This window comes from Centroberyx affinis, unplaced genomic scaffold (genome assembly GCF_046629955.1).
Source record: "Centroberyx affinis isolate AG114_WGS23_722 - 3 ecotype Tasmania unplaced genomic scaffold, CSIRO-AGI_Caff_v1 ptg004389l_1, whole genome shotgun sequence".
Classification (NCBI taxonomy): domain Eukaryota; kingdom Metazoa; phylum Chordata; class Actinopteri; order Beryciformes; family Berycidae; genus Centroberyx; species Centroberyx affinis.
This window is the reverse complement of record NW_027282079.1, coordinates 168,986-240,625: the sequence shown is the minus strand read 5'-3', so window position 1 is coordinate 240,625 and position 71,640 is coordinate 168,986. Positions and strand designations below refer to the sequence as shown.

At 41.9% G+C, this 71,640-nt stretch overlaps 4 protein-coding genes across 5 annotated transcripts; 1 reads left to right on the top strand and 3 right to left on the bottom strand.

Annotated features, from left to right (window-relative positions):
- Positions 1-3,211: 3,211 nt before the first annotated feature.
- whrnb (whirlin b) lies at positions 3,212-3,925 on the bottom strand (the record flags this gene model as incomplete). The annotated part of the gene is made up of 2 exons (XM_071543867.1): positions 3,569-3,925; positions 3,212-3,433 (listed from the first exon to the last, which is right to left on the bottom strand). Coding segments are annotated over exons 1-2 (579 nt in total), but the record flags the coding sequence as incomplete, so codon positions are not given.
- Positions 3,926-12,395: 8,470 nt separating this feature from the next.
- On the bottom strand, positions 12,396-27,084 carry noxa1 (NADPH oxidase activator 1). Of its 2 annotated transcripts, XM_071543861.1 has the most exons (16): positions 26,955-27,084; positions 26,006-26,180; positions 24,304-24,386; positions 23,268-23,376; positions 22,181-22,315; positions 21,559-21,666; positions 20,974-21,033; positions 20,848-20,885; positions 19,955-20,093; positions 19,107-19,175; positions 18,596-18,683; positions 17,709-17,821; positions 15,677-15,837; positions 14,563-14,671; positions 13,631-13,754; positions 12,397-13,442 (listed from the first exon to the last, which is right to left on the bottom strand). In XM_071543861.1, exons 2-16 carry the CDS (start codon positions 26,177-26,179, stop codon positions 13,336-13,338), a joined length of 1,617 nt encoding a protein of 538 aa, XP_071399962.1. In that variant the 5' UTR covers position 26,180; positions 26,955-27,084; the 3' UTR covers positions 12,397-13,335. The 2 variants fall into 2 exon arrangements, with proteins under 2 accessions (XP_071399963.1, XP_071399962.1); XM_071543862.1 differs by lacking the exon at positions 19,107-19,175 and having other exon boundaries at positions 12,396-13,442.
- Positions 27,085-33,525: 6,441 nt separating this feature from the next.
- Positions 33,526-46,950, top strand: dpp7 (dipeptidyl-peptidase 7). Its single transcript, XM_071543863.1, has 13 exons — positions 33,526-33,668; positions 34,373-34,505; positions 34,603-34,742; positions 36,054-36,217; positions 37,188-37,323; positions 37,951-38,032; positions 38,210-38,376; positions 39,161-39,221; positions 39,955-40,073; positions 40,943-41,099; positions 41,672-41,736; positions 41,826-41,896; positions 42,019-46,950. Exons 1-13 carry the CDS (start codon positions 33,582-33,584, stop codon positions 42,185-42,187), a joined length of 1,551 nt encoding a protein of 516 aa, XP_071399964.1. The 5' UTR covers positions 33,526-33,581; the 3' UTR covers positions 42,188-46,950.
- A 105-nt stretch (positions 46,951-47,055) lies between these two features.
- Positions 47,056-64,226, bottom strand: man1b1b (mannosidase, alpha, class 1B, member 1b). Its single transcript, XM_071543868.1, has 15 exons — positions 63,987-64,226; positions 63,760-63,883; positions 62,855-62,998; positions 59,527-59,635; positions 58,280-58,404; positions 57,510-57,646; positions 54,909-55,006; positions 54,492-54,671; positions 53,934-54,082; positions 52,083-52,271; positions 51,462-51,652; positions 50,139-50,259; positions 48,983-49,177; positions 47,892-48,023; positions 47,056-47,699 (listed from the first exon to the last, which is right to left on the bottom strand). The coding sequence occupies exons 3-15, from the start codon at positions 62,957-62,959 to the stop codon at positions 47,493-47,495; spliced, it is 1,938 nt and encodes a 645-aa protein (XP_071399969.1). The 5' UTR covers positions 62,960-62,998; positions 63,760-63,883; positions 63,987-64,226; the 3' UTR covers positions 47,056-47,492.
- Between the last annotated feature and the right edge of the window lie 7,414 nt (positions 64,227-71,640).

Genomic DNA, 71,640 nt, shown 5'->3' with positions numbered 1-71,640 from the left:
GTTTTTCGACCGGAACTCCATTACGGCCACCGCATTATCTTAAATAATTACCGGACTAAATCTAGAATAAAGCCCGAGTGTGCTTATTTCCACAAATGAGCTCCTCTGTGTATCCGGCTACCTTCCTGGCCTGCTTGTACACAGCTCCACTTTGAAGTCACGCTTTCAGACAAGAGGGACGAGCCCCCCGTGCGGCCCGGCCTTAAATGTTACCAGCTTCATTAAGAGCATTAATGAATTATTTAGCTCTCGATGAGACGGAGGCGGCGGCCCGGAGAACCCCCCGGCCTCTGGCTGGAAATCTCGTTCACACGCCTCTGAATATTGATGGGAGTCCAATAATGAAACGGCACAATCCTATCCCGGGGGAGGTATAATTACGGATGAGAAATAAACATAAGACGCTTTTGATTGGAACAAAGCTGGACGATATTGTATTTATTTGTTAGAAGAAGACGGTGTTGTGAAGGGTGCAAATTGCCTCATGGGGCTAATTGTGTTGTCAGCGAACGTCTTTCCCTGTTTTAGAGTTGCAAACTGTGTCCGTTTCTGATAAAGTGACGCACGGACAAAACAATTAAGCGAACGTTTTATCCAAACAGAAAAAAGCCAGGCGGCGAGCTCACGTCCTCCCCTTCGGATAAAGGCTGTGTTTAAAGACTATGACCCGTCTGACAGCACGTTCTGGAGCTTTCACTCTGTGGCGGCGCGACAAACACAACGGCAGAAATATCCAAGACCGCCTGTTTGTACGACGGCGTAAACAATATAAGCCGCGGAAAACATCTTTGACACTGTCAGGGAGGGGAGAAAAAAAAGAGCTATTACTCTTTGTTGTTTTTTCTCATCCCCCATGCCGGACCGATTCGACAAAGCCGCGTGTTGACAGGTGAAAAAGCCTCTTTATTTGCTCTTAAATAAGACGTCGCCCAAGGTCTGCAGCGCTCAGCCTCCAGGAAGGTGTTGTTTCTGTTTGGAAATTGCTGTAGGTAGAGTGCGTTAGAGGCTGACTCACTGAGAAAAGATTGCTCTCCACAGACAGCCGGGCCCCAATACATGGCGCAAATAAAAACATTAACAATAACACAGCACATATAGGGAAAAGATCTCGAAATATTGCGGCGGTATCTGAGGAACATATTTCTTTTGCTGCCTTGACACCTTCTCATGTATCCTGTTACATTGTATTCCTGATGCATCAAACTGTCGCATCAAAGCTAATTTGTATGGAGGTGATTAATGCCATAGAGCTATTCTGAAAGAGTTTAATAGGACACAAGCTTATGTTGGACTGTGGGGACAAAGATAGAGTCACTTCCTTCACTTCACTGTTTTTCAATGTAAACACAACTTGACAACCCTCTTTTAAAGTAATAAGCCACGACATTTTTATACAAATAAATGTCTGTTTTGCAACTCTCTATCGCCAATTGATACAACAGAATAGTGATTCAAGAGGGAGTCAGTTCATGAAAACGTATACACTTGCTGTTCTTTGGCAGCTCTTTCCCGGGAAAAAAAATCCCTCTGGCGCACAGGAAGTGATGCGTTTTGCATTTCTGGTTTGTTAGGAATAAATAGAAGAAGAAGAACTGGGTAGTTAGCATGAGCAGCGATAGCCACCGTGGCCGAACAGACAAAGAAAAGAGAAACTCAAACTGCATCAACAGAAAATCTAAGCTCCGCCCCCCCCTCACACGGTTTGATTGACAGGTGATCTCTGGGAAGTGTAGTGCAGGAACCACCACAGCGATGAGCGCTGAGCCAACAACGATGGAGACTAAATAAAACAAAAAAAACACCACAGCAACGACCACTTGGCAGTAAAAATGTCACCACAATTGTAAAAACAAGGAGGATTTCCACTTTAATCTTCAAAATCTTCTCTTCACTCACTAGTTAACCGTCTTATTTTACATCCAAATTAAAAACAGAATGAGGTGGTGGACCAACAATTGAATTAAAATGCCACACAACGATGACGCATCTGCTCCCGCATGTCCGTGACATTGATCACCCCTCGTACCTTTCCTCAATAAGGAAAAGTTTGATTTCTCTATAATTTAATTCACTAGAAATTATCCTAGTTAGACAATGTATAAGAATGATTATTGTAATCATAGATTTCACTCTCAAAACTGTTATCTCCCCACATACAGTGTAGACAGTTCTACGATTCAATACTAAATCAACAACTAAAATCCTCCCATATGGGTCCCCGGGACTAAACCTGATCAAAGAGAATCCCTGGCCTTCATGTGACTCTCTCTGGGGGTCTGTGCTGTGGAAACATTGAGAACCCCCCCCCCCCCCCTAGTTTAATCCATGCACATTTGCAAAGGCAGCAGTACTTTTTCCTCATAAGGAAACAGGGCCTTCTCTCCATGTGCACACGGAGCGAAGGTCTGAGTCCATCAGGGTTTGCCGTGCCAGAGGCCAGACAGCATTAAGCCACGGTCAAGTGGTGTAGAAGAAATAAAAAGAAGTGGTTTTGCTAGGGGCGGCTTCCAGCTGGGCCTGGGGGGGGTCCACAGAGGAAGCAGCGCTGTGACAGTCTGCTGCTCTTATGGAAGACATAAAGACAGCAGTGCCTGGCCCACTGGCTCCATGGTAGGGACGGGACAATATTATAGAAATTCGATATATCGCAAAACAAAAACGTGACAATACATAAAATGAATCGCAATGTTAGTTCCATTTTATTCTGCTGTAGTAACCACAAATGAGACACTTCATCACAATTTCACAAGCTCTCCATCCAAATTCTATTATTTACACTTTGTAATGACATTTTTTAATTCTTGTTTACATTCTAGCAGCCAATGCCATCGCTAGAAAGATTTGTGTCTCAGAAATAAACATAATTCTGCAATTTCTACTTATTACATCGTATCATGCTTGTATAAAATTGTGTATCGAATTACATCGTGAGAAAAGCACATCGTCCCGTCCCTACTCCATGGTAATGCATTCAGGCAGATGGAGCCTGAAGCATACAGTGCATAGCCCTGGTTACATCTCTGACATTGACATACACAAACACAAAGTACACACACACACACACACACACACACACTTTGAGCCTGTGTTATTGGGTCCTTGGTCTCATGGACATTATCTACAGAGGTTGCTGAGGAAACGTGGCAAGGCACAATAGTGAACTCGCCCCATCACTCATCGCCCTCTCTCACGCACACGCATCACAGCATACCTTGACCGCCTCTATGTGCGTGACTCTGTCAAACAGCATGTCGTTCACGGTCACTATCTGGTCCCCGACCCTCAGTCCCTCCCTCTCGGCCGAGGAGCCCGGCTCCACCAGGGACACGTAGATCCCGACGCCGTGCTCCGACCCCCCGCGGATGCTGAAGCCCAGTCCCTCGTGGCTCTTGGTGCGCGTCAGGGTGACTTGGCGCACCTCTCCAAAGGGGCCCTGGAGGAGCGTGGGCGCCCCCGGGCCCGAGCGCTCCAGCGCGCCGCCGAAACCGTCCGGACAGCCGGGCACCCCGATCGCCTGCTCGTGGATGGAGCCGACGTATTTCTGCAGGGTCGCGTCGCCCCCGTCCGCGAACCCCTCCGGGTTGCCATTGCTGGGGAGCAGGTCGGTCTTCAGGTAGAGTCCCTCCGACGTGTACTGGTCGAAGAGCAGCTGGTCGGAGCGCGGGATGACCAGGCGCAGCATGGGCAGCAGCTGGCGCTTGTTGGGCGTGTTGAGGATCACTTTGAGAGTTTGGACCAGGTCGAAGACGTTGCGCTTGGCGTGGTACACATTGAGGCAGTGGATGAACTGCTCTCTCTCCAGGTCGCTGAGCAGCAGGTTGAGGGCGTTGTGGAGCCTCCGGACGTTCGCCGAGAGCGCGCGGCCGCCCGAGCCGGTCGAGTTCACCGATGTGTTGAGCGAAACGCGCTCCAGGTCCGCGCTCATCCTACAACATCACGGGGAATCACCGCATCATACAGACCGGAGGACGGATCAGGCATTTGGTTAATAGCGCTGTTGAAGTCGAGCCTCCCTTTAATCAGAAAAAAAATAAAAATAAAAGTAAAACAGCTCCACCGCGCATCGGGCAACTTCAACAGGTGACCGGGGATCTACGTGCGTAACGGCGATGATGTGCGGCGCGCGAGCTGGGTCACCCCGAAAGAAAGCATTTTTCCAAGTCGGTGCTTCCTTTCTCCTTCCACAGAAAAAAATAGAGATATGTTCTTTCTTGACTGTTTTTAATTCCAAGTCCTCCTGCTCCACCGGACAAAAATTCAAATAAGTGTCCAGTATTAATATCTGGTGCCCGGCTGATGAAAATCCGTGTGGGTGGCTTTCTTCTTTTCTCTAAATCAGAAGCAGGCACTTCATATTTAACCTCTGCCCTTTCCTCCACATGTATCACGGCTACCGGACAAAAACTCACAGAGTCGGTTGGGTTCCCACTATGTGACGACGGAGCTTCCACGGTGCGCGCAACTCACAGTGTGCGCTCAACTGCTCGCTCTCAAGAGCCTCGCTGTATAGGAAATGACGCAGGTGTGTGTGTGTGTGTGTGTGTGTGTGTGTGTGTGTATGTGTGTGTTGCTTAGGAACTGCCAACACTACTCTCACTTATTTCTATGCTTATTTTTGGCAAGCCATTAACTGATGTCATACACAGTTGAGTGAAAAGCAGGAATAGCACACCTACAAATTTAGACAAAATGGACAAATATGTACAGTAGAGCTGAGATGGAAGAGCCGACACACTTTGTTCCACACTTTCTCAGGCGTTGCTTTGGGTTCACCTCCAAGACTGTCATCATGTGGCTCCAGATGACAGTAGGTGTCTGCCTGCCTGTCAGCCGTTAAGCTGATCAAGCTGCATTAGCGAACGCCCTCCTCAGACTTCTTGTCATATCCAGAGCCTTCAGGCTATTTATAAACAGCTATTTATAGCATATACCAGAGTCATCTTCCTTATGACAGTAACAAGCTCCCTCTGTCTCGCCCATCTGTACAGGCCTATAATGAGCGTCCCGGGATGCGCTCCCGCCACACACAAGGGTGCTGCCGAGGAGGAGTCCGCGGGCCTCCTGGCAAGATGGAAACACCGCCGGGCCCCTCCACCTACATGCATTTATCACAATACACCCAAGTTTTTGGGAGACGGTCAACTCGGCCATTAAGTGATGAGAACAAAGCGTCCATGTGTCCCCCGGTGCGCCACGCTAACACATGGTGTTGAGCGATAGTAGGCTCCCAGCATTATCCAAAGTAAAAAGACTGAAAGTTGTTAGTGGTTTTCATCATATTGATTCATAAATTTAAAAAATGAAACGTCATTAACTCAATATAGCTGATGCAGCCAGGTTTATTTTTGGAACTATTTCAGGTGAGCAATCATGTATTCATCCACTGTGCAGTGATTTTTAGCTGTAGCCTACACAGTCTCTCATTGCCCAACACCTTAATTTCCTATTGTAACAGGGAACGTAGTCCCTGCTAGTTCAAACAGTATGTTATTTTTGTATCGTAGCCTATTTCATGGCAAAAATTAACCAGTCAGAAAACCGACAGACTTAGCAACATATCATATAGCTTTAGAGCTGCTTCAAGTTCTCACTTTCTCATTTTTTAGATAATGGAGTGGCCTACTATGACTCAACTCATAGTGTAAGCTAAAGCGTTAGCATGGAGCCTACTATCACTCAACATAGTGTATGCTAAAGCGTTAGCATGGAGCCTACTATCACTCAACATAGTGTAGGCTAAAGCGTTAGCATGGAGCCTACTATCACTCAAACTTGGTGTATGCTAAAGCATTAGCATGGAGCCTACTATCACTCAACATAGTGTAGGCTAAAGCGTTAGCATGGAGCCTACTATCACTCAAACTTGGTGTATGCTAAAGCGTTAGCATGGAGCCTACTATCACTCAACATAATGTAGGCTAAAGTGTTAGCATAGTACCAGAGCCACCAATCTACTGGGGACACGTGGACGATTTTAGTGTATGTTCTCAACACTTAATGGGTTAGTTGACCAGTGGGTCAAACTCCCCAAAAGTTTGTGTATTTTTTTCATACAGTAGAGTAGCCTATCACCTCACCCCCCTCCCCTCCAGCTTGAAGCCCCTTTATAGTAATCCCCTTTTTCCCCCCACTAGCGGTGCCCATGCTGCCACCCGCCGTGTCATATTTGTTGGTTGATTTCGTTCAATTGTCCTTTTATAATATTCCTCTTCACTAACAAAGAAAAGCACAGAATGTTCCCGGGATAAAGATACCAAATAGTGGGGGCATGCTAACTTGTTTTTAGCATGGGGTGCCCACTTGTTTCCCCGAGGCCCGTCTCCCTCACAACGTCTGTGCGCGGTCTGTGCCCCAATTTTGCATATTAAAGGAGCGGTGGGAGTGTATTATTTCTGCTGGGTATTACACAGAGTGAGAAGGCGTTATGCTACATTAGAGATTGCAATGCTGTTGGGAGGGTGGGTGGCCACATTAAAGCCTATTAGATAACAGGGGGTGGTTACAATCTAACAGATTACATCTGTTATCTCTCTCTAGGTGTCTCTCTCTCTTCCTCTCACACACACACATTCTCTCTCTCTCTCTTCCTCTCACACACACACATTCTCTCTCTCTCTCACTCTCTCTCTCTCTCTCTCTCTCTCTCTCACAGAAATAAAGACTCAGACTATAGAGCAGTTTTATTATCTCCCACTTTTCTCCCAGGTTTATCATAACCAGATCACCATATTACAATCATGTTTTACATGTTGAAGTACAAGTGAAGTAACTCCTCACAGTAAAAGGGAAGGTTTCCATTGAAGCCTAATGAGTCATTAATGTGATAAGAAAGAGATATATATATATGAGATATATGTATATAGTCTAGAGTCTGTTATATGCATGTTTGTACTTACAGCATGTAACTGTTAGTTCTTCATGTTGCTGCACCAATGTCACCCAGACAAACTCCTGTACATTTATTACACCTGGGAAATGGAAGTGATTCATATGGAGCCAGCATCCTATTGGGAAAAAATGTATTTTATGGTAACAAAGCATTAACTTGTGCACACAACATACAAAACGTGCACTGAAGTCGCATAAAAAGTGTCCAACTAGACAGAAGTAATAAGATAATATAGAGCCAGTGCGGCTGTGCCAAGCCATTTCCTGAGATCTGGCTTTGAGCTTGTTGATCGATACTCTGTAACATCGCTCCGGTCTGCATGCTGACGAGAGCGGAGCCCATTAGCTCTCAGTGTGTCAGTTCTCAGTCGTGTCTTACTAATAAGAGTGTCAGCAGGCAACGCCTTGATAACTCATCCCCTGAGCTTTTTACCTGAAGTAAAACTGAATCAACAAATCTGTCCGTTACACTAGCCTCACTCAACTAAGTCTATCTTTGTTCAACAACTGATTAAACCAAATAAATAAACGCAATCAAGTAAATTAAACTAATGACGGCAAGTGAAATCAGTTTGAACGTTGCGGAAGGAGCCAAGTCAAGCACGCGCTTTAAAATATGTACGCATTTTATTAAGGTGGGCACGAATTATGAAATTGTGTGCACAAACTAATGAAAATGAGGGTACAAACGAGCCAAAAAACGAGGGAACGGCATTCATCCTGTGCAGTCAAACGAACCAAAACGAGAGAAAAATATTCATCTTTTGCATTTGAGTGAAGGGCACCGGGTCTGTCTCGTGCGCATTCAATACCATCTTGTGTCCTCGATCTTGTAAATGGTGGCCTCGAAATGTACGTTTTGTTCTCCAGATTCCGATAAATAAACGTGAAGAACGCTCATCCCCTTGAACTTTGCATCCCCCCCCCCCTCCCCCCGAGTAAGAAATGCCACAACAGACCTCCAAGAGACAATTGGACCTATTTACAGCACATCTGTCCAAAGAGTGCGGGGCTTAGTTTGTGCTTGAATCGAGTGGAGTGGGTGAATAGCTGAGGCTTTATCTTGAGACGCGATTAATCCGCTCCCTCTCCAAAAGCTCAAACCCTCATCGACTCCCCCGCAGAGCGTCCCGTTGGTCTTGTGCTCCGGCGGTTCGGAAGACTCGATGGCAAATAGTCCGAGATCAAGAAAATGATCTGAAGAGAATGTGCCGCCCGTCTCCAGAGAGACAGATGGGAACTGCAGTGGACGTTGTCTTATGATACAGACAAGAGTGCAACTACCAGACACAAATGAATAAGTCGATATTGTTTAGTGCAGTGATTCTCAACCTTTTTCATATCAAGGACCCCTAATTTAGTCCACATTAGGGCCACAGTAGGACCCCCATTTGATGAGATTTTGCCTCTCGGACCCAAATCTGAGAATATTTTTATTGTTAGATATGATTTTGTGCAGAATTCCATGACTATCTGTGTTGTAGGTAGAGAGATAACAGAGAAACTATGATCAAAATAGTCATTCTCCTACATTCTCTAATTGTGTTAACTTCTTGTAAACAAATTGATGGTGAAGTTTAACAATTCATCAATTTGCTGGGGACCCCCTGTAACCCCCTCAAGGACCCCTGGTGGTCTTCGGACCCCACGTTGAGAACCACTGGTTTAGTGTTTGCTAGACTCACACGATAACCTGACATGATGATACAGAGGAAGTTTGAAGAATCGGTGTGCCCCTAATGATAAAAAAGCATTCCTACCTAGCTGAGTCACACGGCAGCAAACCAAGTAATATACCTGCTTTGAACCTTTTAGGCTTTAGGAACCTTTTAGACCGGTGGTTCTCAACGTGAGGTCCGGGGACCACCAGGGGTCCTTGATGGGTTTCCAGGGGGTCCCCATGAATTGTTAAACTTCAGCATTATTTCATTTACAAGAAGTAAACACAATTAGAGACTGTAGAAGAATGACTGTTTTGATCATAGTTTCTCTGTTATCTCTCTATCTACAATACAGATAGTCATGGAATTCTGGACAAAATCATATCTGACAATAAAAATATTCTCAGATTTGGGTCTGAGAGACAAAATCTCAACAAATGGGCCTCCATGGCCCTAATGTGGACTAAATTAGGGTCCTTGATGTGAAAAAGGTTGAGAATCACTGCTTTAGACGAACTGGTTTTGAAGCCTTAATGGTAGAAATCAGGTCTTCTCGTGGCTGTCTGGACAGGGAGAAAACACAATGAATCAGATTCCTTGGACATTCATGAGGAGTTTTGGGTTCTTTAGTCCAAAGACGTAATATATTACTTGTTACTTGTTTAAAAAGAAATGTCATTGCATTATTTATTGCTCCCAATTGCATCTTCTCTTCCCTTCAAAAGTCAGGATAAGTGTTGATGTCCAGTGTTTTTGTTGTCTTTGACTGGATAAAAGCAAAGTAGTCAACTTTTTTCTACCATTTCTCATCTAAGCTAGTCAGTTTTTGGAGGCAATTTGGAGGAAATTTGGAGGAAAATGAATCTCCGGTCTACGATTTGAAGGGGAAATAACGGGAGTCACGACCTTTTTTTGATTGGTTTTAGATTGGTGTATTACCGAAATTGAAAAAGTTCTTCATACGCTCATCGTTACTGGGAAAAGTAATATTCCTGTAACGTGTTGTACCACAAAGGCTTCAAAATCAAAAAAGAACCTAAAGAAAGTGACAAGAAATAACATATGTAGCAAGTGACAATGTAAAAACCTCGTCAAAATATAATAAAACTTTCCCTCTAAATGGTTTGAAATCATAATAAAACCTGTTAATAAAACAAGCGGCGGATGTTGTTGATGCTTGTAACGTTCGAAATAAAAACCCTAAAACCCCAGAAGCTCCCACCATGCACATGAGGTTTTTAATGTTTCTTAAGCGCTATTACATTATTCATCTAAATTATTATTACAGCATCAAACAGCACTAAAGCATTAAAAATACAGCATGTTACTCCCATTAGAAGGTAGTAATTGCTGGTTTTATTATATTTTGAACCCATTTCCAACCTGAGTGACATTTTATTACATAAATTCTATTACATCCTTACGCAAGCGAGCAAGGTTGAGCAATTTACGACAACAGCAGGTTTTATTTTAATTTCAAACCCAACATTTTGACAAGTTATGACATCCGGAAGCTATTATCAGTGTGAAAATATCAGTGTGAAAATACTCAGTAATACAGTGGAACCATTTGTGTCCTTTATGGAAGTTCCGCACCGACAAAAGATCAAACCCTCTGAGGATTTGAAAACAGCTGTTGTTGACAAGTTTGGTACTGTAAAGCTAATATACTGTCTAATGTATTCAGGGTCCACGGTGGCGGGCAGGTGGGCGTCCATCCTGAGCGCTGGGAGAGCAGTCTTGATAATTAGAGCCCCCCCCCGCCGTGTTTCATAAGCCGTTTGAATGGAGCTCTCTAGATCCGGCAGCTAAAAGCACCTGACATTTCCCTCGCCGGGCAATTAACGCCCGGGGGCCGGTGCACTTCCCACCGCTCAGACAGTCAAGGTCCCCCTTCATATACACAGAGACTTGGACCGCTATCTTTAGTCCATCCACCCAGATAAACAGACCTGCTGCGTTAAGGGGGTGGCACTCACACACACTTCAGCCTAAGTGAAGTCTAAATTTGCGCTTGCGGAATTCTAATGGACAGCAAAGATCAAGCGGAAATTGGCAGAGATCTATTTGGAAACCATATTTAAAAAAAAAAAAAACAATTTGCAAGGGCACGCTTATGCACATATAAATGGAATTTACGGAAAGCGACAATGCGCAGTTTTTCTCCTTGAGGCAGGAAGCGTGTCGTTAGTCCCGCCCTCCTCCCCCTCAGTTGGTCAAGTTCCTGCCCCAGCACCTGTCAGTCATCTTGATGAGCTGTCATCTGGGTAACTGTGTTTAGCTTCGCTCTTCTGTCTTTTTTTTTTTTACTGCTGTCCTCCGTTGTTGTTGTTGCTGTGACTTCCCTGCTCTGTGGCTGCTAGTCTCACCTTGGTAGCCACAACCGGCTCACTGCTAGCCACACCCATAGGACACGCCCACAGGAAATGGTATACACACCAAGACATCTCCAACTTCATTGAAAAGCGAATTTCAGGCAAACAGGGGATTTAGGTATGAACACACAGACTGATAATGTAACATAATCCTACTTATTTATTGTTATATTATTGTCAAAAAAGTTGCATGTTGCAGCCAATATATAGGTGCAGATGTGTACATGTATGTGTGTATGTGTCTGTATATTGTGTGCGTATATATATTTATATATACTGTATATACACACACACATATATATACTCTATATACATACACATTTATATATGTATGTACACATACACACACGTATGTATTTGTATGTACACAGAAGAGTACTCTGTATCTGTATGTATGTATATACTATACACCTCACTCCCTATTTTGTTTATTTTTCATTTATGAATTTATTTAGTTCGCTTTTTATTTATGTTGGGGTTTTTTTATTAATCGTTTTATTTTTGTATTGTATCCTATTTTTAATTGTACCATTATATCTTGTTGTTTTTCTATTTATTTATCTGTTTTCATCTTTCTAAAATAATCTCCCACTTGCTGATCCCACATCCTTGGAGATTTAGAAATAATGTAAGTTGGTGTGGATGTTGATGTTCATGTCCTGTGTGATGACTAAACATACAAATAACATTGGATTTGACTGAATTGCCACGTAGATGCAATATGGACATCACCATTATGTTAAAATGATATGATTAGTGTGAAAGTGTACATATGGAAACATTCACCATGTTCCCTCTAAGCTGATGTCTAATAATTTCTCATGTTGACCAAATATGTTGTCAGTCATCTTTGTCCCCAGAGCCGTAGCGGCTGTAGAGCTTGTAGGTCTTAGTGGTAAATGATATTAGAAGCAGGGACTTAACGTCGGGTTCAGCGACTTGAAGCCGCTGCCTGAACATTATTGGTTTTCGGCTTCATTTCGGAGGCAGACAGAGCCGTCCTAACTGCATTAGGGAACGGTACAGCTGCTTGATCCAACTTTATTAACGTCACATGCAGTTTAATATGGGGGAGCAACTCCGGCTGAAAGGCGGGAGCACCATCCCTCCCCAGCCACCTCTTTCCCTATCAAAGCTACATAAGAAGCGCTTGGAGGACGGCTCTTTTTTGAGATTTAATCTATAGACTTTTATGAATTCACAGCAGTCGGGGGGGGGGAAAGGTTGACAAGGTGATACAGCTTAACTCTCCTGCCAGAGGCCGGCCTGCAGTCAGAGCGCTTATTAATTCAGAGTTAAGAGGGAATGTCAATGCTCATAAATGGCAGGGGGCTAATATAGCTGCGCCAGATAAATACAGAAAAAAAATGTCATGCAAATAATGCAACACGCCACTGACTGCTCCAAATAATGATGTTCTGAGTGAAAAACAACTTTGAGGAATCAGCTCACCGACCATTACCACAAAACTGACAGAGCAAGGCATGATGTCACCGGCAGGAAATGACTGGTTGTCAAAATATGTCAATTCTGACTTATGAAGTGTTGAAAGCAAGGATGTAGTGGGAGGTAAACCCACCTGAACTGAGTTTACACAACTTTGTGAAATGCATTATTATCGAAATTCATAGCATACATTACAGTAAGTAGTATCAGACTGATGTAAGTTACACAGAATTTTTTTTTTTTTTTTCAAGAAAATCTAACATGATCGGTACTATTTTCAATGTTATAACCATTTTGGGGAAAAACATGTTACCTGATGTTGCTCAATATTTAAAAAACAAATATGATTTTATTCCTAAAATGTTCATATTTTGTTAACAAAGGGCTCATCATAGCTAATAACATTCAGACACATCACAATTTTTGAAATTGAGTGAAAATTCAAATGTGAATTTCAAAAATGTTGCTTTTATTGGTTGTTCACCTTATGATGATGATGACTACATGCTGAGTACATACTGTACATTACCTAACTTTTACTACTTCCACATACTGGTAGATACATTAGAACAATAGTAATCATATTATAATTTTTTAGCAGGATAGTATAAATATAAATTCATGTACAAATCTTATAGGAATAGTGGAGGAATACTTAATAGTGTCTCCTATGGTATTCCTATAATATTCCAATAGGAACTTAAAGCAATTATTATTATTATTAGGTCACTATTGAGGACCACAAACACACTATAAGCCCCTATAGGAATATTATTGGGATATTATAGTGATACCATAGGAGATAGAAATACCATAAAATATGATAAAATCACTATTGAGGGCAGACACACTATGAGCCCCTATAGGAACATTATAGGAATATTGCACTGACTCTTCATTAGGCAGTATGGGACATTTAGAAGTAAACAGCAGATATTTACATGTTGATTTCACAAGATCTGGTCCTATAACACGGAGCTCTGATCGATGCTGGGGTTTTCCCTGTAGGCAAAGCAGCTGGGGAAGATGCCTATGTTCCCTGCACAGTGTCCCTCCAGCCACTCCTCATTAACTAGAGGAGAGAGAGAGAGAGAGAAAGAGAGAGAGAGGCACTGAGATAAACATCTGGACGGAGAAAGAGAGAGCAGGCAATGGGAGAGCACTTACAATGAAACTGCCAGAAAAAGACAAACGGCTTTTTTTTTTTTTATTATTCCACTGACAAGTCATTCAGTGTGGAGGGTGAGTTGCAGCCCTCACCTTCGCCCAGGACGTCGATGGTGTCTCCCTCGCTGAACTCCAGGTCCTCTGGGCCCTCGCCAGCGTAGTCATACAGCGCCACCATCTGGTACAGGATGGTACGGCTGTCCAGGGGGTCTTCTGTCTGAAATACAGGATTAGAGAGCTTTTAAATTAGGGATTTACTCGGGCGTACTTTTGCGCGAGTGACTGGAAGGTCTCCGGTTCGAATCCCCGGACTGGTTTTGGAGAATGCGGGTGGGGGAAGTGAATGAGTAACACTCTCTCATCCCTAAACAAATACTGCTGAGGAGGCCTTGAGCAAGGTTGAACCCCAGTGTCGACAGCTGCTCAGTGGCCGCCAGTAGAAGACTGTGGTTGTACTGGGCAACTTCCAGTGTGAATGTTTGTAACTATATGCAGGGGTGGACTTAGTGATTTGGGGGCCGTAGGCAAAGGCAAGAATAGGGCCCCCTGAATCCCCCCTGAATTCCAACTCTCTCACTTTTTAATGTATTGTTTCTATATATAAACTTCAGTAGCTTTGCTAATTTTATTTTTTAACTTCTCTCTTAGCTACTGATGCAGTGGCAACAAAACTGGGCTTAAAGTCAAGTGGCAAAATCTCACTAGAAGTGGAATAGCCCACTATAGAGTAGGGGGGTGACCATGACTCAAGATTGAAATAATTTATTGTAACAAAAAGAGGGGTGTAAATTTATTTTAAATTGATTAAAATCAGTTTATATTAGTTCTATTCTTGTCTTTTGTGGGGTCCTCTGGCTAATGCTGACTATATGAATGTAAAGCAGGCTGTTTCTGGAAAAGAGTATCGTTTTCTGTCAACTTTCCCTAGATAAATAAAGGTTAAAAAATATTAGTTATGTAAATACGGTGTGGATGTAGCGGGTGTGTGTGTGTGTGTGTGTGTGTGTATGAGCAGGAGTCCCTACCTGGCACCACAGGGTGGCTCTGCCCGCCTCGGCCACCTCCAGGAGGGTGCTGCCTGGCTCCCCCTCCCCACCCAGAGGCCTCAGCACCTGGGAGCCATGCTGCTTATGTCTAGATAGGGACCGGGACAGGGGCAGGGGAACATGAGGGCAAATATTGGTAGATATGAGACAGGGGAGGGAGGGGGGAGGGAGGGAGAAGGGAGCGAAAAAACAAGTTGACAATGATGTAATTGTCAACTTTTTATTTACAAAAAAATTTAGATAGTCCCGTAACTAGAGGATCCCATGAAAAAGAGGATCCCTGCAAAATGAGATTGGAATGATGCCCATTATATGATTGGAATGATGCCCTTTCTTTTTTTCCACCCTCCATCCAAAGGACTGATTGTACGATGTGCTTTTATCCCATAATGATGCATGCATGATGTTTCTATCCGATGCTGCTGTTTACTGCTGTTTTCATGCACTGTTTTTATGTCCTTGGTGCTGCGGCAAATTTCCCTGCAGGGACAGTAAATTTGATCTCATCCTTTCTTATCTCACAAAAAACAATGTTGTGTCCATGAACAGATTGTGAATAAAGATGTTTGATCCTGTGCCTGTGTTGACTAAGGCACTAATGAATTACTTTAATTTGGGTGCATTGGCTTAAAAGCAAAGTCCAAAAACACCATCAAAAACAGTACAATTTCAGAACTTTTGCACCATGCCAAATCAAAAGCACTGTTTTTTTTATTATCTCAGGTTCTTAGTGTCCTTTTGTGAGGCTTGATGCCTGTCTTGTCTTTGTGTCTTTAAGCAAGACACTGAACCCTAACTTGCTCACTCATCGCAACTGTCACTCCGGATAAGAGCGGAGGCATAGAGGATGAAATCATCTGTGTTTTTTTTTGTTGTTTTTTTTAGTATCGACCCCCTGAACTTAAGTTAACGTATTTTCCGAAATGAAATGAATCCTTTCAAATGGAGATAGAGCAGCAGGAAGGAGCGAGAAGAGAAGAGAAGAGCGGACCCACAGGGCGGGGATGGACAAAGAAGAAGGATATTTTTAGAAGTGAAGCATCACTTGTTGAAATTCAAGGTGACAGAAGTGGGTTGGCAGGCCTGCGGTTACCTGAGGCGCAACCGAGCGACTGGCTGGCCCAATTTGTGTGCGATTCGCTCCTGCAGTTCGTGGTGCGGCGTGTCGAATGGGACGGACAGAGCCACGGTGTATCTGTAGTGGACCTTCACCACCACGGAGGCCACCTCGCCCCCCTGGGCCGAGCCGGCGTACTGGGAACAAAGTGGGGGAACACAGTTAAAACACACTGCAAGTACAGCTAAAGCCTGCGTAGGGTTAGACTGGCCGTCAAGTGTGGTCCACCTCTGATATGGTGGATATGATGTAGTTTGATTGATTACATATTTATTGTAGAATTGATCAATACTATACTGATTGTCTATGGGAAGCCTTTATATTATGTTACTATATTGTATTGTGTTATGTCATGTTATAGTAGTAGTAGTAGTAGTAGTAGTAGCAGTGACAGTAGTAGTAGTAGTAGTAGTAGGATGTCTTTCAATGGAGAGTTTTAGTGTCCCATGATGAAAGATAAAGATTTGGAATATCAGCACCAGATATCAGCTATCGGCAGCTTCAGTCCAAAGATATCGGCCTTCAAAAACCCCTATCAGTCAAACTCTAATCTACGGTGTAAATTTAGCCCTCTGAAAGCAGAATAAATTAGACCAAACCAATTTGCTGACTGCATTTGGGTCGCTGATGTGCAAAATACTCCAGGGAAAGCCTCAGAATAAAATGACTTGACATTTTGGGAAGCAGTGGGAATGTCGAACGTATGCGATAACCCGTGTATCGTCTGCTCTCCGTAATGTGTCTGGCACTCTCCCTTTGCTCTGGATGTGAGGTCCTGATGGTCTTGGTCAGTGTTTCAGTCACAGAACTTGAATGGAGAACAGTCCTTCCACCGTCTGTCATGGTAATTAGGCTAGTACATCATAAAATTGTGATTATGGAATTTTAAGGGTTAGTTGCTATGGTGACAATGCAAGTCTGGTCATTAAGACTGCAAAGTCTGTCACACTTGCTTGAGAACTGTGTAGATGAGTCTGTTAGCAAAACTCAACTGAAAGCTGACATTAGTGACGAGGCTAATGTAGCATTATCAAAGATTGTACTTCTTACTAGCTCTTCTAGTCAACATAAACAGATTATGGCAACAAGGTGACGGACAAGCTCCTTTGGTCCTTGCTGCAAAACCTCTCACCTCAACGACTTGCCGTTAGTCAGTTTATACGGAAGCTAGCCCAACAGTTCACATAAAAATGGCCACCACTCCGACCGTCCTGGAATGTTGATTTGAGTGGGAATGACCGTTCTTATCCATTCAAGTTCTGTGGTTTCATTCCTATCAAACTCTGTGAGCTGTCAATATGTCAGTGTGTCTCTGCATTTTAACCAAGACATATTCCTGTACATTTTATTGTACCTGGCAATTAAAGTGAGTATGACTCAGAGAGTTTAAGTGAAGAAAACCTGCCACAGCCTCACAGCTCTACCAAACATCCTTGAATTGTGTAGTTAACTGAACAAAAGGTGTTTTTTTTCCCCCCTCTTCTTTTGTTCAAGAAGCAGCGGGTTGCCATGATCACCGGCTATGGGCTGGCAGATATGAAGAGCATCCTCCTGAACTGAAGTCTTGCCGCGTAACCTTGACGGAGACAAACAGGCACTTCACGGGGAAATGTGGGACAGGAAGTCCATTAGTTAGTCGCCGTAAGAATGAGAGAGGTTTTTCCTTTCAAAGATAATTCAGGTCACTCTGGCAATGCGGAGGCACAAAAGCTACTCTCGAATAGTTCCGCGAGTATTTATATCCGAACGCTGACTACCTCTCCCTCCCTTGAGCGTCGTAGTGACTTAATCAGGACACATCAGCATTCTCCCCGCTAAGTTCAAGCCTTACAAAGCATTTTATCCACAAGTCCACACAATCCCTCTATATTTAGATGGGGTAGGAAAACTGTGGAAGACTGCGTTTGTGTGTCACGAGCTGGATCTCGGAGGAAAATAACCCAGACGAGAGACGCAGCCTCTCGGTTTACGCGGATAAATCTGGCTTTTACAAAGAGTGAGCTTTTACCTGGTGGCTGGGGCTGCTGGCGTTGGCGGTGTACTTGGGTGGCTCTGTGACGAGCAGGGGGGGCCGGGTGGCGTTGGTGTAGGACGGAGGTGGAGTGTCCGTGACGAAACGCACTGCAGAGGGAACGCATGTACAACAGTCTGATCACATACAAAACACAAAAGGTTAGACTGATATATCAGTTTGCCAATATTGGGCTTTCATTAAAAATCAGATCTGGTCCAGTCAGTGTGTTCGACCCCTGATATGATGGATATGATGCAGTTTGATTGATTACATATTTATTGTAGAACTGATAAATACACTGGTTGCCTATGGGGAGACCTTAACCTGAATTGAGACGTTTTCATGCAAGTGTGCATGAATATGTTTTCTTCTTTGGTCTAAATGCTGTTTCAGAGGCTTTTTCACCCTGAAAAGAATACAATACTGGGGGGAAAACTGAATACTTGTAATGTTTTGGAATTTATTTTGCTTTTTAAAATGTATTTTTTTATTATTTTGGCATGAAAATTGTAATTTGAATATCAACACTGAATATCGGAAAAAAATACTGTCTATCATATTCTAAAATCATCAGTATTGGCCGGCAAAAACCCATATTGGTCAAACCCTGGTCTGATCACATACGTTATGATACATATTGGCATCATCCCCATTATATCCCATTTTCTCTTATCCAGAGCTACTTAAAAAGAGTGCAACAGCACAAGCAACACTCCAGTAAGGAGTGTGACCCGAGAATGATCTTGTATAATAGAGAAGCGCTAGGTGGAGAAGATCTGAGGATAAAGGGTGTGAAGGTCTTTTTTTTTTTCCCCCCATGAGGCGGGAGGATATTAGAGAAAGTAGAGTAGGAGGACAAAGGAGGAATGTGACTCATCTACCCTGAAGAGGAGCTGCGGGGCCGGGCAGGGTCTCCGGGCGAGTGGGCGGCTTGAGGCCCGGCGGGAGGGGGATCCCACTGGGGACTCTCTGTGGAAGAAGTCAAGACAGAAAAAAGTCACAAAAAAAAAAGAATCTTAAGAGTATTGAATTATCCCCGCTATTCTTCCACAAGCATCTTGTGTCGAAGAGAACGGAGCGATTTTGTAACGGTCGGTTCGAGAGGCTTTAAACGCAGCGGTGAGTTTGAGTGCGATTTCGACACAGCAACTATTTTCCCCTGACACAACAGCTTTCCCGCTAAGTCTCAAGGGTGAGGCGCGGATAAAGCTCTGCTCAGCACGAGTCTGATATTGGGCAATCTGTGGAAGGCCATGATTAAAGGTCCTCGTCGAGCCGCGATATATTGTTTCCCTCCGCGTGACCCTGAAGTATCTCAAAGCGAAAGCCAAAGTGTCACAATGTGTAGCGGGGTGAAGGGACAAAAAAAAAAAAAAAAAAAAAACCCATTACATTCTCCTTTTTGCCTTTGGTCGTCTTGACGTCCGCTGGCTCGAGCAGGGCCACGGGCAGAAGGCCTCTCTGAAAAAGGATCCAGAAGCAGAAATCAGACACTGAAATCGATAAATCCAACAGTACCTGACAGAAGCACAGAGAGGTAAACCGTAAAGCTTTTTCATTAGCCACTTCTGATGTTATAGTGCTGGTGTAAGCAGACAAACCAATGAATAACCTTCTACAGCCACTGGTTCTGTTTCTTATGCACAGAGTGTCTGCAAGTTGCATTTAAGACTTTGTAAGAGCTTTTTAGTTCCAAGTAGAAAGAAATACAAAAGGCCAAAATATTATATTTAAATTTTGATACTATGATTTAAGACAGTGTTTCTCAACGTGGGGGCTGGGGACCACCAGGGGTCCCTGAGGGGGTTCCAGGGGGTCCCCAGGAAATTGATGAATTGTTAAACTTCACCATTATTTCATTTATAAGAAGAACACAATTAGAGAATGTAGAAGAATGTCTATTTTGATCATAGTTTCTCTGTTATCTCTCTACCTACAATACAGATAGTCATGGAATTCTGGACAAAATCATATCCAACGATAAAAATATTCTCAGATTTGGGTCCGAGAGACAAAATCTCATCAAATGGGGGTCCATGGCTCTAATGTGGACTAAATTAGGGGTCCTTTATATGAAAAAGGTTGAGAATCACTGATTTAAGACATTTCAAGACTTTTCTCAGGACCTGCACAAACCCTGATTCCACTGAACTATTTACGTTGTTTTTAAATGGGAGTCTATGAAAATGATAGTGAATGTTCGGCTCGTTATGAACGCAGCAGCTTCTCCTCCTTCCCACCTGTCCGTCGTATATGACGCTTGCCATCCCGTCCCGGTCCTCCTCGCTGAATATGAAGACCATGGCCCCTCCCGGCACCGTCAGCTGACCGGTGCCCCGAGCCATGTAAGGGACCCGCATACGCATATAACGAGTATCCCTAACGGGTAGTGAAGAAATTCAATCAGTCACACATCCACAAGCATCCTTCTACTGTATTTGATTTCATGCTTTGTTGTCTGATGTAAAGTGTCTTTGAATACCCTGAAAAGTGCTAGATAGATAAAATGTACTGCTATTATATTAGTTATTATTTTTAGTAGTAGTAGCAGAAGTAGTAGTAGCAGTGGTAGTGGTTGAGGTAGTAATAGGAGTAGTAGTAGTAGTAGTAGTAGTAGTCATAGTAATAGTAGCATTACTAGTTGTAGAAGTACTAGTATTAATAGTAATAGTAGAAATAATGCACACTTTACATTAAGTGTTCATTAACTAATGTTAACTAATGCATTTACTAACATGAATTAAAACATGAATAACAACATTAACGAAGAATAGTTCATGTTAAATGCACGTGAACAAAAATTAGTTCACATTATAGATAGATATAGAGTTTAGATGAGTTTATATTAAATCCACAAAAAAAATAACCAAATTACATGAATAACACATTAGCATTAGGTAATGCTTGTTGTGATTTACTTTAATACATGAATAGTTAGGGTTTCAATTTAGACAATACATTGGATTAACAAACATGTATAACAACATTAATTAATGCAGTTGTTCATGTGCATTTAACATTAACTAATCTTTGTTAATGTTGTTATTCATGTTTAATCATGTTAATAAATGCATTAGTTAATCGTTCTGTTTCCATGTTTGTATTTATATTCAATCTTGGTGATAATACTCACTGAGCTCCAGCCACCTTGGGCTCATAGAAGCCAGGTTTCTGTTGAGAGGACAGAGAGACGGTCAGGAGAAGAGATGACTGACAACATGAGCACATTCAGACTGTTGTTAACTCTGGTCAGCCTCACCTGCAGCCTCAGTGGCTCAAAGCCTCCAAAGTCATCATTGGGGATCATGGAGGAAATCACCTGGAAAGTAGGACACAGTCATACCAAGGTCTGAGTGTCTATAATAAATTCAGGAATCCTACATTTGTTTCTAGATGTTAGGTTGATGACCAATATTTATTAGTGCCTCATTTCAAAAGTTGCCTTTTTGTCGAGTAGCTGATTTGAATGTCCTAGATATTTGTTTTGTATGTAATCAGGACATTTGTTTCAGAAGAGGGGTATTATTTCTTCAAAGAAGGTCTAAATATATAAGCAGTCGAGGCATTTTTTTTCAAACAATCTATTGCTTATTAACATGGCATTTTCCAGGCCTGAAGATAACAATATAATATTTCTGGGTTTTTCATGTCCATACAAGACAGAAGCGTCAATTCACTGAACTCTAAGCTATGCAAAGTCCCTGCATCTGATATTATTTGCCACCAAAACTTAAGCACCGATTTGGATTCACTTAGGTTAAGGTTTGGTGAGTGCCACATCAAGTTGACACAACAAGACATGACACAACAGGCATGGTGTACATTAGACACCGTGATGCTGTACCTTTGCTTTGCCCAGGAAGTCTCTCTGTTGGAGCTGCTCCACATCCTGTCTCCTGGGGCGAAACACATCCCCTTCAGGCACCAGGAGAGGAGCCAGGACCTCCCCCCTCTGGAGGACACACACACACACACACACACACACACACACCAACACACATTTGTATTACCATAGTTGCCAAGACCTTCATTGACTACATTCATTCTCAAAGCCTTATCCCTAACCTTGACTCTTACCCTAATCTAAACCTATTTGTAACCCAACCCAAACCTTTACTATAAATTTAACCTCAAGAAACAAGAACCCCCCCCCACTCAGAGTGGAGAGTACACAGAGTAGAGACATAGAATGGGCATAGCATCGCCTTCTTTCCTGAAAAACAACACCACCTCATAGAAATCCAGGAAATGAGGCCCAAGCCCCAATCTAAACCCAATCCTAATTCTCATTATAACCCTAAACCCAAATCCTAACTCTAAACTTATCCCTTGCAGAAGTGAGTGTCAAAATGTCCTCATTTTGGAAGATTTTCCTCATCTTTCCATGTCCTCACAACACACAGATATACACACACACACATACACACAACAAACACACTGAATCAGCAATGGACTTCGATACTCACCAAGACACTGTCCAAAGCCAGCTCCACATTTCCCCCTCGACCCCCTCCTCTCTCCTGGGAGGCGGACAGCAGGACCTCCCTGGCCTGCTCCCACTGGCCCATCCGACAGTACACAGCTGCTGCATTATATAACACCTGGTGGACATCCAGATTTATGCTCATTATTTCCATATTATATCTGCTGCTGTGTGAAAAATTTGGTTCTAGGGTTTGGTCAATATATTGATAGGCTGATATTGACCTTTTAACGGGGCACTACTTAAGATTTTCAGTGCCCCACAGAACAAAATTACCATAATATATCTGCAGGTTTGATAGGGTTGTTGATCGATATCAATGACCCAGCGATTACTTGGCCAGCTGCTCAGATTCCTGTCTTTCAAAACTCACTTTCCAGCCCGTTTTGGAACAACAACTCACCACCAAATGGCATTTCAAGGCAACTTTTTCAATTTTCAACTGCTCAATGATGGAGGATGGTGCTGCAAGCGAGCGGTGTTGCAACACATTTCATCTACGAAGGCTAAAAAGCCTCGTTCTCAAGCCAAAAAAGCAAATGACAAAGCAGTATTATTACTAAGTATATAGCATAGTGATATACTCCAACATTTCTATTGGATCTCTGCTCTAATTAGCTAGCTTACTTTCCAAAACATTACAAGGATTCAGGTCCAGATTCCTCTGTACTAAAGCACAGTTGAGAAGTAAAAGCTTACTGACAGGCTGCAGGCACAGGTGCAGGTTCTCTGGGAAGCTATGATACGTCTTATCTGTACTGTACTGTGAGAAATATTTGATATTGTGTAACCTCTTCTTCAGCCTCCATCAATGAGGCTCTGTTAGTTCCCAGGTGTATGTGGCGTTTGAACTGCACAATGGAGCCGTTGACATGAAAGCGATTCTCTCCGTTTCCATTTCTCAGCTCTGACAGACCTCGTGGGATTGGATTTTTTTTTTTTTTTTTCTTCAGAGGTTTGGTAATAACGTGTAATAGGAAGGCATGCTGGGTGACTGGTGTTTCCTTGTATGAACGCGTGTGGTCACATAGGAAAGAAATGGTGTGTGTGTGGGAGACGGAGTGTCAGACCTGCCAGCTGTACAGTTTGTATCGCAGGCCCAGCTGTTTGTAGTCGATGACCATGTTCCCCCTCATGTGCTTCTGAGCCCAGATGCAGTCTGACAGAGCGTCCTCCAAGCTGGAGAGACGGCAAGGTGGAAAGCGGAGGAAGAGACGGATGAAGGTGTCAAAATGTCATTACAAAGTGCAAATAATATCATTTGGATGGAGAGCTTGTGAAACTGTGATGGTCAAGCGTTTCATTTGTGATGACTACAGCAGAATAACATGGAGCTAATATTGCGATTCTTTTTTCTGCCCCACGATACGTATTGTCACATTTTTGTATTGCAATATATTGAATTTTGATATATCGTCCCATCCCCAATAAGAAGAGATAGGGCTGGGCGATAATTCAATATTATTGTTTATCGTTTATTGTGGAATCATCAAGATATTTTAATATCGTGACACACATTTCTGCTGTCTAAATTGATGATGACAAGCTAATTTTACTTAAAAACTCTGGTAAAATGAGGTATGGTAGGAATATTATTTGAATATTTCTGTTTTGTTTGACATCACACCTAACATCACCATTCGGTTCAATGAGATGAACATTAATTTGATTATTTAACGTGATTTTGCATACATGAACCATATCGTGATATATATTGATATCGAGAAAAATCATTATTTCAACCATATCGCCCAGCCCTAAGAAGAGATCTTAACACTAAATGGACAAAGTTCCAGGGGAAGAAGTAAAGCGTTTGATTCTTAAATGAGATATTGACCATTTGAATCATTTCATCTTACAAAACAATTTATGTCATTCAAGTAAAAGTCATTTGGAAATATAACTGTCTCACAGGATGGGATCATCTGAATTGAACACTGGTAACAGTTTGTTCTTCATGAATGAATCACAAGCCAGATGCGATCTTGTGAGTGGATGAGCGTGTGATAACAAATCCTCCATGTAGCAGGGGCCTATGAGGCTGGATGAATTAATAAAAAATCTTATCAAAGACAGTTGGTGATAGGATACGGTGCAGCCTCCTACCTGTCCACCTGCATCCGTACCGCGGCTCTCTGGAAGAAGCCCACGGCGAGACGTTCGTCCCTGGCGATGGTCTGGTCCAAGGCCTGGACATCACAGAGGGGGGGGAGGAGAAGGACCGTTTCAGGTGGGACACACAGATAATGCAATTGTAGACATTCAGCAAATAGTCTTATCCAGACTGAGTTACAATGCAGGTACAGGTTCAACGTCTTAGAACCGGAGACGTTCTGCTTCTAGAAGACGGTCTCGCCACTCCGCTACAATGCAAGTGTGCACATACACTCTGTGGCCACTTTATTAGGTACACCGGCCCACTCCTTATATATTAGTAAAATGTAAGTATAAAGCATCTCAAAAACGTCCAGTGTTTACAGAGAATCATACGATGAACAAAGCACGTCCAGTCAGCTGCAGTCCGGTCCTGCTTGAAGACAGAGGTCAGAGGGGAACGGCAAAGCTTGTACTTGTACTTGGTAGAAAAGTGATGAAAACAGAAACTCGGATGAGGTGCAGCAGCAGAAAAACCGCTGCCAGCAGGAAGCCGAGCTGCCAGCTAAACGACAGGGAGATGGAGCGGCGGCGGATCCGTCCCGCCCTGGCGTCAGCGGTAACACTCCGGTGGCGGTGTAATGGTGTGGGGAACGTTTTCTTGGCTCGCGTTAGGCCCCTTAGTACCAGTGGAGCGCCAGTTGAATGCGCGCGTTCCCGTCAAGCAACGTGAGTGTGATTTTTTTTTTTTGTTCAGTCCAGGTCTCTAGAACTTCGGGACGAGGTGGGAGGGTGAGAAGCGGGGAGGCGGGATGTTGGCGGCGTGAATGTTCAGCTGAAAAATCTAGGAACTGCATAAAGTTATTGAGTCTCCATTACCATTAACAAAAACCAACATAACACCTACTCTGTCTTGCAAAAACCTTGGTGTGATCCTCTACAACCAACTGTCCTAGACCCTTACCTGAACCAGGGTTTGCATCCCTTATCACACATACACACTAGTCAGGCCCTTAGCTGTTGTTGTTGTTGCTATTGTGTTATTAGATTATTAATGCTTACACTTGATTATTGATTTAACATAACTGCTGATAGGGGGGATATTTTTTACTTTACTTTTCTTGTTTAACGGTGTGGCACTTTTTGCTTTCATGGCATTATCTGACTACACACCCTATGGATGCTTGAGGAATGTTCACTTATTTTACTGTTTAATGCCTAAATTGTAATTGTAATCCTTGTGGAATGTTTCAGCTACATGTTGAATCCAGGCTCTGAAGAATTCAAGCAGTTCTGGAGGCAAAAGTGGGTCCTACCAGGTACTATTTAATGTCTAATGTTAGTACCTAATAAAGTGGCCACTGAGTGTACATACACATACACACTGGTATGCACTCACACACAAACATACACACAAGGGAATACACACACTACAAACAGAGTGTTGTCAATGTAGTAAGTCGTCTTATGGGTTATTATTGAAGCTACTATGAATTTATGAAATAATGATGTTTTTGGGATTTGAATCAATTCAAAATATTGACTGAGGAATTCCAGGTGGCAATTTTTTCCAACATGTATATAAAGCATTTTGGAAATGAAACTCATACAAACATGTACACACATACAAGCCTCGTTCCCCTTTCCTACCCCCCCCCCCCCCCCCCCCCCCCCCCCCCCCCCATCAACTCCCCAACACACGCACACACAGCACCTGCAGGGCCGGCTCCAGCTGTCCCAGGGCAAGGTGGGCCGAGGCGGTGATGAAGAGCGTGCGGGACGTGGGCTCGGTGATCTGGTCCAGTTTGGCCAGGGCGCCCTCCCAGTCCTTGGCGTCTACGGCCTTCACCGCCTCGTCCCACAAGCGCAGCAACTCGGTGTACAGCATCCTGGACAGAATGTGACAAAATTTGGATGAAAATATTTTGGATGAGTCCTTTATTTTGGTTTAAAAAAAATAATAACGTAGGCTGTTTTAAGTCATTTTAAGATTCTTTTTCATTTTTCATTTTATTATTTTAATTATGAAGACATTTTAGTTAGTTATTGTTCACGATTTTATACATTGCTTAATTTTATTTATCCCTTAAAGCGCTTTGTGTATTGACAAGTGCTTTATAAATAATAATATGTATTATTTATCAAGTTAGTTATTTATTTAAGAATGGAATCATTTATATTTATGCACTACAGTGTGATGACTTTAAAGTCAATTTTTTTATTAAAAATGGATATGTGGCTTGTTGGAATCAAACTGTTTACTTATACATTACATCCCCATGTCAAGTTTGACTTCAGTTACAAATACTGAGACAAGCCGACTTTTATCAAGTACATTTTTTTTTTTTTTTAAGCTTTGAAATAAAGTACTTCAGAAAACCAATGGAGAAAATGATTGTGTTTCAAGTTAGGCATCCTTTATTAAATCTTACATCAAACCCTAACAATTTCTAACCATTTCAAAACGAATAAAAAGTAATACATTTTATATATATATTTAAGTATTATTTAAAGAAAAACAACAACAACAACAACCTGGAACATGCAGCATCTTTTTGCAGTACTTCCTTGTGCCTCACACATTTCCTACCTGGAGATGTTATTCAATTCATACAAGCTGAACACTTTTTACCTTTTAAAGCTCCTGCATTAGGAGTGCTTACCTTCTGCTCTTGAAAGGAGTAGTCGGCGAGAGTTCGGTCAGTCGGTCAGTCTGCAGGTCTACCTTGATACCCGTCTCCCTCGGTCTGCCGACAGGGAAGTGAAGGCCGACTTAGGCTGAAACAGGCTGGCCAGGAATCTCCGCCCTGCTGCAACAAGGAAGTCCTCCATCCACATTCCCCAGATAGGACCTGAGCGGGGCACACAGCCAGAGGAATTCACCAGGGGAGAGTCACTACAGCACGTACACAATACCATTGCAACACGCCTGGGTCACTTTGTATCTGTTAGAAATCACAAGCCTGACGGACAGGCCTTACCGCCTATCCCCGGCTGGGTAGGCGGACCATCAAGTCTTCAAATACACCTGCTATTAATTAGGCCAACCTCTTATCATTGTCTAGTAAGTTTGTGCATTGGTAGTGTAATATGTAATGTGGTTGATTGTAAAGATCTATTAATTATGTTATTTAGTGTGAATCGATGATGTTTATCAATGTTTGTTTCTTTAAACCTTAAAGCAATGTTCCACTTAGTTTTAACATGGGGGTTATTTGGGACTTGACCACCATGAAAACCAGAATATAAACTACTCACCAAGAAAATAGCCTGAAAACTGACATTTAACACGTTGGTGAACAGATTCAGCAACAGATTCTGCTCTTAAGACAATAAAGCAGTAATAGGTACGTTGTCATTTTGTGTTTCTATTCTTGGTGTACACTAAAATTAGTATTTAAAAATAAAAGTAGATCCGGTCTCCCCAACAGGAACTATCTCTCCTAAATGGTATCCCTCCGCTATGTTCTCTTCTATCAATAAAAATGCTATTTGGTGAAATTATGTTCTAAAACGTTCCATTGAAAATCACAGCAGCAGGATCTGTTGTTGAATAACACAGTGTCAGGTAAGTTGTCAATCACAGATAAGTATAGTAGTAGTAAGTATTGTCCTATGAGACCAAAACTCCACCCATCTGGTCCTCCAAGCAGGTTAAAACAAGTGCCAAGAATTGCGAGGCCAAATAGGTCTATATGGCAATATTATGCATTATATTATGGTGACTCACTGTAGACAGATGACGTCATGGCACAGTGACAAGACCGTGGAATGACTAGGAAGTACTGAATGAGATCTATTCTGAGCGACCTTTGACCTGATTTTACTGCAGGTGTTTCAGAGAAGGAAGTTGGAAGGAAAATGATGCTAGTCTGCTTTCCTGAAGCTTCTCTCTTCAAAAGGAAGTTATTCTATTTTTTTTAATATAGTGCACAATTCTTCAAACATAAATGAGCGTTTTTCTGAGAGGTGATCATATATGAGCCAAAGATTTGATTAGGCCTAGAAATGTTCATAAAGTATAACACCATATGAGTATGAAAAGGACAATATTATATATTTCATATTCAAACATACTGGGTCAACCTGCTGTACAAGTTGCCTTTTTGTGTGTGCAGTAATCACAATGCGGCGGGTAGGATCTAATCTATTGTTTATGTAAAGCACTTTGTTAACATTGTTTGCAGAAAAGTGCTGTACAAATAAAATTATTATTATTAAACCATGTTCACAAGTTACACCTGCACCTGTAACCCCTTTGAAAGTGACCCAGGCCCAAATTGCTTTCATGCTCATACTTAACTGAAACGTAAGCAAAACATAATGGAAAAAAAATATGCCATCATTAGGTATATGATGGTACACTTCTGCAAAGGAGAAAAACACAACGCCCAAACCTAAAGGTGTTCAGCCATCTCAGAAAACACTTGTAATTCTAATCTGAAAGTGACGGGATGCTTTTGAATTGCAGTAATCTGTAACACCAACACTAAAAATATTTTATTCATGTCACATTATAATACGATGAGCCCAGAGAGAAGTGGGCGTAGAAACAGAGTGGAGTTCCAACTGGGAAGTGGGTAGGAAGGGGTTCTCACAATCGCCAGTAATGTTAAGAAGTGTTATTGACATATCTCACTGTTTCTGTTACCAGACAACTGCACAGCCATAAAAAGTGACATAATTCAGGGTCACAAACTGCTAACAGGCCAGGAATTATGTTGCATAAATGATAGCTAACAAGCTAATGTTTGCAACTGGTAACATTATATGAGTCCAAATCTGAAAATGCCAATGCACATTTCTACAAATAGACAAAACAACACTGGGCAATATACTTACGTCAAAATATGCAACTATCTTTTGTTAGCTGTAGTTAATCAGTTAGTTCTATTAGAACCTATAATGGTTTTAACGGTCATGCATTTGTTTCTCAAAAAAAACAACAAAAGATGTGACAGAGGACAAGATAAAGATGTATTGTATTTATTGTCAGAATAGAGGAAACGTATGACAGCTTCAGTAGGAAGAGACAGAAAACATCAGTATTGACATGAATAAGTAGTTTATTTTGTGCTCTTTTCCTTTTTTTTTTTTAAATGAAAATTAGTGATTCTAAACCACAATTTGAAAAGCTTTTGATAGTTTGTAAAATTGTAGTGTCGTTTGTCTGACAGCCGCACATTGATATCGGTTAACACACCCTGCATTCTATTTTGGGCTGTTTTGTACTTTTTAACATGCACAAATCCCATAATAAAAACACATAGCGTTTGTTTCATATACTCAAACCTTTTATTAGCATTAGCAGCGTTTTGCCATAAACACGTGGTCGATGACGTCCGAAGCTTCGTTCGGCACACGACCACGCGACCACTTTGGTATGTGATTCAAAGGAAGTAAAGCTCTGGCACAGGCTTTGAGGCTAGTTCAAGGAAGTTGTGGTGTCAGTCGTGAGATAGTGAGTATTTGATAATCTGAGATTTTTTTTTTGCAGAGATGGAACCAGCAAGGAAATGAGGGCCTTCTGCAGTTTGGGAACATTTCCGACTGTCATTCACTTATTGGTTTACAAGTTGCCTGTTTCTCTCTTTCTTTCTCTCTTCTGCTGATAGCATTCTTGACATTAAGGTAACTTCATAAAAACAACGAAACAAATTAAAATGTAAACATGTTATATTATATGTATTAGTCTGTTTTAGGCTATGTGTTGTATTCATATGCTTTTCTTGTGTTGAAGGGACCAGAAAACAAATGACTGAATATGAATATGATTGGTGAATATGATTGTTAAGGATTCACAGCCCTTCACCATTGTGGATGATGCTGTATTTAAGGAGCTTGTTGGTATCTTAGACCCAACCTACATTCTCCCATCTAGACAGGCATTAAAGGGCATGGTGGAAGGAAAAGAGAAGGCAAAGGAAGAGGTGCAGCAGGATGAGCTGTCGACTGTATTACTCAGAGTGGGAAAATTCTCCAAGTGTCATTCTGCTGAAGACACAGCTGTCAGCTAGTCAAGACAGCTGTGATGGAGGAGTGGGGCATTCAAACCAAAGTAAGATGCCTTGTAACTGATGCTGCATCTAATATGCTAGCAGGTGCCAGCAGCTTCAAAATGAGACGCACAACATGCATTGCACATGCGCTGAATTTGGTGGTGAAGAAAGCCATAGATCAGACACCTGGGCTGGAGGATGCTAGATCCAAGGCTAGAAAGATAGTTGCCTGCTTCAGATCAAGTAAGGAAAGGCTTTCCCAATGCAGCAGCAGATGGGTAGACCTACTCTCAAAGTGATGCAAGAGGTGGACACCCAGTGGAACAGCACCTATGCCATGCTGCAGTGATTATTTAACCAAAGAGAGCACTTTTAGGACAGACCTCACACCTGTGACCTCCGAGGAGTACAGCTCCGTTAATGAGTGTCCGGGAGTGCCGTCTCATTTCAATGAAGCTACCACTGAAGGTCATTCCTCTCATCCGCATGCTGAGACATGCTGTGAGCAGCAAACAAGCACTAGTTAAGGATGAAAAGGCACTGAGAGGTTGTCATCCATTGAGACTATGAGCGTAATGACACTGGCCACACTGCCTGACCCAAGATATAAAACTGTGGGCCTCTGCAGCCAGTCTAATGCACAGGCTGCTGTGAACTGGCTCACAGCAGTACGTGCCTTCATCATAGGGTCAGAGACAGCCCAAAACACCCCATCCACCTCCTCTCACATCCACCCGCTACAGCCAGAGCCAGCAGGAACTTCAGCCGGTCCTGCAACTCACTCAGGTACTGTTTATGTTTTGTTCAGAGGTGCAGATTCGAGTCACATGACTTGGACTTGAGTCAGACTCGAGTCACAGTTTGAACTGCTTGAGACTTGACTTGGTGCATGAAAATAAGACTTGAGACTTGACTTGGGTTCTGGTGACTTGGGACTTGACTCTGACTTGTACTTTGATGACTTAAAAAGGTTTCTAAAGTCTTGACTTGAGATCTTGTGTTTGTGTAAATGACTTAGGTTGAAAGTGATGAGATTTGTTCCAGCAAACTCATGATGCTCTTACCAAGTTTGTATCCTATTAAAACCATATTGCACTAAAAAGTCCTAGATATTTAATATTCTTTAAGATATTAAATTGATACTGGACTCTTGATTTGTTCTGGCGTGACTTGACTTGTTTTACATTTAGACTTGGGCCTCAACTTGAGACTTGTACCTCAAGACTTGAGACTAACTTGGGACACAAAGTTGACTTGGTCACCCCTCTGGTATTGTTGTATGATCTTTTTTGTTACTATTGACTTAAATTTGACATGTTAAATGCTTGTGTTGCAGGGCACATTAACAATTCAACAGCAGTTATTTGGTTTTGCCATTCTTTCAGGTGAGGATTCTGTGGGATCAGTTGGACAGCCACATGGTGGATCCATGCACTCCAGCCTCCTCAGTCCTCAGATACTCTCAAAAAGGCAGGAGCAGAAAAAATCAACTCAGCTCTCCCACTGTGGAACAAGAAATACTTCCTAATTCAACACCTTTAATTCCAGTGATGACCCCTGTTCAGTTGCACAAGCACCCCCACTCCCCATTTAATAACATTTTCACTGCCCAGTCCACAAGCTCTTTCACTGCCTGATTCATCAAGCACTATCACTTCAACAGGCACTTACTTCTTGATTTAGAGTTCAGATATGAAGCCTAGATGAGCCTTGCCTGTGAAATAATAGGTAAAGAACAATTAAGGCTATGTGTGGTTCAGTCAGCAGGTTCACCATAAATATGAGATGTAGCCTATTCTAGAATTATAAGATGTTTCTCTTTATTTATTCACCTATTATCTTATTATGTTAAGTAAGACAACCAAACGGCATTATTACCGTTACTAGTTACGTTCATTGTTTTCCACAACAAATATCATGTTTTCAAAGCACCAGAAGGAACCAATTCATTAGACACAGTAGATTCATAGCTGCTGTTCGTCCTTTTGACCACCAGGTGGCACTAATGTGAATGAACCCTGATGAACCCTTTCTCGATACAATTGAAAGGAAAGCCTCATTGCTTCAGAAAGCTTCGTTTTGCCATCACTATTACTTTGTTTGGTTAAAAAAAATTCTTTAAGTTGACTGTCTTTTCATTATTATCTTTTTCTGTTTTGAATGCGTTATCTCACCGGGAGCCGCGCGCCACCTCCAGTCACTGACTGAGTGACTGAGTGACTGAGCACGAGCAGCGGTTTCGGCCAGTTCCAAATACAGTGTGTGGTGGAACGAACCATCTACCGGGAGATGAAGGGGGAGTTTAATTGATGGGATTGATAGTGTCGTGGCTTCTTTTATTTACGACTATAGCCAATATACGCCGTGAAGGTGAGTTACTCACAGTTTGTTGGTCTTGATGTGTTCTTGTTGGTGTTGCTTGGCTCGTGCCGAACACATTCATAAAAATAAAACAGGCCTTTACAAGTCAAGTTGAATCAAAGGAGCAAAACTCAAATAAAACATTCTTCCTTCTCTGACTACTCCTTTCTTTACACTTGTTTCGTTTATATTCTACTACTTTCTTTATTGCCGTTGAAAACTGTCTCGACGGCGTCTTCCAGCAACTGCACACCTGATTCAATGGATTCTATTAATTGGCTGGGGCCCGCGCGAGCCATTTGCTCATATTCTTGCCTACCTCTCTTGGCATCATTGGTCTTGTAAACAAAACAAAACTGGCTCTAGCATATAGTTAATCTGTGTCTTTTACATTATGATATATGGAAATTTGTATTATAGGAAAATCAAGTAAAGTAAAGAAAGTAAATTAACAAATATAACTTGTAGTATAGGACCCATCAGTGGGGCACAAAACAATAATGACACCATTCCTACACACCTATTCCAAGGTCAACTTACTGAACATAATCAAGACAAAGCCAACCTCTTCAGAAACCATTGACAGCAAGTACAATCATACCCCACAGACCCCCAACTTCTCCATAAAACAACACACCATCAGTTGTATGCATGTCTTCCATTGCATATTAAAATAAAACATATTTTTGTTGTTACAGATCTATTTTGTTATTATTCAACACCAAACGCACTTGAATGCTCAAAAAGTCGTATTGAAGCGGGAGTAAGAGTTTACGAGGAGCACTTAAACGCAGCATATATCAAAACACTAGCCATCAACACAAGTCATGTGACACATACATTTGGCGCAGGCGCGGTAGGGGCAGATAAAACCAGCACCTTTTAGCGGTGAATGTAGCTGTAGTCACTAGTTTGTGACTCCTTTTCAACATGACTAAGATACTTGCTTTTGTCACTGTAACCCTGTGCTGTCTTTGGGCAGACGTGCTGCAGGGACTGCCAAGCAGATATTTTCAGGTAACGTTTTACTCCAAAGTTTTTCTAAAATGTATTATTCCGCTGTGCTTCCGTCTTAAAATGTAGCGAATATGAAACCAAACTCCATTCAAAAATCTTGCAATTTAATTTAACCTTGCTTTTTGATATATGTACACAGCTGGCAGACCATGGCATAAGCCCATGACGAATCTTTGTAAATTCGGCATACATGTGACCCAGGAAGCAGCTCTCTTACTTTAATAAAATCACAATTTTCAGAATTGCTGCTCAATAGGCCTTCTAACGTTACATTGTATTTTGGTGGGAGAGATTGTGGCAGTAACAGGCTAACCAGTTATAAAAGTTCAAGTTTTATTGAAGTCAATGTTTCTTGGTGTATCGGATCTATGCCGAATTGAAGAGTGGACCCTAACCATTCGGAAAAAGTCTTAAATCACATTCTACCAGCTAGCTATGTTTGCCGAATATCAAGGAAACTTTAATTGAGAGATTATTGAATGGAGTTTGGCGTGAATGTCTGTCCATAGAGATACGGCGTTCCATGGACTTTAAGTGAGAGTCTTAAGAAACAGTTTATCAACTCATGATGACCTAATCAAATTCTTGTTTTTCCCCAATTTAAAAAGGGCTCTGGTGTGCAGAGTGGAGGCCTACAAGGTTAGATAGAGCTTAATGAATAATGGACTCCCCCTGAATATAATACATGTTATTCATTTTTATAGTCAAGAAAACATCATGAGCTCAAGGCAGAGCATGAACCCCAGTTCACAGAGAAGTATTTCACTCAGACTATGGACCACTTCAACTTTAACAGCATGGGGAATGGGACCTACAACCAGCGGTACCTGATCACCGGTAAATCCACTAACCACTTTCCCAGTAAATATACCTGTATAACATCCATACATGAGCATATTTTAATCATTATGACCTCTTTTCCGCCCCATTTTAGATAAGTACTGGAAGAAAGGCTACGGGCCTATTTTCTTCTACACTGGCAACGAGGGAGACATCTGGGATTTCGCCCTCAACTCTGGGTTCATCATAGAGTTGGCTGCCCAGCAGAGAGCCTTGGTCATATTTGCTGAACATGTAAGAATACAGACATTAACATCAATGATGAAAATATTTTGGTTCTGTGAAGGCTTGGCTGTATTAATGCAGTCAGTGTAATCAGGAGTATGAACAGGAAGACATTAGCTGTTATTGGGAATTGAACCTGGGATTTTTCAGTTATGAGACGGGTCTCTATCCACTAAGCCTACAGTATAAAGGTTGACTAGTAAATTCATCACATGAGAGAAATCTTTATATCATTATACAGCTAGAGACACTGACTAATTTGGTTATGGTTTGAGCTGACCAAGACCAGGTCTTTATAGTTATATAGTTTGAAAAGTGCTTTAACAGTCAAATAAAAGCAAACATCAGAGGCTGAATTGGGTCGTATGAGTGTGTGAGCAAGCAGGTTGTTCTAGCAAAGTGTAACGGCTGCAGAGTGTGTGTGTGTGTGTGTGTGTGTTCGTTCGAGCCAGAGACACAGTGATATAGTGAGTGATTTGTGTGTGTCAGCGCTTTTGCATTACTAAGGCACAAATTATAAATGATGTATAGTGGAGCGAAATACAGACAGTATGCAGAGAGTGAATTCTTGACTAAACACTTTTTGGCTAAACGATTATGGCTGAGTAGAGCTTGCAAATAATATGGCAATGGGGAAACAGATGGTTACAGTTTGACTCATACTGTCAGCTGATTCCTGACCCTCCAACCAAGTCTAAACTACCAGCCACTTCTGCATTGAAACCAACCATCATAAAAAAGTCTAGTCAGCTGTTAAAATAGTGAAGATTGACAGTTAATTTGGGGATTTCAGAGTATCTGCGGGTCCTTAAATGATCTAGATATAAGGCCTTAAAAGCTATTAATTAATTATTTACTTACAGGTCTTATTTCTTAATACACAACAGGGTTAGCACTACAATCTGCATCCTGTCTGCTTTACGAAACACAATTGGACTTCAAGAGCTGTAACAGTTAATTCCCTGGTGTCCTTTAGTCGCCTATTTCTAGTTTCACAACTTTAATTAGCTATGTTCAATCATAAACAGACTTAGGTCTTAAATTAAATTTCAGTTCAGCATGTAGAAAGGTGGAAAATTTGCCCTTCCGAAACCCGCAGACACCCTGGATTTATCAGATTTTATATGTGGCCAGAAGACAAAAGTTAGTTTCTTGCCCTGACTGAGTCACATTGCAGAACTTGGAGCAGTTCCTGAATAAGCGGCGCATGTCTGCCAGTCAGGAAGCCGCTGGAGCTGGAAGCGTATGAACCGAAGCTTCGACAAGGCAACGCTCGTTTCGAACGCTCGACTGAGCTTGAAAACCTCCCTTCCCCGACAGAGGTACTACGGCAAATCCCTCCCGTTCGGCCAGGAGTCCTTCAACATCCCCCAGGTCGGCCTGCTGACGGTGGAGCAGGCCCTCGCCGACTACGCTGTCATGATCACCGAGCTGAAACAGCAGCTCGCCGCCGCGGAGTGTCCTGTCATCGTGTTCGGCGGCAGGTAAGAGCTATCGGGCCGATATTGGCCTTTTTATTAAAAATCTATATCAGTACAGCGCTGGTTGTCTATGGCAGTGATTCTCAACCTTTTTCATATCAAGGACCCCTAATTTAGTCCACATTAGGGCCACAGAGAAAATTTTTATGTTAGATATGATTTTGTCCAGAATTCCATGGCTATCTGTATTGTAGGTAGAGAGATAACAGAGAAAATATGATCAAAACAGTCATTCTTCTACATTCTCTAATTGTGTTAACTTCTTGTAAATGAAATAATGCCGAAGTTTAACAATTCATCAATTTGCTGGGGACCCCCTGGAACCCCCTCAAGGACCCCTGGTGGTCCCCGGGCCCCACGTTGAGAACCACTGGTCTATGGGAAGCCCTTAACCTGAATTGATTCTAATTCGACATTTCGATTGGATTCCACACAATTATGTGTAAATATGCAGTATTGTACTGAGAGTTTTAGTGTCCCTTGGTCCAAATGTTTCAGGGGCTTTTCCACCCTGACAAGAATAAAATTCTGGGGGATTTCTGGGCATGAAAATGGTCATATTTAAAGGTATTGAATATCTGCACAAAGTGCCTCTTATTGCAGATTCAATCCAAAAAATATCTGTATCAGCCTTCAAAAACCCCTATCTGTCAAACCCCAGTAAGAACTTGCACACATAAAATATGATGCCAGATTTAACACTGGCTGCAGTACTGGGTTTCAGGGAGTGATCTGAGCCCGCTTGTATTTACACTTTCACTCTTGGAATCATGAAGCGGCCTAAAGAGAAGTTTCCCTTTTTACTTTGAGATGGCCTAATTATTTAGAAGTGGGCAACTTGTCGCTGACCCAGTTATTCCTCAGCTGCTCCCAAGCCAGAAAGAGAAGAATCTTTTCTAAAAACAAAGAGAATAACAGTCATTTCTTAGCTTTGAATAATTGTTTTGAGGTTGTCCCACCTCTCCCCCTGCAGCTATGGAGGGATGCTGTCTGTCTACATGAGACTGAAGTATCCAAACATCGTGGCCGGAGCCCTGGCTGCCAGCGCCCCCATCCTGTCGACTGCCGGGATGGGGGACTCCAGGCAGTTCTTCCGGGACGTCACGTCTGTAAGTTGAAAACGAATGTGGAGACGAAAGAATGCAGTTGATTGTATCTTTATCATTCCATGCTCCAGTCTGCAGACCACTAACTTGAGGAGATCACAGTGACTTGTATGTATGTATGTAGGTGTCTTAAGAAAGGTCTGCAGACTGAAATACAGATTCCATTAACTGCATTCTACACCCCCCCGACTATTTTCCATCAGTCCAGCTTTCTCTGGACGGAGCCTTAGGAGACACTTTTGGATTTCACTCTTAAGCTTCGATTCATCGCTTCCCTGTGTGAAGATTTCCCTCCAGAGACCAAAGGGACACACTAAAATTAATTTTTGGCGTCTCGATTAGCGGGGACGGGACGCTTTCCTCTGCTGCGGCCCCACTTTGGTGTAAACATCCACCCATCTTATCAGCCTCAACCACAAAGTCTTGCCTGGTGCAGCTTTACAGTGTTAACGTTTTTGCAAGGACCTTGTAAAGTTAGACAGTTTAATCTTGTGCTTGTCAGTCATTTTGTATGTGCGTCATTTGTTTTTGTCAAATGGAGGAAGCAGAACTCTTAATTTAGTTGATTCATGACATTTGCATGAAAGTGCCACACTGTCTTGACATCACCAACTGATTTTTTTTGCAAAGGATTTTGAGAGCTACGCCCCAGAATGCAGAGATGCAGTGAGAGGAGCTTTCCAGCAGCTGCAAGAATTAGCCGAACACCAAGGTAAACTTTGCAGTAGAATGACTCCTCCTATAGAAAAAAATGCAAATCTCTACCAGGACAGGCTCTGACCTCTCTGAAATTCCACATTGAACACCGACCAAAATCCATTCAAGCAAAGTCTGGAATGAAAAAGTGTGGAACGTTTTAAGCCGGTCCTGTTCTGTTGACTTCCCGCAGATTACAGTCGTATCCAGTCGAAGTTCTCCCTGTGTAAGACTCCATCCTCCCCTAAAGACATCCACCAGCTGAACGGCCTGCTGAGGAACGCCTTCACCCTGATGGCCATGCTGGATTACCCCTACAGCACCCACTTCTGGGGGAACTTGCCGGCCAACCCTGTCAAGGTACCGGGAAAAAAAAAAAAACACAAATGTGTCACGAATCTCCCTAGCAGCCACGTCTGGCTCCATCATGGAGGTCCATCAGAGAAGTGGCTGAAGAATAATGTCTAAATATATAACAACAATGGGTGTAGGTCCATTCAGTAATGTTATAAGTAAAAGCGAATAGTCTGAGGTAGATTTGTTTCCAAATTTAGGTTACTGTGACACAGTAAACTGTCTTACTAACCTGTTACCAAGTTTAAATAGGTTTAAGATAAGATGAAACTTTACTGATGCCCGTGGGGAAACTGGGTCGTTGGCAGCAGCAGCAAATAGTAATGCTATTAATACAGCAAACAGTAATAGAATATAAATAAAAATGGAGCAAATGAGAGGTTTCAGCCTTCATTTTCGATAGTAGAACATATGAAGTGAAACTTTAATGACTTACAGCACGTCTACAGGGGGTGCAAAATAACAGCCGCAAGGCATACTGAGACATGAGAAATGAACTGAAAATATGTACAATATGGATAGATAAAAAAAAAAAATTGAAATATTTGCAATATTAAAAAAAAAAAGTAATTATTTAAAAGATCAAGATATACACAATATATAACAAATGGAGAAAACATGAAGGCACAAGTGTGCATTGTGCCTTGTATTTGCATTTCAGCCAGTAAAGCGAAATAAATCCCCAAGAGGGTAAGCAACAAAAGGTCCTGGGCATGTCCTTGTAATCCTTTGCCCATTTATAATTTTATGATCCGAGCGTATGTATAATTATGATGACTTGCTTTTCCAGGTGGCGTGTGACACTATGCTGAGTGGATCCGATCTGCTGGTGAACCTCAGAAACACTGCAGGTAAAGGAAGTGGACTCATTGTTCTATATTACATACCCATCATTTGGTTATTAGCCCAAAATGAAAAAGAATTAAGATACTTTTTTGAAGGATAGTAGGTAACTCAACTCCTTGGCTGACAAAATCACGCTACATATTTCAGACCGGGTTCTATATATTTTAGAGAATATTGAACGATGATGGGTATGTAGAGTTCTGGAGATGATCTCTTCTGTTGCATTTCATGTCAACACACTCTAGAGGGCGCTGGCCTGCTTCAGACTGATGGTGTTTAACAAGATGTCCACCATTTGGGGAAAAATAGACGCCCACTTTTATCAAATGATTACTAAGATGAAAGAAAAACACATTATTTCATATATATTTTAATAGTAACCATATATTTTAATAGTAACCATTAAAAGAAATGAGTCTTCCTAGGATCTTTGCATACAAATGCTTATATTTGTAAGTATAGAATCACCTGTTTTTGTTCCAAAATGGATTCCCGGTCCCTTCTGTGTGGAGTTTGCATGTTCTCCCAATGTTCTCCTGGGTTTCCTCCCACAGCCAGGTGGACTGGAGATTCTAAACTGCCCATAGGTGTGAATGGGAGTGTTTGTCTATCTGTGTTAGCCCTGTATAGACTTGTGACTTGTGGCTGCTAGATGCATAAGAACTCCCACATGAAATAACACAAATAACCTACATTTAATTGTGACGTTTTTAACTCCTGTTGGTTTTTGTCCTACAGGAATTGTGTACAACTCTACCGGGGAGCTGACTTGCTTCGATCTGTACAGTCTGTATATAGAGTGTGCCGATCCCACCGGCTGCGGACTTGGCTTCAACAGCCTGGCCTGGGACTACCAGGTACTCACAGGACACCCAGGTTACTTTACATGCCATCAAATCACGTTTTAGGCTGGCACTCTTGTTCAGAGGGGTTCAATCGATATGGGTTTCTGAAGGCCGATGCATTTTGGATAGAAGCTGCTGATAGCTGATATTATGTGCCAATAAATTAAGAGTATTCAGTTTTATTCATGTCAGGGTGGAAAAGCCTCTGAAAAAGCATTTAGACAATCATGGAACACTAAAACTCTCCACTGAAACCCAGGACAGTCACAATAACAACAACGTGCTCATACATATTTGTGTGGAAACCCTCCAGGGGCTTGAAAAGTGGCATTCCTCCAGGCAGCATATTACAAAAAATAATTACAGCAATGTAAAATACACAATTTGAATGTATCTATAAATAAGTTTAGACATAGTAAAAAACGGAGACATAGTTCAGCATAGTACTTGACAACAATGCATCCCATAACACCCATCTATTACACAAGTATAAAGAATCAGTCATAGTCATAAGACACACACGCACACACACACACACACACCAAGAATACTCATTCATAATACAGGCAAGTATACACAAACACTGTCATTAACAGACTAAGAGTAGACACTCATGTAATATGGCTTGGAGTTTTCATAAGACAAGAAAGATAAAGAAGAATATACACACAAATAAGGAAAATATTGGTTGGACCCAGCTTATATAGGCAGCCCATATGGAAAATATTGGTTAGTTAGGAGAAGTGATTTCAGGGCTCTTTTGAACTGCTGTGAAGACAAATTCAAAAAAAAAATAAAAAAATTTGACATTCGACTTACAAGGTCTCCAGCTCACTCTGCTAACACACCTGTCGTTGCTCCTTGCCTCTCTCTGGCTGCAGGCGTGCACAGAGGTGGAGCTTTGCTACGAGAGCAACAACGTGACCGACATGTTTCCTCCCATGGCCTTCACCGAGAAAGACCGGGAGCTGTACTGCAGCAAGCGCTGGGCCGTGATCCCACGACCTCGCTGGCTCAAGATCCAGTACTGGGGCGACGGTGAGGACTTGAACACCGCAAACTACTGTATACGGGGTTCCCACTGGGCACTGCCAATGGAGTGAGATGCTTTCACCTCCAATGCAAATCAACTTGTTTCAAATATTGACTGGTTCTCAAATTTCAGAAGTGAAACTGCATTAGAAAGTGGAATTAATTCACCCCCAACAACAGAATTTTTCACTTGTTTTAGGAATGGTGAGATTTTAAGTTATTCCCATCTCTCCCATCCAAAACCGATCAGTTCATCCCTACTGTATAAGTGTCAGTGTCAGGAAGAGACAGAATTGCATAAGAAATGCATAAGTTGGTATTTCAGAATTGGAGTGTAATTGAATTCTCCTGTTGTTTTTTTTTTGTTAATTTTGTCTGTAGCAAACAGTTTTCTATTAAATTTAGTGGATAGACAGACTTTGAGCCAACGATTTAGATATTGGTGGTGAACGAATCTGGGATTTCTCATTTTCAAATGGAGGATTCCTTGTTTCCCACAGCATTTCTCTAACAATTCCCCCCCCCCCCCATCTTGGAAAAAGCACTTATTTCTAATAAAGTCTTTGCTTGCGTTTCAGCCCTCGCCGCAGCCAGCAACATTATTTTCTCCAATGGAGACCTGGACCCCTGGGCGAATGGAGGGGTAAGAGACTTGAGATGAGATTGTTCACTTCCATTAACTCCGAAGTCCCGCCAGCTGATCTCTGGGTTAATTGGCTCTGTGCTCTTCAGGTGCGCAAGTCCTTGAGCTCATCGCTGATTGCAATCAACATTTCTGGAGGAGCCCATCATCTAGATTTGAGGTAAAGGCCCCCCTCAAGTGTCATTCTTGCCTCATTAAACCCAATGCACTGTTTTGTTGTTTTTTTGCATTCTACACATAGAAATACAATCTGACATGGGTCTGTGTCGTTGGTTTATTCAGAGAATCCAACGACGCTGATCCAGTGTCAGTGATCAACGCCAGGAAGACAGAAGCTGACCTCATCGCACGGTGGGTGAAGACGGAGCGGACGAGATTACAACAGTCAGGTCCAAAGGGAGTCGAGACCAGAGCAAATCGAGTCCTATTCCAAGACCAGAACAGGCAATGAACAGTGTGTATTTCTTTCCAGATCCAAAAATAATAAGGACTTTCTGAAGGATTTGTCTACAAGAGGGCCAAGTGTATGCACTCGGCCTTCTATGGCACATGGTTGAATGCCTTATAACATCCAACTAATCAATACATAGGAATTGACTAATCAATGCAAAGAAGTTTGAAGCCCATTACATACAGATTGAGGTCTTTTAAACTATTTGTAGTGCTGGGAAAACAATTTATTTTTGGATAGTAGGGTCTGTAAATAGAAATAGACACGAAACCAAGATGTCAGAAAGATGTCCATGATGTCAGAAAAGTGGTCTGCAAACCAGACTCAATACATAGACTAGACTGCAATACTACAGCCCTGGTTTGTCTCATGAATGTCTCAATGAATGACACGGGTGTACCATTTCTGTTCAATAAAATCTTTTTAATCTCCACATTTTTACAAAATTAAAGCAGATCCAGCGTTTATTGTAAACCAGGTGACATCAACAATACATATTGTTATGTTTTAGGATGAATTTTTGAAATAATAAATTAAGAAAATGCAGAACGGTGCCCCTCCCTCCCTCCATCCATCCAGTCAGAAAAGCCCTTGAAGTGTGTTTGCCACCACATTCATAGACATCCCACGCTACAGCATTAGGACAGAGATCATACAAACGTGTGTTCGGACTTATGTAAGAGATGGGTTGGGTAGAGACAATACTTTTTTTTTTTTTTAAGTCTTTGAAAGTCAATTTGCAGGCTTCAAATGTATTTTCTCCATGTCAAAAATAGCACAGTCCTTAATTTCTTTGAAGATTTTAGTTGGTACTCAAGGATTCTAGTGTCTCCATGTGATTTTAAAATCAACCCTAAACAAACTGCAGCAGGTATTCTCGCTTTTTGTAAGTGGATTGGATTGTATGAAGTGTCATTATAACTGATAATTTGGTTTTTATCATATTGGACTGCCGACATCAGTATTTACACCTTGTGTTGATACACAAGTGGGAAGTCGTAATTGTAATTACCAATAAGAGGTTTACGTGAACATTTTGTTGGCAGCCTGTATTTGTGGTAAAAGCGGCATGTGATGACGTTAAATGTGTGATTGCAACAAAAATGTCCATACTTTTTGTGGAAATCCCAAACTTTTCAAAATCTGGAAATCATCAAATCCGCTCTTACTAACCCCACCCATCTCATACTATAGTGTTTGACCTATGTCTGGTATATTTGCATCTCCCATTATAAACCATTTTAAGTTGCAGGGTTTTCATTTAAAAATTCACTTTCCCCACACCTAAAGTATCATGAGATGACATGGCAGTGGGTCTACAGCTACAAAATATGTAGTCACATTTACATCAGTCCTGAACAACAGTCCCCAACCCCAATACTTTCACAGACTGTGTTCCCAAATTCCCAAACTTCTCGAGACCTCGAAAAATCTAATTCAGTTTTCAGACTTGCTTAGGAAACCTGTAAGTGGGCCACTAGAGCGGCCTCCTCACTACACAAAGTGTCCCAAAATATAGCGCCAGGCTTTTAATCCTTGAAATACCTGACCAAGATTTAATGTCATGATCATTCAAAAGCTATCGGATTTTTCAAAAATATTACCATAAAACAAAATCATTTATTTGTTTTTAGTCTCGATTAACATTAACCAAGAGCATCCTAAAACTACATTTTGAAAAACCCACTTGACCATGGCTGTTTTCCTCACCGTGGTTAGCGGAGGACAGAATAGTCTTTTGGGTACAATATCAAAAGTAGGGTTAGACCGATATAATGGTTTGCCGATATACTGAGCCAATATTGGGCTTTTATTAAATATCAGATATCTGCAAGTCATGTTGTACCCTGCCAATACGAGGGAGGTTCCTCCATGACCACAGCTACCTGAAACCAGTCTGGAAAACCTGCAATAAAATTATATTTTCTTGGCACATTTTAGTTATTCAGTTTTAGTGTCTCATGATCTAAATGCTGTTTCAGGGGCTTTTCCACCCTGGCAAAGATAGAATTCTGGGGTAAACATTGAATACTAGTAACTTTTTGTCATGAAAGTGGTCAGATTTAAAAATGATTGAATATGAGTTATCAGTAACTTCAGTCAAAACATTTTGATATCGGCCTTCAAAACCTATATCGGTCGAACCCTTATCAAAAGCTCTGAAAATATTTCCTTTGTTTTAGAAAGAAATGGCTTTGGAGAAATGGCTTTTCATATTCAACACCCCCAACAAAACCAATCGCAAATGTTGCTACATTTTTCAGCATATCTTTGGCTCAGGAATTATGCTGAACATCTAGGTAGGGATCACAGAGAGATAGAGCCCTTGTGTATACACACTGGTCAAGATCCATGTTGAGTAAACCCAATGATTGCTCTGAGGGACTACTGGAAAAATATCAATTCTCATTTCATTGTTTGAATATGTAAAAATATTCATATTTGCGCTGACCGCAATGACCGTATAGTTCTCAAATAGCAAAATCGGCAATGTGTGGACATGTCAAAGATAGCACGAACGGATTGAAATGGATATTAACATAGACAGTAAACAGTTGTCTGTTGAATGTTGTCTGAAGCAACATTGAAGGCACACGTGAGACGACGCCTAGAGTCCAGGAAAGAATACATACACATCTGACATAATACACAAGATGGGGAGTTTGGTCTCAATACAAATTCATAAAAGAAACAACTACAAATAGAGCTATGATGTTAACCAATGGTATTTACAGGAATGACCGCAAGTTGCTCTGTAGCTACTATTACTACTCTAATTCATGAGGGGAAAAAAACACAATGGTAATTCACTCTACCAGGATATATATAATTACTATACCATTATATATATATACACACACACACTACAACTCAATATATTAAGCTAAATTTATACTTAATTATACCTAATCTCACCAAGGTAATTTCTCACTAGAAAGAAAAATACACTCTCCACCTTACCAACAAAAACAATAAGAACGAGAAGAACAAAATGGAACATTCAATAAAAATAATAGCAGCTGCTCAGCCCCAAAAAAAAAAAAAAAGAAACAGAAAAACAAACTCAGATGCTAAGTGCTCGCTTGCTATCCCCATAAAACAAAAGCTTCACAGTACAGAAGTAAATCACGCCGCTCGGCGACAACTGGAATAAGACCGAGGTCGTTCAAGTCCCGAGTGAAGACTGATGCTGCATCCATGTCATATGGGAAGAACCGTTGAAAGGCTTGACGGTTTAAAGCTACAACTTGGAAGTGTTTATGTATTCAAACTCATTTGAAGCCGCCAAGACGCCATGATTGAAATTTTACAGACTTTGGTTTCTCCTGCTCAGCGTTTTCACTTAACAGATGCAATTTCCCTGTCTTATGTCCAACCAATGACAAAGACACAGATTCATTCTCACTTTTTACTATTGAGCTGAGCGACCAGGGAAACTCTGCCGATGGACGGTCAACAAGCTTGTCTGCTGAGAGTAACTTGGCCACAGCTGAGCTTTTTGCTCTTGTTGACCTCAACGGCCAATCAGATTTCTAAGCTTCCTTTTTCCCCTACCGACATGATGTTGTTTAATGAACAATAGTTCTGCCTGGCAAGTGTAAAATGGAGACTACAGCCATTCAAAGCTTCCCAGTTCACTTTAACCTCAAAGGCTACAGGAATAAAGGTCTCAAAAACGATGCTTAGAGAACAGCTGCATCCATCGTAGATTCGATGGTAAGCTCTGAACTCATTTTATTGAGGTTTTTGTTTATTTTTGATTAATGCTAAGTAGTGCTTGCTACGGTATGTTAAATCGTCAAAACGATGTAATGATGATCCCACATGATTTGCCTGTTCAAAACTTTGCAGACTACTACATAGATGCAATCGGAGCCACAGTTGGTCAGTGTGAACCATCAGCGGAGTTGCTCGCAGTGTGATAATATTTACCACCTGGAAGCTTGAGGTGAACGGTATTTTCAAGTAGGAAGCTCGCATGTACTGTCTTTCCCAGACAACCTGAATGCAGCATGAGACAGGAGATGCGGGGACTTGAGATGCTCGTGCCCTTGGACGTTTCCGGAAGCTTCGGCTTTATTTCCCCGTTTCCAAGGAGAAGAGGGCGGGCACCTTGAGGGCAGCCGTGGCCAGAGCACTCGGTGACCGTATTACACACAGTGTAATGAGGAATTTGTTCCTTTGCATATCCCTGCAAGAGTCACACAAATGCACAAACGTTACAGCACAGGGGTCAGGCTGTAGGTGGAGCAGGTAGGGTAGTTCTTGCCTGAGGACACTTCAGACAGGATGGCTGTTGTGGGGTCAAACCTGTGGCCTTATGCTTACAGGACGGTCTCTCTAACCATCTGACCAGCCTGCTGCCAAACCTAGCACTAGGGTTAGACCGATATATCGGGCTGAAACATGGGTATGTGCCAGTCAGTGTCTGATATGATGCCATTTGATTGACTACATATTTATTGTAGAATTGCTCAATACTTCACTTGTTGTCTATGAGAAGCCCTTGACCTGCATTGGTTCTAATGCAACATTCTGATGGGGTTTCAATGGAGAGTTTTAGTGTCCCATGATGGTCTAAAAGCTGTCTCAGAGGCTTTTCCACCCTGACAAGAATACAATTATGGGGGAAAACTGCGGACTTGTAGTTTCTTGTCATTTTTTGGCATGAAAACGGTCAAATTTGAAGATATTGAATATACACAAATATACATAAAGTATTGGCTACTGGCAACTTCAATCCAAAGATATCTGTATCTGCCTTTTAAAACCCGTATCGGTCGAACCCTACGCAGCACCTCCCCCCCCTCCTCAACAAATGATTAAGACACAGCTTAGATTCAAGTCACAGTCAGGCTTTTCTTCAACGCCGATGCCGTCCGGCCGGCTGGGAGAGACCGACGGCAAACTTTCCATTCTCTCTCCGGCGTAAACTCTGTCCTTATGAGAGGTCCGTGTGACAATCGTGACAGATCGGTCAAATAAATAAAACGAGGCTACGCCGCAATCTGAGCCTGGCTCTGCTGTCCTCCATGGCTTTTAGCGCAAAACGATTCTCGCCGCACAATTCATTCCATCAGTAAAAAAAAAAAAAAAAAAAAAAAAAGGAGGCATTTTCCAGTTGTGGTCTTGGTTCGGGATTGTTGCTTACCCCCAACGTTTCAGTCACTGAGATAGATTAAAAAGGAATTATAATGCTATATCTTGGTGTTAGCCAAGCCCTGAGATGTGTATGTGTGTGTGAGAGTGTTTATGCATGCAATTTTGCTTATTTGCCGTATGTATTTGTGTGTATGTATGCGTTTCATTCGGTGGCAGGCCATATGGGAAGTGGGTGGGCCTCGGTGTTGAAGACATACTGGTCTAGGCTGATGAGGCTGGTATCGTTGGAGAAAAGCAGGTAGAAATATTTCAGGGTCTCGCCCAGGAAGAAGCTCTCCATCTTGTCTCTGGGGCTCGGGTATTCTGGGTCGCGGACGTTATTGATGGAGGTGTAGCCACCGGAGGAAACCTGAGGAAAAGGAAAGAAAGACACCAAACGTCATTATAGATGATGCTCTTTTAAGGGATTTCTCCTTGATTTACATTAACACAATCACAGAACCATTTTTTGCAGTTTCTTCCAATCCCAACCTTTTCAAGACCTCGAAATTAATCAAATTAATTTCCCGTATTTGATCCAGCACTACACAGGAAGCCTGACCTTTGTGTACTTGTTGAAGCTCTGCAGGATCTCCCAGCCCCAGTCCTGGTACTTTGTGTCCTTAGTGAACCTGTACAGGTAGAAGAGGCTCTCCACAGTCTCTGGCCGCAGGAGGTTGTGTCTGTCTGCAAGCTATCACAGGGAAAAAAAAACATGGAGACATGAATGGTAGGTCCAGGGTTCCCACCATGGCCCCAAGTAAAATTCCAGTACTTTTCCTTGACTTTCCATAACTATGTCAGAGCTTGTTTCCATGACCTAAAAATGTTCTTCATTCCAGGTTTGCTCATGTTTTTCTGAAGGGGTGAACAGGTTCGTTTTCATTTCAGTTGGGCTGAAAACCATCTAAGTCAATTAATATATACACTATGTCTAACAAGTGGAAGATCCATTCTGCTGTATTCCTGTAAAGAGACCCATTTGTAAAATTCCCTTATATTCCCTGGCCTCCCCTGTCTGGAATACACCTCTCCAGATTCCATGATATTCCAGACAATCTGTGACCAGTGTGAACCCGATAGGTTACATTTACATTTTATGTATTTTATTATTTTATTTTATTTATTTGATGCTCTTATCCAAGGCGACATTATATGAGTGAGCAGGTGGGAAATTCATTAGTTGCTCTTGCAGGGATCAAGCTGTGACCACACCTTTACAGGACAGTCTCTCTGACCATGAAGGCACCTGCTGCAAAGACCTGCAGTTCACCCATGTGTCCTGGAATATTTGAATTGTCAGTTTACAACAATTAACAGGGGGAAAAAATTATATTAGGGAAAGAGTAGCATGCAGCAAGTGTAGCATTTTGACTAGGGATATCCTGAGCCAGCTACATGACGCCCGATCAAATCCTGATCCATTTATTTATTTAATTTCTGGTAAGAAATGTTTGTGCCGGTACACGTGTTATCCACCACCAGCTTCAAAATCTGCCATTTCCATTAAGCCTTTTTAATTTGATATATCATAGGGGTTCAGTGTCTTGCTCAACAACACATGGCTGTTGACGGACACATATTAGCTGTCGTGGGGATTGGAACCTGCAACCTTTCGGTTACGGAATCTAGTGCAGCGTGGCCTCCACCCACCTTGACGTCGACGTCTCGGGTGCTGCCCTGGTGCATGTTGAAGTGGACGATCTCTGGGCTGAGGCCCGTCTCCATCTGGCCGTACATCTGGTAGCAGGTCTCCATCAGCTGCTTGGCCAGATCCATGTGATCGGCGGGAAGGCCGTTGTGGGCACCGAGGGCCAGCGTCCCCGGCAGGAAACACACTAGGTGGTCCTGGAAAAACGCAAATGCGCGAAATAACAGGGAGTTAACATATGCGTTGGTAGATTTAAAAAAAAAAAAAAGTACAGATTCTGTCCCATCGCACGGCACATTTGTGGTGCTAGATCGACCTGATTAGTGATCAGTTGAATGTGATCTCATCTCTTTGGCTCCCTAGTTGATCAGCTGCCTTCATCTCTTCTATGGAGAATACAGTAACTGGCAAACCTAGCTTGTAACATATTACATACATATATAGAAGTACTGCTTGTACAATAATTTAAGTGTGTTGTCCTAACGATCATATGAAGATTTAGCTGTGTAATATGGCAGCAGTCCATGTAAACTAATAGAGGACGAACTCAGAAGTATGATCTGTCGTGTGATGTAAATTAATTTGCATACGAAGAGGATTATGAATAATACAAATATATAAAAATATTAGACTTTTGGACCCACAGTGCAATCGTTTGGCTTCAGAACATTCATTCCTCATCCTCGTCATTCCTTTTTGTGCCGTTTTTGGTCTCCAGCAACTTCAGTTGTTTTGAAGAAGGCTGCCACAGAGCTGTGCTAGCAAACCCGCTGTGTGTTATATGGATATAACCTTACCCAGTATTTCGAGGGTAGTGAGTAGATAGTTATGACAAGATTATGACATCGTCAAATTACATCATTGTTTGTAATTGACAGCACACTGAAAGGGTCAAAAAGATGATAAAGTTGATAAGAGGCATCATCAATGCGGTGGCTTATCGATTCTGGTGAATTAGGTATGGAACCAAGACTAAACTGGAACCAATTCTCGATACCCAGCTCTACATATTAACTCATATAAAATGCATATTTCTATGCATATTCATTCATTCATTCATTATGTATATCAAGACTGCAGAGCAATATTTTTCCCAACCTTTCCATACTTTTGCAGATCTGTGTAGGAACCTTGAGGATGGTTTTGAAAGCCACTGACCATTTTAGGGCTGAACTGTCCATGGGAGAGCTCTCCGACGAAGATGAGGCCATTAGGTGAGGACTTCTGCAACAGATTCTTCTTCACCCCTTCCACCGCCTGCAGGTAGTCCTCCAAGAACCTACAATAACACACACACATATGGGACTTCAGGAACTGTACTGTATATGTAACAAAAATACTGGGGATATGAACAAAAAGTACACTGGCACAGTCCACAGGGAGTACAAAAAAATGTATCAAAAAAAGAAGATGACTTTCTTATGCAATATATAGGCCCATATGCAAAAAGTGCAACATGCAGCACACTTTTTGGTCAAGCGTTCATCCTCAGTGCCTGAGGTGTAGACGTCAATAAAAAACACAGTGAGTCTCCTGCTATTGACTACAAAATGAGCAATGAGCAAACTCTTCTCCTCCTTGCCTTGGGAATCCAATGTCTGCAGCAACTATTCTAGGCCAAGACCTGGAGGCAACACAGAAACACACTTCCAACAAACAATTGAAACATTCAAAGCCGATTAAAGCCAACCCCCTCGAGCGGTGCCTGGTGTCAGGAGGCGGGGTGGGGGTATATAAATCTTTCATCGGCTCTAGTTGTGCCCTAAATTAAGCAAATACTACCAGACAGTGAGAGCATAAATATTTCAGACTGGTGCTGGTTAGACTTAGACTAACGTGGGATTTTCATGGCCGATACTGATACTTTTGGATTGAAGATGCGCAAAGTCAATATTATGTGCTGGTATTCAAGATCTTTGAGTTTGACCAATGTTTATGCCTCAAGGATTCAGTGTCCAACATAACCGCAAATTGATATATTGGCCAAACCCCAGTTGCGATGCTGATGTGGGCGGCTAATGCCTAACAGCTTGTAAGGCACAGCAGGTAACAGACAGTCTGTGGGCCGGGTAGCTGATCACGCTGTGTCAGATCTGTCAGGGGGGGGAGGCGGCGTTGAGCAGATCAAATAATAGGACTGTCAGCTATGACAGCGTGGTACAGAGTCCTGATGAGGCGGCTGTCTCGCCCCGGGGCTTAGCTGAAAGCCCAGACAGACGATTTGGGACACACAGCTGGGAGTATTAGTGTCAGTACCAGTACAGTACCACCACTACATGACAGGACTGAGAGAGGAAGTTAACCCGGAGTGTGCTTTAGCAGGAGAGGAGAGAAGCAAAGGTATGAGCAGCAGAGGATTCAATGAGACATGTTTCAGCAAAGAAATAACAATATAATACTGTACTAAGGCAAGTAGAGGCCTGACCGGGCAAGTGGAAAGTGTCTGCTAAGTGAGCAGTCAACAAGATTAGTCCAACTCACTCGTTCTCCTTCTTGCCTCCCTGGATCCACTGCTTCAGCAGGTACTCGTAGTAGCTGTCGGCCCTGGCTCCCAGCGTGTAGATCCCCTGGTGGGTGAACTGTCCGTTGTTGGTGTTGATGAACATGGGCACCAGGCCGTCCAGCTTGCCCTCCAGCTTGTGGACCTGCTTCATCACCTCGCCCACGGCAGCCTGGAGGACCAACGCATATTAGAGCTAGTAGATTAGGTCTTTAATGTTAGCTGAAGTTGTTAGTTAACTTTACTCACACGATTTGATGAAAACCATAACATTATTTTAATGAAGCCATTCCAATGGTGTGTAATCCGTTGTAAGTACATTATGTATGTAGGGATTTTAGTTTTAGTTCGTGGGATGTTTTCTGCTTCAGGAAGGTGGAGCACAGTGTAGAATACTGGTGCCACTTATGGAATTAGTGCATTTGATTCCAGTTTCTGGGCTTTCAAAGAAAAGATAAACTACCATCCTTCCATCACTTTACATAAAAGCACAGAGGGAGCAGCCAGTTTTTTTGTCCAATTTCTTAATTGACTTCCATGGTATAATTAGAGAAGAAAAAGTGCACCCTCTGTGCTGGAGAGTGAATGTGAGAGTTGGTCACCTGATACTGTGGGTCCTGGGTGAGGTGGCTAAGCTCTCTGAACTCCAGCTGGATGCTGGTGACCTCGGCCACGGTGCTGTCTGAGGTCCAGCGGGGAGGGTGGGCCGTCCCCTTGCCGATGTTCACGTCAGAGTAGGGGATCTTGGACGGCGTGTTGAAGGCCGGCATTAATCTGGAGCCTATGTCTTTCTACGGAGGAATTAGGAGGAAAGGTTACAGCACAAATAAGAGCTAAAGTTGGCAATTGCAGATGGTGGAAGCTAGGGCTGTCAATTTCCCCAAAAAATCAAATTCAAAACTATCAATTGACTGAAATTAGAAAAATTCCACTGAAATTCGAGTATTAATGATAAAATGTATATTAACACATGAAATCAGGGTGCAATGAACAGACAATGGTAGACAGATAGAGATGCTAGTTCACTCCTGTTCACAGCAATTGGTAGTTGGTAGATCTGTGTACATTTGTGTTACTCGAATTGTTGCCGATTACGTTACCCTTGTGTTTGCCCGAATGCAATAATAGTTTGTATACTGTCCCCGCGGCCTTGTAGGACTACATAAGCCACGCAACGCCCGTCAATCATCCTGGCCCGCACATGGGCACTAGTGTTAATTCACGGACTTCTCATCTCCTGAGCAAGGTCCTGCACACATATTTATTGGCCACTAGAGGGCAGGATTGTATCATCACATCACTGCATAATGATCTGCTGTTACTACCTGTTGGGAGATAATGTCAACATTAGAACTGAATCACCCTGCTGCCTTCCTGTTGGCTTATTTGATTGTATTGCATTTCTTTAAACTATGCATGTTTATTTGCAATCAAGTTCTTTGCCTTTGCTGTGCATTTTAATTCTATTAGTTAGTTACCAATGTTGTATATTGTTTATTCAAGATACTTACTTGTTCTGTATTCATTACCTTCTACCTACAGAACCATTGATACACCAAGCCAATTGTGATGTATCAGCAAAGTATGGTTGTGGTGGTGGATTAATAAAGTTTTGAAGTGAGACGGCATCTGAGTGATTCTAACCGATCACCTGCAGTGAGCTAGCCTTCCAACTCAGTAAAAGTCAGATAGGAGAGAATCAGCCATAGCCAGCCATTCCTTCATCATAGTTGCCTTTTACAGAGGGGAATATTCCAAAGATCTTCCAAACATCACTTGGAGGAATAGTCAGGAGGAGTATTACTGTTTTCTGCCATTATGCCGCTAGCAAGCATGTGTGTGCTAAAAAAAAACTAGCAGGATATTAAGAGATCAAGAGCGACAGATAATGCGGAGCCATGGAGGCATGCACTGAGATGTGACACAGCAGAAATGGCGGTGATGGAGTATGGCAGTGTTGTTGATGAAGCCAAGTCTTCTGCTATTGCAGAATTTGGTTGCTGAATGATAAATGGCAGAACATGTGCTCATATACATTGCATTAAGAAAATCTGATTGGGATTGCTGTGGATGAAGTTCATGTCACATACAAATGGTAAAATCACTCTCTTTCTAAGCTATATCATTGTTAACAGCACAAAATCTATCAGCAACTTCAATCTAAATGTATTGGTATTGGCCTTCATATCAGTCCAACATTTGTTGTTTGGATTGGTTAAAGTCATTTTGATGAATAGAGCCTGTATCTGTACCAACAAGACTGGGGCAATGAAAAGAAAACACATATGAGCAGCCAGCAGGCTGTGAAAGGAGCTTTGAGCCGCATAAGGAAAGGGGGAGGACACTGGCGGAGGCCCTTCAGAAACAGGCAGTTTGTTGTGTTTGTGTGTGTATGTCTGTTGTGAGGTTATGCTTGTGTGTGTGTGTGTGTGTGTGTGCCTGTGCTGACTCACAGCCTTGTCCAGGAACAGAGTGTCTCCAGTCAGATGGTAAGTGCTCAGCAGGCCTCCCAGGATGCGGATGGTGCTTTCAAACAAATTGACGTCCACGTTCTTGTTGAAGGAGAGCTCTGTGGCCACCCATGCCTTCGCTTCCTCAAACTCTGACAGAGAAGATTACGAACACCACTTAAGAGATCAAGCTCCGGGAAATTCTAACAAGTAGACCAACCACTCATGCCAAAATCAAGGCACTTTGGATAAATGCGTATTATATTTTGTTATGTTGTTTCTTGTGTTATTTATTCAGGAAAGTTTTGAGCATGAATCAGCAACGCCCTGCTTTACAATTGCACAGTCACTGTGACATATTGGTATACACACATTTAGTCTTGGGAGCTGCCCAGTACAGTCACTACTGTTGGCCACTGAGCAGCTCCACTGGTGTGGTGGGGAGTTAACATTAGAGAGGCCAAGTCACAGTCAACTGAGAGCCATTTGGAATTTTAGAATCAAGGTATCTCAGCTGACAGAGCTGTGTCGGAACCCTGTAAAGGTAAAAGTCCAATGTACCTTCTTTCAGTCCGAGGATCCACATGGTATCCAGGGCATCGATGAGCGTCAGGCCCAAGCCGAACCACTCTCCATAGGACTTGGAGATGGGCCTGAGCTCGTCGTGGCCCCAGGAAAAGTCTTTATAGCCCTTCCACGCGTGTCGGAAAGCTTTCTGTACCGCCTCCAGCCGGCTGACTTCTGAAACACGCAACGCACAACAAGATGCCAGTTCACCATCCCATCCAAGTGTACAGAGTGATCCAGAAAAACATTGATTTCAGGGCATGGAAATGTTCCACTTAGAGCAATTTAAGGAAAGGATTACGCTCTTGATTTTACAGGCACACACAAGCTGTTAAAAGTGCTCGATGAATACATTTGATTTGATTATGATAGCGTCAACACAGAGAACCGTAAATAAAACAGAGCAGATACCCGACACCACAGGTGATTTGGTGTTTTGCTCCTCCTTGTTCTCCTCATCCTTGGTGTCTTCAGTGGCTTGGTCAGCGTCAATCACTGCCCCACGCCAGCTTAAGATGGGCAGAAAAAAAGTGAAAAGGGTTCATTTAAGGTGAAATAGACCTTTAAAGGTGCAGCCACACCAAGCATGTTTGGAGCAATGTATTCAAACTCTGGAGCATTTCCTTCTTTAAAGGACAACGCTGGTGTTTTTAAATACATTTCTTACTGTCAACAAATTCTATGAAAATAACAAAATCAACAATGCGTTTGCTCTACTCCCATTACTTTCCGACTTCCCGCGTTCCCTTTTTAGCCATCAACCCGGAAATCATTGGCTCCAATTGTAAGCTAAAGACCTTTAAATACAGCTCACAACGACATAGTTTCAATTTTTTAAAAATCGCTAACTGTTACCATGAAAAGTCAGGCTGTTGTAGTTATTACAATTACAATTACAATTTCACATTTGGCAGACGCTTTTATGCAAAGCAACTTACACATGAGATTTTCATACAACACAAGCAAGGTTCTAGTTAGGAGAGAACAACGAGAGTAAGTGCTATAAAGCTAAGTTCTGGTCCAACAGGACATAGGTGCTACGAGGCAGTGCTACAAGGCAGTGCTATGAGGCAATGCATAGAGGCAATTTTTTTTTTGTTTTTTACCCGGGCCATTAGGTGAGAAGGTATTCGCTAAAGAGCTGGGTCTTTAGCCTTTTCTTAAGGATTGAGAGGGACTCAATGAGAGGGACGAATGGAGTTTGGTAACTCGTTCCACCACCGGGGAACCACAGAAGAGAAGAGTCTGGATAGAGACTTAAGGCCTTGCTGTGGTGGCAGCATCAGGCGCCGCTCCTTGGCAGAGCGTAGTGAGCGGGAGGGAGCGCAGACCTGAATGAGGGAGTTCAGGTCGGTCGGAGCCGTTTTGGTTATTGTTTTGTAGGCGAGCATCAAGGACTTGAACTTGATGCGGGCAGCAACTGGGAGCCAGTGGAGGGATATGAATAGCGGAGTGACATGTGCTCTTTTGGGCTGGTTGAAGACCAGACGTGCCGCAGCGTTCCGGATCATCTGCAGAGGTTTGAACGTACATGCCGGGAGCCCTGCCAGTAAGGAGTTGCAGTAGTCAAGGCGTGATATTACAAGAGCCTGTACCAGGAGTTGTGCTGCATGCTCAGACAGGTAGGGTCTGATCTTCCTGATATTGTACAGAGCAAATCGGCATGACCGAGCAACAGAAGCCACATGCTCCTTGAAGGTTAGTTGGTCATCAATCATGACACCCAAGTTTCTGGCAGACTTTGTGGGCATGAGCTGAGTTGATTCGAGCTGGATACTGATCTGTTGTTGTACAGAGGGACTGGCTGGGATGACAAGGAGCTCAGTCTTTGACAAGTTAAGCTGAAGCCAAATCAAATGGGAACAAATTCTTCATTACGCCGGGGACTATTTTCTGTGCTACGGAACTACTTTCCTGTGAAGGAAAACGTGTTTACGGTCGGCTCATTGCCCGCTGCAATGATGAAATATGCTGCCAGAGAAATGGCATGGCTCTGTGACGTGTTTTTAAAATTTTGTATTTTATTATTTTAATACAATGGATTTCTATGGCTACTGTGACATGGCTTCATTGGGCATCGGCTACATGGATGAGACTTGTTGGCAAAACAAAATCATTGCTGATTTTGTTATTTTCATAGGATTTGTTGACGGTAAGCAATGCATTAATAGACACCAGCCTTATCCTTTAAATTTGGTTCATTTGGCCAGGTGAGGACAATGTCATTTGAACTCATTCCTTTAACAAGAGAACTGTGGCGCGGTTCATTAGGAGTGAGAGCGTAATCCGAACCAACTACAGGAAACGACCCCAAAACACAAGGTATTATGGGTATAAGGAACAGAAGCTGACATCTCATAGCCAGCAGTTCCTCATGCTTACAAAGCCTAGCACAACAAAATGAAGACTGATGCTCTTATTCAGCTATTTCTATCAGCTGTGTGTGTGTGTTCTTACCTGATATGGACACCAGAGAAGGTACTCGTGTGTGAAATGAGTTTCCATGGAGTTTATTTCAATATCCAGTTATATCAGCCCCTGGCCTTTCTAGTGCTCAAACATCATCTAACCTCTCCAGACCTCTCCCTGCACAGAGATGTAGGCTATTTAACAGGTACCGTGATCTGAATCTAAGTAATGACTGAGTGGGCGACAGGATATAAAACTTTGACCAATTTGCAGATTTGCTTTTATTTGAAAGTTAATATGGAAGAGAAAAATTCTTAAGGTGAAAACAAAACAAAGATTGTGATCATACAAAGTAATTGCAGTTGGCTCCTATAATCGCTAGTACATGATTATGCACTTATTGCAGCAGCCCTAATGACAGGTTGCCAAACCTCTGTCCTATAATCAAGCTACTTGTGAGTCCATGTGACTTTGTTTACAAGCTCTGGTTGGTTTCTAACTGGGCAGTGTGAACCAAATACAAAAATACAAGAAGTTAACTTATCCACAATGGTTCGGACCAAAGAAAACAAACTCTAGGTGTGATCGCACTCCAAGTCTCACCTGATCAATCCCTCGTCTTCCCCTTCTTTCTTGCTGTCAGGTGCCTTGTCCTCCTCCACCAGCGTGTTTGAAGCATTTTCTTTCTTCTGCAGACGATTCTGCAGGATGGGCGGTCCTCGCTTGTGGGGTAATCTCTTCTGCAGGAAACGGACAAAGATCCTTTTTTAACCATTTAAAATCTTACTTCATTTGAGTAAGTTGTAAAGAGAAGAAAAGCAGATTCATCTGTATCTTCAGTAAATGTCATGCACACATTCCTAATCTGCTGACGCTATTGCTGTATTTGAACTCTACCATGTCCATTTTGAAGTATTATACTTAAACCTGAGGATATATTTAAACCTTTTGTAGTGACACTGCTGTTAACATTGTTCACACAGAGGCTTATGATGTAAGAATTAGAAATGTGAAAAAAATCAAGTGAACATAAAAAGTGAAAAAACAAAGACTTTGCAGTTGATACCATGATAATACTTTTTACTTAATCTATTAAATTTATCTTTTTTTGCAGCATTAGCCCGAAATATCTGAATCAAAAGTTCAAATGAACTGTTTACATGAAGGCTAAAAAAAAGTAATCTGGGAAAGTGCATGGCACTCGGTAGATGAACATGCACTAAAAGAATATCATGTAATTACTCAATGGAACTAGTCGGTTTAAGCATTTACACGGCTATTTGCTGCTAATATTCTCCATTTTCCATACTTTTCCAGGCCTATATAGGAACCCAGTGAAAGCCTTCAAGGAATGGAACAAGAAATATAGCAACCTGAGATGGTACTTCTGGCAGTGGTGGTGGGTCCTGTTTCACAGGCTCGGCTAGCACATGAGGAATGACAGGCCTCAGGTCAGCGTCACCTCCCCTGTCTGGCTCCTGGTCTCCGCCTGTAAGGCCTGACAACACACAGACAAAGAGTTTTAGTATGGGAACACCATAGTAGTGTAGTAGTATAGTACAAGGGTAGCCTAGTGATTACTGAAAGGTCACAGGCTGCGTCAACAGTCGTGTGTCCTGTCAAACTGATGCTCTACTTGCTTACTTCATTGTAAGTCACTCTGGATAAGAGCATCAGCTAAATGGCTCAAATGTACTTTACAACAAAATTAATTGATTTTAAGGTTTTACTAATCCTTTTTAGAGCATGAATGGTTCTAAATTCTTGATTAAAGTGATAATCTGTGAGAGTCTCATTTTTATTTGGTCTCCATCTTTGGTGCTAAGCGCTCATTGCTGTGCAGGATTTTTCCCAGGAAAGAACTACCAGACACCGGGTGTTTAGAACAGCAAATGGAAAAGCTTTCATGAACTGGATATAGTTTGAATCACTATTGTGTTACATCAACTGGTGATAGAGAGTAGCAAAATTGGCTGTTAGATGATTGATTGGGCCTTTGCCATCATAGCTCCTAGACTTTGGAAAATGTATTATCTATTGAATCATTCTTAAAACTCGCTTTCAGAGACCCATGTTATTATTACTTTTATTATCATTACACTTAAAAACATTTTACATGTCTCAACGACTTTCAAAACAGTCTTTCTACTAAAAAGTGCTGAGCAACAATGACCAGTAAAATGTCAACAAGCACTGTGTTTAACAGATTGTTTAGATAAAACTTGGATTTATTTCCACAGTTAGACCAGCAATGTCATGCAGCATTGAGAACATAGTTATTACATGTTAGTGTAAGCTTGGTGAAAAAGGTTTTCATTGAGGCAGCATAGGCCTTCTGTCCAAAACTATTAAACTATTTCTAATAGTAACTCAACTAACTATGAAACTATTTCTAATCATACATTAGAAACATGTTCTTTCCATATAGTTTCATGTCATACACTCTCCGGCTATCATAATTGGGCAGTTGACACAATGTTCGGTCAATCACCATTTATAACTTCTCTCAGCTGATAATGATCAATAACAATGATTGGTGCATCCCTAATAAAAGCATCCAACCATACAGACAACGGTCCGACTTGACCGATCAAGACGTTGAATGTATGCAGAGCCTTACCTCTGAGGTGTTCGGTAACAGTGGGATAGGAAGCAATTCCACAAATCAACAGGAGGACCAGGGTGAAGAGGATGAGGCTGCGCTGCAACCTGGACAGCTGCTTCCATTTCTACAGTCACAGAGAAGGGAGAGAGAGGGAAGAAGCGCTGCCAAGTCAACAGGATTCCTGTAGATTCTCCATTTGAAAATGCCCAGGCTTCTTCATGATCTGAACCGTGCATTCACACTGCGAGTGAATTGGTTGATGGGCTGATTGCGTCTATGTTGTGGTCTCGTGCAGCTACAAAATTTTTCATAACAATGCCTTTCGTAACATTAACAGTTATTTCAGAGCTTACCATCGATCTCAACGATGGATGCAACCGTTCTCCAAGCCTAGTTTTTGAGATGTTTATTGTAGACCGTAGACTTTCAAATAAAAGTTGTGGAGAACTGGGACGGTTTTGAATGAGTGTAATAAACTTTTTGTCAGGCGGAGCTATTTTTCATGAAACAAAATCACATCAATAGGGACACAAGGAAGAAGTGCAGAAATCTGATTGTTGGCGCCCTATGACCACGAAAAGTTCAACATTAATGTTCAAAATTTTTCGCAGTGTGGATGCATGGTAATGCCTTGACTGGATTGGAAAGTTTTTGATTGACATTCAATTCGACATGTGTTCATGGTGGCTGAGCAATGTAACTGCCAACTACACCTTATCACTATATAACTCAGGATTATTCTTCACAACAGCTACCAGTGCCAAAATATGTGAAACAACAGGTTGTCTGCAGCAACATAAAATGTGTAGTCATATGTACATACTATTTTTCCCCATACGTTTACCCTAAAGTTCCCAAACCTTTAGTGAAACCTAGAATTGATTTCCTCTGAGCTTTCTAATGAAAGACCTTCCCACGGTGCAAGCTGAAAATACAGTAAAGCCACTGATAGCCTTACACAATGCTGACCAGTATCGCTTTACACTAGGACTGGCTTATTACATAACATAATTTTTCATCAATAGGATCAGTGCACAGTACCACCTTTCTGTCTAATGCACAACAGTCACTCATTCTGCCAAATCCAGAGGAAACTAATTGTTTACAAATTGCTACTGAAAGACACTTCATATGCTTCAGGAAAAAAAAGATTAGTCATACCCTAAACTGTAGCTGCAAACTCCCAAACTTTGCCTACTCAAATTTTTAAATCCCATTCAACTCCATTTGTTCTTATAGAGAAAGGTTTTAGACTACTAATCCCTGACTGACTAAAATCTAAGTTGCATGTCAGAGACACTCCTTTTATTTTACTCAAATTAAGCTATTTTCTCCTCCACCCTAGAACTATTCTGTACACATTTAAGTACTGAGAAAAACAACACGCAACACAAAGATTTGTTGTCTCTATTGTACACCCATATACTAAACCTGATGACGATAAACAGGCCTCATGTGATATTATGTAAGAATTTGTATACTGTGGCTGGTTGGTTTGTCTACTCTGCCAGACACTTTTGATAGGCAGTTAACCATTATCCTGCTCTACAACTATAGTTGGAAAACAAATTTTGGGCTTTGGGCATTTGGCCAATGAACAAATTAGAGATGAGATGATTGTGAAAGGTCTCCATAGCAAACACGTTATATAAATGCCATAACATATCCAGTGGGCTATTCATGATATCAAAAGGTTGTTATGTAATTCATAGGCTGAGACATGCCCAGTACAATCATCTGCCTTTCTTTGCAAAAGCACTGCCTGCAAGTTGTTAATTTCTTTTTAAGCGTACACACCTAGCATGAGGTACTGCAGAGGTTTACAACACAAGGCCCTCTAGGCACTTACACAAACCTGCTTGGATTTCGCAGCAAAGAATAGGCTTAAGAACATGTGTTTCCTCTGTCCTACAATATGCTTTCACACAGGCATGTTGTGCAGGTGGATGAGTGTCAACTGTGCAAGCCAACATTGGGAAAAGTGGGACACTAGAGCGGTCTCCTCATCAGGTCTTACTGTGCTTCCACACTGTGAGCAACACAATCAATAAGTCACACCGCAAGTCCATTCATTTCTAGTTCAATTCTATAGAGCGGAGCCACCAGGGAAACCGCCAATGTGTGTTGTGCCAAAATTATTTTGTGGATTGTTCAAATCAATAGAACAACATTTTAAAAACATTTCACACAGGATTACAAAGGATGTAATCCTGTGAAATAATGCCTCGTAATGAACAGAGATGTCACTGGTTTGTGATCCCATTATCTCAAACCACAAGCGTCCATTGATTCTACAAGTTTTCAGGATATACATTAGTCATCTTGTCACTTTTTAAGCACATTTCCCCCACAATCATTTCCTTGGGCAGTGGCAAAACAACAACACACACTGGGGACAAAACAAGGACATACCGCCAGGCGGAACATCGTTTTCAGGGGATACAAATTTTGGCACACCCATCGGCTGAGAAAAGTTGGCCACGGCTGAAATTTTCGAGGTCATCAGCCATCGACAGCAAAATAGACAAGAAGTTGATTACAGCTATTCAAAGGCTGCTAGTTCTCTTCAACTTTTATTTTAAAAGACTACAGAAATAAACGCCTCAGAAACTATACTTGGGAATTAGGGCTGAACGATTTTGAAAAAATATCTAATTGCGATTATTTTGACTGATATTGCAATTGCGACATGATTTGCGATATTAGAGGGAATGATCATTTTTACATCATTATTCTCATTTTCATTGAAAAACATATTAAAATGATTATGGTGTGATTTTTGCGGGGATCTGTACCAAACAAAGATGTTTTCTTAAGTCTGTAGAATATGATGTGTAGGCCAGGACATCTCTGCAGCATTTCATTTAAAATGGTATTTTGACACACATTTCGCCTTTAACAAATATTGCACCTCCTGTGATTTGAAAATTGCAGCAGGCCATACTGCGATTTCGATAAAATTTCAATTAATTGTTCAGCCCTATTGGGAATGGTTGCATCCATCTTTGGTGTTGATGGTATGCTCTTAAACCACTACATAGATTCAGAGAGTAAGCCATCAACAAGGTTGCTTGTGGTGTGAACACATGGTAAGGCCCTCTGGCACTTGCGCAAACCTATTTGAACTTCACAGCAAAGAATAGGCAGAAGAACACAATACCCTACAATATCCTTTTACACAGGTATGTTGTGCAGCTGGATAAGTGTCAACTGTACAAGCCAGCGTTGGGGAAAAAGTGGGACACTAGAGCGGTCTCCTTATCGGGTCTTATCGGGGGACGAAACCAGAGCACGGTGATGGGGAGGAGAGAAAAAGAAAATGCCTTTTTGGAGTGCCACTTACCCTCCAGCAAGACTGCCTCCGCCACTGCTTGCCGTTGTTGTAATTGCCACTTCCCTGCTCTGCGAAGGTTACAGATACAAAGTCCTTTCTAGATGGGGGGTGCATGTCTCCAACCCGGACCTGAGGGAAGCCACGGATGCAGCGCTGTATGAGAGGAGAGGAGAGGAGAGGAGAGGAGAGTGGAGTGCAAATGAGTTGTGACAGCAAATGCAGCAGCAGCGGTGATGCCAAACCAGCCTTCAGTGTCTGTTTTTAGTCGGCTGCAAAACACAGGGACAAAATGCAGCGAGCGCTCGGACTGAGACGGTGAAATTGGCTGGTAAAGATAGGTGTGGTTGCAATGAATAGTGCAGTGCTTACAAACTGACACCAAATTATCAGGCATGGAGTGTAGGGTAAACCCACCGAAACTCACTTTATCCACCTTTTGATTTGCAGAATAGTGGTTACCAACGTTTTTAGGCTGACATAATTTGTTGACCTAAATTCATGTACATATCTTACTAGGTAGATTAAACTGATGTGGTGCTGGGGTCTTCTAAGGGGAAAATGAAGCATAAATTAATACTGTTTTGAAAATAAAATTGATTTATGTTTACACTGGTGGCTGTTTGCCTTACTATGACCACTGATTGGAGGTCATAGGTTACCCAGACAGGCTATAGGTTACCCACCTATTCAATGTAACGGCTACATCAGCGCAAATTATAACTCATACCATTTAGCAATGGCACTAGTTACATGGTCTCATTAATCAACAGATTGTTTCATTACAAAGGTTCACTGATGCAGACTAATGAACAGGTCTAATGTCAGACAGAAAAATTATAGTCCAGTCTGTATAATTTCGACGTGAGCAGGTGTGCTAAATGTCAAAGCGTTATTTCAAATAATGTTAATTTTACCTCTTAAATGTAGCACTCTCTGGTGAAGCCCCGGCGTAGCGGTTACTTCCCCGATGTGTTCCCGGGTTGAAGTGACGTTTGGCGGATTCACAGCCCGACTACAGACCGAGGCATGGCGTTGGGCCTAAAGACAACCGGCAACACAAGTAAAAAGTCGAGCCCTCTTAAAAGGTAGACGAGAAACACTCCTTAAAAATATGGTGTGTCCATACAATTAAAATAACTACCTTAAAAAAATGAATGTCAGAGAAGTAAGTTATCCAACGCCAGGAGGATATCAACAGTCAGTGTTCCATCCGGGGTTAGCTAAACGTCAACATCGTAGCCTCGGGGGTCCTTTCATGTTGAAAACACTCCTCCTCCCAAAGTATTGCTGAAAACCACAAAGCTGATATTACTCATTCTAATCATACAAAGCGTAAATATTACAAAAATGATACAAAGTATCTAAATGTTATCCACTTGTGGCTTTGGATGTGATGCCGCGCACTGAAAACAAATGTGAGGGATAAGCGTATGCTGCCTTCAGGCGCTCCTCCTAAACTCCGTAAATTGGACTTGCCGCGCATTCAAGTGCTCTTGGTCACTAAATGAGAACGTTTAACAAAAGACATGAATACGCTGTTCCTTCTATAATAGGCACCCTGAGGCTGCTATCTCTCTGTGATGAATTTAATAATTCTGGTAGCTATACTTCACATACATACAGTAAATGTAAGTATTCCCATAAATCTCCCTTATTTCTTGTCTTTGTTAAAGAGTTAAGCAATGAAAACAGCTCACACAAGATTAATTCAAACATAAACGAACTAGAAACCTCTGAAAAACATAGAAATATGCAAACTTTGTTATCATTATATTATTCATTTTAAAGTGTTTGTGGCATAACATTAATTCAGTACAGCAAAGAGTGTGAAATGGCTCATCACTCAGCACTGCTTATGTCAGCTGCTGGAACACTTTTGTAAGCACTTTAGTACATTGAATTTGTACACTTTGAAGTTACACTGTGTTGTTACACGGTTGTAAGCACATTATATATTGGGGAGAGTTTACCTACACAGTAATATCGTGTACTTACGATACTTTTCAATAGGTTATTATAATTCCTTTTCTCATGTACTCCAAACACCACTATGGTGTTTATCTGTTTCATGAAGCTGCACACACTGAGGTTGTAGCCCTTCATATGGTGTATCAACCAACTTTTTCACCTATTTTGTACTTAAAGTTAAACAAATGAGAACATAAAAATATAACTTTTACAGACATTCATTTATGCTTCATTTATTCATGCTGTCCCAAACAAATCCTCTTCATTTAATCAATAAACAATGACCCTATCGTATTGTAGGCCCCTCTTTAGTTCAGTCAGTACAATTTTGCCTGAATCAAGTAATCAGATACATATGTTTTGTCAAAATCCATTAGTAAAGTCCAAGATATTGTGTGACATACAGACAATTAAACAAACATTGTAGCACCCTCTTTGGCCAATGAGCGTAATTTAGAAAATGCTGGAATAGTGCAATGAGACAAAATCCAAGGACACTGGTTAACTGTTCATCTGAAAGAGGAAATTGTTCAGGAGCAAGAATTGGTTCCATTTAGCAGGAGCAGGGAGCAGCTCATTTCTGTTCTCTCCTTTCCTACCCTCTGTCCCCCTCACATTCAACACCATAGAGGTCTGCTGCTGAGAGAGGATAAATGATGGAGGACCAGAGAGAGACAGAGGGTGGCAGCACTGTCACACACACACACACCAGAATTAGTTAGGATTCCACTTACATTCTTCTTGAATCTGCAAAGGCACATACATAACTATTCCGGTAGTAGCTGAAACACTGAAGTTCTAACTGTAGCCTGTGTATTTAGCATTACTGCACAGACTCAGCAGGCTACAGACTACTATGTTCAAATGTAATCAATTATTTAAATATTACCAAAGCACAAACGTGATAGAACTTAATTTAAATAAAGAATTGCTTTAAGATATGAACAACAGTTTACAAGCTTAACTAGCAAAAGTTGGCTAGTTAGCTTTAGGCTAGCTATTAATAGCTAGTAGTACTAGTAGTACTACCTGTATAAATGTGGTTAAGACTAGGGTAAGCCATCTTGTCTGGTAGTAAAATGTATCACAATAGGTTACTACCTGTATAAATCTGACTAGGGTAGCCTATGCTGTTGGTAAGGAAATATCTAACCTGGTAAGCAAGTTGGCAGGGAAGTAAAAAGATAATCATGCAGCTAGGTAGGTAAACAAGTAAGTAAAATATATAGTAAAAAGATAGGCGATCTTTCTACAGGTGAGCAAGCAGGGAGCCTCAGAAAGCAGGCAAGTAAGGAGGTGAATTGACCTACTAGCCACAACATGCAGCCCACTCATATACATGGTATGGGTTACCCAGCAGTAGAAAACTGACATTATATTGGGTAGCTGGGCAGAGAGCAATAGCCTACAGCAGGGGTCTCAAACTATGTCCCATAGAGGGCCGAGAGTCTGCAGGTTTTCATTCCAATCAAAGACTACAGCAGGTGATTTCATTGATTAGCACACCTTCAACCAGACAGGAGGAACTACTCAGTGAAATCACCTGCTGTAGTGTTCCATAAGTCTTCAAAAAGCTTGTTCAAAATATCCAGCATTCATCTTTTTTATTATAAAGCTATAACAAAAATACAAGACCAATTCAAATCTGTAGGATTTGACAAATGTGTTCACAGCACAATGCAGTACTGATTGCAGGATAAGAAAACTGTGCAAGTACTCAAGTTAAAGTATAAAAGAGCAAATAGTCTTAAATTTACTAAAGTATAAAAAGTAAAAGTACTCCTCTACAAAAGGCATTTCTAAAGTAGTAAATGGGGGTTCTCTGTTGAGTGTTACAGATGAGAACAGTGCATCTCAAATCAAATGAATTAATTAGTTAATTCTAGCACAGCTGAATCCACTAACGTTAATTATGTACTCTCTTGTTGCTTCTCTCTAACCCTAACCTTGCGTCCTGAATCTGAGAATCCCCCTTCAAAAACTATGCCGTGTCCTCCTAGGGGCTTGAGCTCAGCCACCCGCCCGGAACCAACAAATACATCCCAAAACTAATCAGAAACTAAATCAATGGAACTTGAATGTTCATAAACCTGTAACTATAAAGGGAGACTAATCTGACTCGCATCCCTGAATTTGTTCATGACAGGGTACATGACAGGTTTACTTCAAAAGTTACAGCCGACTCCAAGGATAAAAAAAGTAGTGATATCAGAGTGATAGTGTGTGATAGTGATAGTGAGAGATAGCGAGTGATCAATAAATTACTGTTTTTATCAATCATTTTCCTGTCATTCCTTCAAATAGTTTGTGGTTGATAATGAAATGAGCTGGGTCACATTATTGCATATGAACTGAAATCTAACCAATGCGTTTACTCATGAAATCAGTCCAGTCAGTCCACTGTATTCTTGTACAACTTGATATTTACATGCTTATGTGTGTGGTTAGAATGATGCATTAGGCCTAGGCCACTGTAACAACCTACGACGAGATCATAAACACAATTTATTAGGACGAATATTGACTTGGAGTGTGCTGCTGATACTATGCTGCCACTAATAGTAGCAGCCTATTGCTTCCACACCTTTGAGTGCTCCAGCTGACCTGTCTGCCATAGATGAGCCAGCCTCACAACTTAAGTTGAGGACATTCCCTGCAACTGTGTGTGTGTGTGATATCTGGTAAAGCACGGTGCTTCTCATCATAGTGGTATGATGAGTTTAAGTAGTTGGAGGACAGCAGAGCAAGAGATGCAGTATTTTGCGAGGCTTGCAGGCACTTCCCTGGAATGAACAGGGAATTCTCTTGTCTGCAGAAAAGATTGGAAGCATCTCAGACAACAGAGAACAACAGAGGAGTGCTGGGGGAAGGAGTGCTTATAAGCAGGCTGGAGCAGGTGTGGCATATTGGTAATCAGTCCAGTGGCATTGGCATAAGTTTCCTCAGGTGTTTCATTTGTTCAAACTGAAAGGTTTAATAAACATAAAGAAAGAGATTCACTTAAAAACAATTCAGCAGCATGACTAGTTTTTTATATATTGTCAGAATCTGCTTTGTTGGTGTTCATTTATGTGCTAGAAGTGTGATTTTGAGACCTGTTCCTCCATACAATGGCAGTGAATGGAGAGAGAAAAAAAACACAATTGTCCAGTCTCCTCTACTGGAGCAACAGATAACAGAGAATTAAGTTCAACATCACTTTAAAGTCTCAAAGGGCTTCACAAGCCCACATTAAACAGCCATCATCCTCAATCATGCAAAAGCTTCATGAAGCAAACATGAAGCCAAAAAAAAAAGACCCAGATGATGCAACCAAGGATCTGAAAAGGAAAATGTGCACATAAAATCATACAGTAACCCACTCTGCTGCACGGCCTTCCCACACAGACCCACTGATATCAGAGGCAATATGTTGTACATTCAATCCCAAAGAAATAAAATGACAAATATATATATTCCATCAAGGCATCTGTTAAAGATATGTCAGTTGAATTTACAGTACAGTCAATAAGCAATATTTTTCACCGGGTTGTCCACGTTTATATAGCCTGCATGAAACAACACGGTAAGAACGCACGGGGCCAAGTATCTAAGATGCGCTTTTAGTAGTCCATCTTCGGAACATTGTAGTTTCACACGACAGACCCACGTCAGACATCCGCCGTTACATAATTACGTAGCCTAGTGCAGTCGGATTCTCTTAGCACCGCGGTTGTCTTTTCCTAAGTCCTTATGAATTCTCCTTCACATCTTTCCTTGACCTCATGACGACATAGGCCACAGCCTATGACTACAATGTCGACCCTGCACCTGATTCTCTTCAGTCATTAATCATTCCAACCAATCCATCTGTCAGTCTTACACACATTCCAAAGTCTGAAGAGGAAGAACTCAGAACAGACCAGATTCTACTACAATCTGATGGGGCCCCAGGCAGAAAATCCCATAGGGCCCTTCTGACCCACTTTTGTTGACATTATGTTCCCCGGAACACCTATTAAAATGTACAGAATCTAAAGATTTATATATTTCAAGAATAGAATATATATATCAAGAAATAGCTACTCTGAGCAGCATATTAAAAAAAGTAAATTCAGAATTATTTCATATTAGATATGAATTCCTGAAATGAATCTTTTAAATATTCCTTCCTCATATCAATTTAAATATTCTCCCACTTAGTTACAGAAAAATTGCCTTATTTAGGCTATTTCTATTATCCTATCAACTTTTCACATTAATATTATGTTTGATTAAGATTTAATCAGTTTCACAGGCTGTTGCCCAATGTTGTCTTCCCTTCACCTGAGTGAGAGTTTGATCAAATCTGTTTGATCAAACTCTGTCACAAACCTGTTAACACCAAAGAACAGTATTTTTTTTTCACCACTTCTATTTGATAATAGATGTATCCTAAATGTGGGTGTGCTTGTTAGTATTTGTTGCAGTGAATCTGAAGCAAAGATACAAGATCTGCATTGGAAATTCCATAATCAGTAACATATGAATGAAAACAGCACAACTGAACCATTTGTTAGGGGCAAAGACTGTTTTTTTTTTATTTATTTTTTTTTGCCCTCATGAAGCTGCTACATTCACACTGCTTAATGCTGAGTTCAGATTTTTTGCTCAGGTGTGGTGGTTTGGTGGGAAAAAATCTGAACTGGGACTTTCAGCTGCAGTGTGAATGAAGCCTCTCACTCCTCAGCCCGGGGAAAGCAGCGATGGAAGGCCTTCCTCACCCTGGAGAGGAATCGCCTCAACTTTTTAACGGGTCTGAACTCTGCAAGAAAGGCAAAATTTTAAGTTTAGTAAACTCAACATTAGGAAATATAATATGAAACAGAAATACACCTATATAGATCAAATTTGGCCTTGTATCTTACTTTTTTTCTTGACCTCAGTGGGGATAGAGGTCGAAGCCTCATCAGCCGGGTCAGTGGGAGTGGAAGCCCCGTCAGCCGGGTCAGTGGTGGTAGTCATAGTAGTAGTTGTAGTCATCTTGTCAACTGGGACAGAGGTAGTGTCAACCAGGACAGTGGGAACGGAAGTGTCGTCAGCTGGGACAGTGGTGGATGCCTTGTCAACCAGGACAGTGGGAGTGGAAGCCCCGTCAGCTGGGACAGTGGTAGTAGTCGTAGTAGTAGTAGTTGTAGTCATCTTGTCAACTGGGACAGAGGTAGTTGATGCCTTGTCAACCAGGACAGTGGGAACGGAAGTGTCATCAGCTGGGACAGTGTTAGTAGCCGTCACAGTAGTCGTAGTAGTCGTCGTGTCAACTGGGACAGAGGTAGCGTCGACCAGGACAGTGGTAAAGGAAGTGTGGTCAACCGGGACAGAGGTAGTGGTCGTCTCGTCAACCGGGTCAATGGTAACGCAAGTCTTGTCAACCAGGACAGAGGTGATGGAAGCCTTGTCAACTGGGACAGAAGTAGCTGAAGCTCTGCCATCATATTCAGTCCTGGCTGAAGCGCTGTCTTTAGAGAAAGCCTTCATGGCCAGGAAGGACTCTTTCACACTGCAAGAAGTATGACAATCAATCAATTAATCCATCAATCAATACATCAGTCAATCATTCCTATCATCCTTCCCTCCATCCATCCATCAAGCACCTGTCCAACCATTTGCTTTGTGTGTTAACAGTGTTAACACCTACACACACACACAACTGACACACACACTTACTGAGAGCTGGTGGCGTGGAAGTCCTCCAGGTGTCTCATGGTGAGGAAGGAGTGCTGCAGAGCGTCACTGGGCGAGGCCCTCAGCTCAACATCTATTTCCATCATCCAGTCCATGAGGCTTAGGAATGCAGACACATCCTTGTACTCAATGGCTTCTGCTGCCTTTGGGTAGAGCTGGATTTAGAAACACAGTCAATGACAGTTCAGTCAAATTCACTTCACAGCTCATTTGAAACAGCAAATGAACACTATTAATATCTGTCTATCTATCTGTCTATTGATCTATCTAATTGGTAGTGAGCAAATGTTACAAGACTTGCCATTCAGTCTTTTCTAGTTCAGTCTTTTCTCTACAAGAAAACAGGGACCACTTACGTGTATCAAATCACGCAGCCCATGCACGATGTGAATCCTGCTCTCTGTGGACTCCATGCCCGTTAGGCAGGTGTACTCCTCTGGTGTCTAAAGAAACACAGGATATATATGAGATACTTCTTCACACATTTTTTAACAATTTGATCTGGAAAAAAAACAGCCTGTCCAGACAGAGCCAAAGCAGGAGGGTGTTACAATACCTGCAGCCTCCAGACCTCTGGGTCCCGTCTGAAATACCAGTCGGTATAGAGACCAGCATCCAGCAGGTGTTTTTCAGGGAGTCCCTGTGTCTCCACAATGCATCGGATCTGGAAAGACACAGATCACATTAGCCTACATTCTACATCACATCTCCATATGGGTTTGAGACTTGTCTGTGGTGGAAACCACCTGGTGGTCTTGGAGTAACTGCACAATCAAGTATAGGTATGTTATGTTACTTACTGCGTCATATTCATTCTCGGAAATGTACAGGTGACTACCCAGGAACAAGTAGGCCATGACGCAGCCCAGGGACCACATGTCGATGGCCTCTGTGACTGGGAGGCCCAAGAGAACCTCTGGAGCCCTGAAGGTGGAAGACAAGAGCCAAACATAAGAAATGTTAGAGAGAGGCCAAGAATACAACATCTGACATGGTACCAATGCAGACACAGGACCACACTATATCAGCACTAAATATCAATTACAGTTAAATTCAACATTTTTCCTAGAAGCTACAGAGGAATGGCAGAACCTCAGCTGTTCATTCAAAGTAGTGCTACGAAA

What these genes read in the sequence shown, in the direction of transcription:
- noxa1 (XM_071543861.1), bottom strand. Translation starts at nt 26,179, where the DNA reads ATGCTGTACACCGAGTTGCTGCGCTTGTGGGACGAGGCGGTGAAGGCC. An exon ending in TGGCTTTGGACAGTGTCTTG is followed by an intron (nt 21,667 to 22,180) that starts GTGAGTATCGAA and finishes TGTGTCCTCCAG; the next exon opens with AGGGGGGAGGTCCTGGCTCC. An exon ending in GAGCCACCCTGTGGTGCCAG is followed by an intron (nt 13,755 to 14,562) that starts GTAGGGACTCCT and finishes CCTGTATTTCAG; the next exon opens with ACAGAAGACCCCCTGGACAG.
- dpp7 (XM_071543863.1), top strand. Translation starts at nt 33,582, where the DNA reads ATGACTAAGATACTTGCTTTTGTCACTGTAACCCTGTGCTGTCTTTGG. An exon ending in GAACCTCAGAAACACTGCAG is followed by an intron (nt 39,222 to 39,954) that starts GTAAAGGAAGTG and finishes TTTGTCCTACAG; the next exon opens with GAATTGTGTACAACTCTACC. An exon ending in ACCCCTGGGCGAATGGAGGG is followed by an intron (nt 41,737 to 41,825) that starts GTAAGAGACTTG and finishes TGTGCTCTTCAG; the next exon opens with GTGCGCAAGTCCTTGAGCTC.
- man1b1b (XM_071543868.1), bottom strand. Translation starts at nt 62,959, where the DNA reads ATGCACCCCCCATCTAGAAAGGACTTTGTATCTGTAACCTTCGCAGAG. An exon ending in TGCCAGAAGTACCATCTCAG is followed by an intron (nt 57,647 to 58,279) that starts GTTGCTATATTT and finishes CGTTTCCTGCAG; the next exon opens with AAGAGATTACCCCACAAGCG. An exon ending in CAAATCACCTGTGGTGTCGG is followed by an intron (nt 54,672 to 54,908) that starts GTATCTGCTCTG and finishes TGCGTGTTTCAG; the next exon opens with AAGTCAGCCGGCTGGAGGCG.